At 45.1% G+C, this 65,806-nt stretch overlaps 1 protein-coding gene across 2 annotated transcripts; it reads left to right on the forward strand.

Moving 5' to 3' along the window:
* The first annotated feature begins 27,847 nt into the window (after positions 1-27,847).
* On the forward strand, positions 27,848-60,698 carry LOC122941147 (glutathione S-transferase P 1-like). Of its 2 annotated transcripts, none has more exons than XM_044298175.1 (7): positions 27,848-27,966; positions 43,925-43,960; positions 45,152-45,264; positions 47,883-47,970; positions 48,165-48,268; positions 57,704-57,811; positions 60,221-60,698. In XM_044298175.1, coding segments are annotated over exons 1-7 (633 nt in total). In that variant the 5' UTR covers positions 27,848-27,965; the 3' UTR covers positions 60,404-60,698. The 2 variants fall into 2 exon arrangements, with proteins under 2 accessions (XP_044154110.1, XP_044154111.1); XM_044298176.1 differs by lacking the exon at positions 27,848-27,966 and adding an exon at positions 29,090-29,172.
* Positions 60,699-65,806: the final 5,108 nt, after the last annotated feature.

Below are 65,806 nucleotides of genomic sequence, written 5' to 3' on the forward strand. Positions count from 1 at the left end.
ACTATCACATTGCTAGTAAAGATGAGCGAACCAGTTCATAATGAACTGGGTTTGTTACAAACTTTACAGTTTTTTTGGATGACAGACGAACCCAAACCTTTTCAGGTTCGTTTCGGACAAGTCCAGTAAAATGGCACGTAGTGGCATTTTACTGCACGTCAGTGGGGAAAAAAACACTAGGGAGGAAGGGCTTGCCCTGTTTGGCTCCCCGGCCGATAGACAGCCTAGATGAGCCAATCATTGCTGCAGCAGGCGGGGAGGTGCCCGAGCAGAATGCCATTCTATGCTGGGCTGTGAATGATTCCGGCACTAACTAAATATGGAGTGCTTTAAGTTGATGCAGTGCAGGTCTACTACCTGGCACCAAATACAAAATATAAACCATGCAGTCCATCTAACCTGATATGAATAGGACCGTGTTGTCACAGGATCACAGCCCCTGCTCATTTAGCTAGGTTAGTGCTCTATCTGAAACGCTCACACTTCTCTTACTGCAGATTTTTACAGCAGATTTTGTGGACAAAATTCCACAACTGAAAATCCATTCCATTCACCTCAATGAATGGAACTGATTTTCGGTTGCAGAATTTTCTATGGCGTATAAAGGCACCCTTAGGCAGCTCTCCTAGTTGGCTCCTAATTAGCCAGCACAAAATGAGAGGAGTAAGTGTTGTTGGAAGCTTACCCTTCTCTCCTTCAACTCTAGCAATCAGGCCTCAACTGGCCCACAGAGGAACAGGTTAATCCCCCAGTGGGTGCCTGAACAAGCGTGGGGGCTATTCCCTCAACCCTTGCACAACTAGACTGTACAACATACATGTTGCACATACAGCATCTTAACCAGCCTATGATGCATATAAGAACTGGAAAGATAATTCAGCAAAACTAGTCAGTTTATTATTATAGATGTATCAGGTGGCTGGGTTGACTTCCTGGCACAGTGGCACACCAGCCGGTATCCTCCTTTTTCCTGAGGGATCCAGTTGCTAAGGGGACTCACAAAATATAATGTCGAAATGCCTTGCTGCTGTGTGAGCATGTGTTTCTGTCACCTGTATACTGACAGGGTATGACAGAAGAGTCTGAGGCACAGGCTAGGCAGCAAGCTACTACTGAAAAAATATATATTTTGCCACAGTTTTAGGGAGTTGAAAATGGGGGTGTTGAAGGAAGTGTTATATTCAAATATGTATGCATATATGTCCTGACATACAGTACAGACCAAAAGTTTGGACACACCTTCTCATTCAAAGAGTTTTCTTTATTTTCATGACTATGAAAATTGTAGATTCTCACTGAAGGCATCAAAACTATGAATTAACACATGTGTAATTATATACATAACAAAAAAGTGTGAAACAACTGAAAATATGTCATATTCTAGGTTCTTCAAAGTAGCCACCTTTTGCTTTGATTACTGCTTTGCACACTCTTGGCATTCTCTTGATGAGCTTCAAGAGCTCATCACCTGAAATGGTCTTACAACAGTCTTTAAGGAGTTCCCAGAGATGCTTAGCACTTGTTGGCCCTTTTGCCTTTACTCTGCGGTCCAGCTCACCCCAAACCATCTCGATTGGGTTCAGGTCCGGTGACTGTGGAGGCCAGCACCCCATCACTCTCCTTCATAGTCAAATAGCCCTTACACAGCCTGGAGGTGTGTTTGGGGTCATTGTCCTGTTGAAAAATAAATGATGGTCCAACTAAACGCAAACCGGATGGAATAGCATGCAGCTGCAAGATGCTGTGGTAGCCATGGTGGTTCAGTATGCCTTCAATTTTGAATAAATCCCCAACAGTGTCACCAGAAAAGCACCCCCACACCATCACACCTCGACTCTACATGCCTGCTTCACGGTGGGAACCAGGCATGTAGAGTCCATCGGTTCACCTTTTCTGCGTCATAGAAAGACACAGGTGGTTGGAACCAAAGATCTCAAATTTGGACTCATTAGACCAAAGCACAGATTTCCACTGGTCTAATGTCCATTCCTTGTGTTCTTTAGCCCAAACAAGTCTCTTCTGCTTGTTGCCTGTCCTTAGCAGTGGTTTCCTAGCAGATATTCTACCATGAAGGCCTGATTCACACTGTCTCCTCTTAACAGTTGTTCTAGAGATGCGTCTGCTGCTAGAACTCTGTGTGGCATTGACCTGGTCTCTAATCTGAGCTGCTGTTAACCTGCGATTTCTGAGGCTGGTGACTCAGATGAACTCAGAAGACTCTTGGTCTTCCTTTCCTGGGGCGGTCCACATGTGAGCCAGTTTCTTTGTAGCGCTTGATGGTTTTTGTGACTGCATTTGGGGACACTTTAAAAGTTTTCCCAATTTTTCAGACTGACTAACCTTCATTTCTTAAAGTAATGATGGCCACTCGGTTTTCTTTACTTAGCTGCTTTTTTCTTGCCATAATACAAATTCTAACTGTCTATTCAGTAGGACTATCGGCTGTGTATCCACCTGACTTCTCCACAACGCAACTGATGGTCCCAATCCCATTTATAAGGCAAGAAATCCCACTTATTAAACCTGACAGGGCACACCTGTGAAGTGAAAACCATTTCAGGTGACTACCTCTTGAATCTCATCAAGAGAATGCCAAGTGTGCAAAGCAGTAATCAAAGCAAAGGGTGGCTACTTTGAAGAACCTAGAATATGACATATTTTCAGTTGTTTCACACTTTTTTGTTATGTATATAATTCCACATGTGTTAATTCATAGTTTTGATGCCTTCAGTGTGAATCTACAATTTTTATAGTCATGAAAATAAAGAAAACTCTTTGAATGAGAAGGTGTGTCCAAACTTTTGGTCTGTACTGTATATGCATATACACTCACCTAAAGAATTATTAGGAACACCTGTTCTATTTCTCAATAATGCATTTTCTTCAATGCACGTAGGATTATGGTCCTGGTCAAGACAATCTCCTGAACTCCAAACTGAATGTCAGAATGGAAAAGAAAGGTGGGCTACAACAGCAGAAGACCCCACCGGGTACCACTCATCTCCACTACAAATAGGAAAAAGAGGCTACAATTTGCATGAGCTCACCAAAATTGGACTGTCGAAGACTGGAAAAATGTTGCTTGGTCTGATGAGTCTCGATTTCTGTTGAGACATTCAAATGGTAGAGTCCGAATTTGGCATAAACAGAATGTATCCATCATGCCTTGTTACCACTGTGCAGGCTGGTGGTGGTGGTGTAATGGTGTGGGGGATGTTTTCTGGGCACACTTTAGGCCCCTTAGTGCCAATTAGCCATCGTTTAAATGCCACGGGCTACCTGAGCATTGTTTCTGACCATGTCCATCCCTTCATGACCACCATGTACCCATCCGCTGATGGCTACTTCCAGCAGGATAATGCACCATGTCACAAAGCTTGAATTATTTCAAATTGGTTTCTTGAACAGGACAATGAGTTCACTGTAATAAAATGGGCCCCACAGTCACCAGATCTCAACCCAATAGAGCATCTTTGGGATGTGGTGGAACTGGAGCTTCGTGCCCTGGATGTGCATCCCTCAAATCTCCATCAACTGCAAGATGCTATCCTATCAATATGGGCCAACATTTCTAAAGAATGCTATCAGCACCTTGTTGAATCAATGCCACGTAGAATTAAGGCAGTTCTGAAGGCAAAAGGGGGTCCAACACAATATTAGTATGGTGTTCCTAATAATTCTTTAGGTGAGTGTATATGTGTAGGTGGGCTTATTGCTTCCCATTCAGACCCCCAGTTTTATATGTATATCTATATATGTACAGTGCTGCCCATAATTATTCATACCCCTGGCAAATTTTGACTTAAAGTTACTTTTATGCAACCAGCATATGGCTGCCATAAATGAACGACTCCTCAAGGCGGGACATGTAGATGTTAGCATAAGTGGGCGCCACGTTGGACCCCATCGCAGTCCGACGCATCTGTACAAAGAAATCATCCTGAAACAAAAAATTATTCTTGGTCAACACAAATCTCAAAAGTATCAAAATAAAGGCTTGACAAGCCTCAGTGTACTCCGATTTTCTCAAACAGACTTGTACGGCCTGAAGGCCCAACCCATGGTCAATCGACGTGTACAAGCTGCACACACTGAATGATACCAGGGTGGCCCCCACAGGCACAACAAGATCATCAATTTTGGACAAGAAATCACCCGTATCTCTAATATAAGATTTAGAGGAGATGGCATACTGGCATAAAAGCTTATACAAAAAAATAGCCACATTGCAAAATAAGGAGCCCCTCCCAGACACAATGGGTCGCCCGGGGGGGAACTCCAACCTCTTGTGAATTTTCGGTAAAGTATATAGAATAGGTGTACAGGGTTTGTCACAGTATAAATAGGAAAAAAGCTTAGCATCAATGATATCAGCCTCTAAGGCCTGATTCAAAATATCACGTAATTCCCGCAAGAGGCCAAATTTGGGGTCTTGTGTGACTCGCCTGTACACTTGTGCGTCATTCAATTGACTATGGATCTCCTGTATGTACTCCCTGGTGTCCATGACCACAACCCCACCACCCTTATCAGCAGACTTGATGGTGATGCTGTAGTCGGAGGCCAGGGATTCCACCGCAGTGATCTCTTTAGATGTAATATTACCATATTTCAAACAATTTGTATCAGAATCCTGCTTTAATGTGTCAATATCTCTCCTCTCAGCTAGAAAAAAAGCATCAATCGCTGGGTGATCTATAATAGGATTAAAATTACTTTTTAAATATAACCCTGTATTGCATAGAGACAATTCAGATTGTCTCTCATCATTACTTTTTCCCACCTGATGTTGTGTGGAAAACCAAATCTTTAGCTTAATAGTCCACAAAGATCTATGCAGATCTAATTCTGTGTTGAACCAGTTTGTCTTGGAGACAGGGCAAAAAGAGAGCCCCTTATCCAACACAGACCGTTGTGCATCATTTAATAAAATAGAAGAAATATTTACCACTGTGTCCTCTTTTTGTTTAATACTTTCTGGCGTTGGGGTCTCTGGGTTTTGGTTTTGTCTTCTCCACTTGTGATGGCATTTGCCACCCCGCCTGGTTCTAATTGGTCAGGACCGAGTCCTAAAAAAGGCACAGTAGGTATTGCTTGTGAGACATCATCCCTTCCATGTTTCATATTCTCATGAGTCCGGTTCCGTAAGCCCTTTTTATCAGATGGGTTCAGGTATCTTTTATTGCCCCCTCTGGGGTTCTCTTTGGGATCCCTTTGCCACATGTAGATGTATCCCCGTGTATAATCCTCCATGTCACAATATTTTTACGGATATTATCCCGCACCACAATCATTTCTTTTTGTAAGAACTCCACGTTGAGAAGTATCATATCAAAATCAAATTTATTGCATATTTGAGTAAACCTGTTGCAAAATTCAACATTGTTAGGGAATGAGTCCGGTCTAAGTTGCGACCTCATGCCATGTGGTATTCTATGTGTTTGATGGTATTCGCAAAGAGTGGACATATGCAGCTTCAAATTGTCGGGGGGTAATAATTCAATTAAGAATTATTATTTATGGTCATAAAAATAATTAACCATAAAAAAATAAAATTTATAAAATTTGTCATAAATTTTTAAAATCATGACCTGGTGAATTGTAGACAACCTAATTGATTAAATTCACATCTGAGTCAGACTATTTCCTCAGATAAATAAGTTCTTTCGACGTGAGATGACGTTAATGATAAAATGTAGTTCTGCATTATACAATAATACACAGGTATTATTAAAATATGCAGATTTATTGGTTACAAGTAGAGTTGAGCGGACACCTGGATGTTCGGGTTCGAGAAGTTCGGCCGAACTTCCCGAAAATGTTCGGGTTCGGGATCCGAACCCGATCCGAACTTCGTCCCGAACCCGAACCCCATTGAAGTCAATGGGGACCCGAACTTTTCGGCACTAAAAAGGCTGTAAAACAGCCCAGGAAAGGGCTAGAGGGCTGCAAAAAGCAGCAACATGTAGGTAAATCCCCTGCAAACAAATTTGGATAGGGAAATGAATTAAAATAAAAATTAAATAAATAAAAATTAACCAAAATCAATTGGACAGAGGTCCCATAGCAGAGAATCTGGCTTCACGTCACCCACCACTGGAACAGTCCATTCTCAGATATTTAGGCCCCGGCACCCAGGCAGAGGAGAGAGGTCCCGTAACAGAGAATCTGTCTTCATGTCAGCAGAGAATCAGTCTGCATGTCATAGCAGAGAATCAGGCTTCACGTCAGCCACCACTGCAACAGTCCATTGTCATAAATTTAGGCCCAGCACCCAGGCAGAGGAGAGAGGTCCCGTAACAGACAATCTGGCTTCATGTCAGCAGAGAATTAGTCTGCATGTCATAGCAGAGAATCAGGCTTCACGTCAGCCACCACTGCAACAGTCCATTGTCATAAATTTAGGCCCAGCACCCAGGCAGAGGAGAGAGGTCCCGTAACAGACAATCTGGCTTCATGTCAGCAGAGAATCAGTCTGCATGTCATAGTAGAAAATCAGGCTTCACGTCAGCCACCACTGCAACAGTCCATTGTCATAAATTTAGGCCCAGCACCCAGGCAGAGGAGAGAGGTCCCGTAACAGAGAATCTGGCTTCATGTCAGCAGAGAATTAGTCTGCATGTCATAGCAGAGAATCAGGCTTCACGTCAGCCACCAATGCAACAGTCCATTGTCAGATATTTAGGCCCAGCACCCAGGCAGAGGAGAGAGGTCCCGTAACAGAGGATCTGGCTTCATGTCAGCAGAGAATCAGTCTGCATGTCATAGCAGAAAATCAGGCTTCACGTCAGCCACCACTGCAACAGTCCATTGTCATAAATTTAGGCCCAGCACCCAGGCAGAGGAGAGAGGTCCCGTAACAGACAATCTGGCTTCATGTCAGCAGAGAATTAGTCTGCATGTCATAGCAGAGAATGAGGCTTCACGTCACCCACCACTGTAAGAGTCCATTGGCATATATTTAGGCCCAGCACCCAGGCAGAGGAGAGAGGTCCCGTAACAGACAATCTGGCTTCATGTCAGCAGAGAATCAGTCTTCATATCATAGCAGAGAATCAGGCTTCACGTCACCCACCACTGTAAGAGTCCATTTTCATAAATTTAGGCCCAGCACCCAGGCAGAGGAGAGAGGTCCCGTAACAGAGGATCTGGCTTCATGTCAGCAGAGAATTAGTCTGCATGTCATAGCAGAGAATGAGGCTTCACGTCAGCCACCACTGCAATAGTCCATTGGCATATATTTAGGCCCAGCACCCAGGCAGAGGAGAGAGGTCCCGTAACAGAGGATCTGGCTTCATGTCAGCAGAGAATTAGTCTGCATGTCATAGCAGAGAATCAGGCTTCACGTCACCCAACATTGGAACAGTCCATTGGCATATATTTAGGCCCCGGCACCCAGACAGAGGAGAGGTTCATTCAACTTTGGGTAGCCTCGCAATATAATGGTAAAATGAAAATAAAAATAGGATTGAATGAGGAAGTGCCCTGGAGTCCAATAATATATGGTTAAGGGGAGGTAGTTAATGTCTAATCTGGACAAGGGACGGACAGGTCCTGTGGGATCCATGCCTGGTTCATTTTTATGAACGTCAGCTTGTCCACATTGGCTGTAGACAGGCGGCTGCGTTTGTCTGTAATGACGCCCCCTGCCGTGCTGAATACACGTTAAGACAAAACGCTGGCCGCCGGGCAGGCCAGCACCTCCAAGGCATAAATGGCTAGCTCTGGCCACGTGGACAATTTAGAGACCCAGAAGTTGATTGGGGCCGAACCATCAGTCAGTACGTGGAGGGGTGTGCACACGTACTGTTCCACCATGTTAGTGAAATGTTGCCTCCTGCTAACACGTTGCGTATCAGGTGGTGGTGCAGTTAGCTGTGGCGTGTTGACAAAAGTTTTCCACATCTCTGCCATGCTAACCCTGTCCTCAGAGGAGCTGGCCGTGACACAGCTGCCTTGGCGACCTCTTGCTCCTCCTCTGCCTTGGCCTTGGGCTTCCACTTGTTCCCCTGTGACATTTGGGAATGCTCTCAGTAGCGCATCTACCAACGTGCGCTTGTACTCGCGCATCTTCCTATCACGCTCCAGTGCAGGAAGTAAGGTGGGCACATTGTCTTTGTAGCGTGGATCCAGCAGGGTGACAACCCAGTAGTCCGCACAGGTTAAAATGTGGGCAACTCTGCTGTCGTTGCGCAGGCACTGCAGCATGTAGTCGCTCATGTGTGCCAGGCTGCCCAGGGGTAAGGACAAGCTGTCCTCTGTGGGAGGCGTATCGTCATCGTCCTGCCTTTCCCCCCAGCCACGCACCAGTGATGGACCCGAGCTGCGTTGGGTGCCACCCCGCTGTGACCATGCTTCATCCTCATCCTCCTCCACCTCCTCCTCATCCTCGTCCTCCAGTAGTGGGCCCTGGCTAGCCACATTTGTACCTGGCCTCTGCTGTTGCCAAAAACCTCCCTCTGAGTCACTTCGAAGAGACTGGCCTGAAAGTGCTAAAAATGACCCCTCTTCCTCCTCCTCCTCCTCCTCCTCCGCCTCCTGGGCCACCTCCTCTTCCATCATCGCCCTAAGTGTGTCATGGAACCATGAACCAGACGTACAACAGAGATAGGTGGAATAAGAAGGCTTTATTGAAAATCAAGCCGTAGCTAAAGTCCAAACGGATGGCTAAACTGAAGCAGGGTCTTGCGTAGACGGAGGTCAGGAACCAGGAGGGTAGTCAGACGTAGCCAGGATCAGGAACCAACGGGGTAGTCAGACGAAGCCAGGATCGGGAACCAACGGGGTAGTCAGACGAGGCCAGGATCAGGAACCAAAAGCAGCAGCAGTCTTTGAAGCATGTGTACACAGGAGGACCAAGCAAGGAACTGAAGCCACAGACCTTCTATATATATGAGCTAGGCATCCAGCTCCTCCCAGAGGGAAGGAGGAGCCGCAGGGTGGGAGGCTACAAGAAACCCAGAAACCAAGATGGCCGCCAGCACATGTCAAACGAAGGAGAACAGTGAGAAGGTAAGACCATGACAGTACCTCCCCCTCAAGGGCCCCTCCTCCGCGGAGTAAGGAACGGTTTCAGAGGGAAGCGTGCGTGGAAGGCTCGGAGCAACGCAGGAGCATGGACATCTGTGGAGGGAACCCAGGAACGCTCCTCTGGACCATAACCACGCCAATGGACCAAAAACTGCAACCGACCGCGGACCAGGCGTGAGTCCAGGATATTGCTCACCTCATATTCCTCACGATTGCCCACTTGGACCGGACGGGGCCGAGGAACCGAGGAAGTGAAACGATTACACACCAATGGCTTCAACAGGGAGACATGAAACACGTTGGAGATCCGCATGCCAGGAGGAAGCGCAAGGGCATAGGCTACCGGGTTTACCCTGTGAAGCACTCGGAAGGGACCAACAAAGCGAGGCGCCAGCTTGGGAGTGGGCACTCGAAGGTTGAGGTTGCGGGTGGACAACCATACACGGTCTCCGACCTGGTAGGAAGGAGCGGGCGCTCGTCTGCGATTAGACTGGAGTCTCTGGCGTTGCGCAGAGACCTCAAGGGACCTCTGGATCTGTACCCAAGAAGTACGTAGGACGGAAAGGTGATCCTCCACAGCCGGAGTATCCTGGGGAGAGAATACCTCCGGTAACACGGCAGGTTGGAACCCATAATTGGCCATGAAGGGAGACGTCCCAGAGGAAGAGTTCACCGCCGTGTTCCTGGCAAACTCAGCCCAAGGCAGGAGGTCAACCCAATTGTCTTGGTGATCGGAGACATAGCAACGAAGGAATTGCTCCAAGGCCTGATTGGATCGTTCTGCGGCCCCATTGGACTGAGGGTGGTAGGCCGAGGAGAAAGAGAGATGAATCCCCAACTGGGAGCAAAAGGCGCGCCAGAACCTGGACACAAACTGACTCCCCCGATCCGACACAATCTCCTTGGGCAAACCGTGCAACCGGAAGACCTCCCTGGCAAAAATCGAGGCCAACTCTTGTGCAGAGGGTAACTTCTTGAGAGGAACACAGTGGCACATTTTGGAAAACCGATCCACAATCATGAGAATGACCGTATGGCCTCGGGATGCAGGAAGGTCCACAATGAAATCCATCCCCAGGTGTGACCATGGACGCTCCCCGGTGGCTATGGGTTGCAAAAGGCCCAACGGAAGGTGCCGAGGGGACTTACTCTGGGCACAAACGGAGCATGCCGCTACATATGCGGCGATGTCGGAACGTAGAGAAGGCCACCAGAACAGACGTGAAACCGCCCAGGACAGCTGATTCTTTACAGGGTGCCCCGCGGCCTTGGAGTTATGGTAGGTTCGCAACAACCGAGTGCGCAACTCCTCAGGCACAAAACATCTGCCGTTGGGTCTCCCAGAGGGAGCACCAGATTGAGCCGCCAAAATCTGCTCACCCAGAGGAGAGGTCAGGCTGGTGCGAATAGCAGCCAGGATCTGATTCGGGGGTATGACCGTAGTCGGAATCGACTCCTCCCCGGACAGCTCGGAGTACTGCCGTGATAAGGCATCCGCTCTGATGTTCTTGGAGCCGGGTAGGTAGGAGACCACGTAATTAAAACGTGACAAGAACAGAGCCCATCTGGCCTGACGTGGTGTCAATCTCTTGGCCTCAGAGAGGTAGGTCAGATTCTTGTGGTCCGTCAGGATGAGAACCGGAACCACCGAGCCCTCGAGCAAGTGCCTCCATTCTTTAAGGGCCTGCATGATGGACAATAACTCCCTGTCACCAATCTGATAGTTGCACTCCGCGGAAGACAGTTTCCGGGAGTAAAACCCACAAGGAAGCAGAGGACCCTCTGGTGTTCTACGCTGAGACAGGAGGGCGCCTACTCCCGTCTCAGACGCGTCCACCTCGAGGACAAAAGGCAACCCAGGGTTGGGATGCGACAGAATCGGAGCCGACACAAAGGCGGACTTTAGAGCCTCAAAAGCTCGGATGGCCTCGAGCGGCCAGACCTGAGGATTACTGCCCTTCCTGGTCAGATCCGTGAGAGGCTTGGCTAGCATGGAAAAGTCCCTGATGAACTTCCGATAATAATTGGCGAAGCCCAAAAAGCGCTGCAGGGCACGAAGCCCACTGGGCTGGGGCCACTGTAAGACAGCCGAAACCTTCTCAGGATCCATGGAGAACCCCTCAGCGGAAATGATGTAACCTAAGAAGGTTACCTGGGATCGGTGAAATTCGCATTTCTCAAGCTTACCGAACAGCTTGTTCTCTCGTAAGCGTTGCAACACTCGTCTGACATCCAGAATGTGGGCCTCCATGGATGCAGAATATACCAAGATGTCATCCAAATAGACCACCACACACTGCTGCAACAGGTCACGGAAAACATCGTTGATGAATTCCTGGAAGACTGCGGGCGCATTGCACAACCCAAAGGGCATAACCAAGGATTCATAATGACCGGTCCTGGTGTTAAACGCGGTCTTCCACTCATCGCCCGCCTTGATCCTTACCAGGTTATATGCCGCCCTCAGGTCGAGTTTGGTAAAGACCGTGGCCCCTTTGAGGCGATCGAACAGCTCAAAAATCAAGGGTATCGGGTAAGCGTTCTTGATCGTGATGCGATTGAGACCCCTGTAGTCGATGCAAGGCCTCAACTCACCGCCCTTCTTTTACACAAAGAAAAATCCAGCCCCTGCCGGGGACGAGGATTTGCGAATGTGTCCGCGTGAAAGCGCCTCCCTCACGTACTCCTCCATGGCCTCATTCTCCGCTACCGACAGTGGATAGACTTTGCCACGAGGAGGAACGGCACCAGATTGTAACTCTATGGCACAATCGTATGGGCGGTGCGGAGGTAGGGCAACCGCACGCACCTTATCGAATACATCCCGGTACTCCTCGTATTCAGGAGGCAACAGAGAGTCCGAGGAAGTACACAGCAACTTGACAGGCCCATGGATGCAACTAGCCCCACACTGCGGTGACCACGAGAGGATCTCGGCCGATCTCCAATCGAAAGTCGGATTATGCTTCTGGAGCCAGGGGTACCCCAAGACCACCGAGTAGTGTGGAGACGAAATAACCTGGAGACAGACCGACTCTCTGTGAACGGCACCAATGGCCATCCCCACTGGAAGGGTCTCCTGAGTCACGTGTGGCGGCAGAAGGGGTCTGCCGTCTATCGCCTCAAGAGCCAGTGGGGAACCTCGAGGCTGCAGAGGAATGGAATTGGCGGCGGCGAACACACTATCAATGAACAAGCCACCAGCACCAGAGTCCACCAACGCCTGGGTCGTCACCGAGCCCCCGACCCAGGAGAGGACAACAGTAATCAGTGGTTTGTCAACACGGGAAACCGGGGACGAGGAGACTCCACCCAAGATCTGCCCCCGACAGGATCTCAGGTGCGAGCGTTTCCCGGACGGTTCGGGCATGCCAACCGAAAATGCCCACCGAGACCACAGTACATGCATCGGCCCTCGCGTCTCCGGAGTACCCTCTCCCCCTCGGACAGGCGAGCAACCCCCAGCTGCATGGGTTGACCCCCAGACCAGTCATCCCCAGGAGGCGTGGGAGGAGAGGGAGGCACGGGTGGGACAGCAAACGTAGGCGCCAATCTGTTAGAAGGCCTCCGCAGGCTCTCCTTAAAGGAAGGTCTCTCCCTGAGTCTGGTGTCAATCAAAATCAGGAAAGAAATAAGGGACTCAAGCTCCACTGGTAGGTCCTTGGCTGCAATCTCATCCTTCAAGGCATCCGAGAGACCATGAGAGAAAGCAGCGACCAGAGCCTCATTATTCCAGCCCACCTCTGCTGCCAGGGTACGAAACTCAATGGCGTATTCAGCTACGGATCGTGAACCCTGTCTGATGGACATAAGGAGCTTCGCAGCAGAGGCAGCACGAGCCGGCACATCGAATACCTTCCGAAGAGAAGCAACAAAACCGGAAAACTCGGCAACCACCGGATTGTTGTTCTCCCATAAAGGGCTGGCCCAGGCCAAGGCCTTGTCCGAGAGCAGCGAGATCAAGAAACCCACCTTTGATCTCTCAGTAGGAAAGGCATGTGGCAGCAACTCGAAATAAATGGCCACCTGGTTAAGGAAACCTCGGCACTGAGTTGGCTCTCCCCCAAAGCGCTGTGGAAGGGGGGCAGAACCGGTCATACCCCGAAACACCGCAGGTGCAGCAACAGGTGTCGGGGTAGACTCTGGCGCAACAACCGGAGCGGCAGTAGGAGCGGGCCCAGGAGCGACAACCGACCCATCGGCAACGAAAGCTAAATGAGCCGTGCGTTCAAGCAGGGTTTGTAACGCCACAGCGAACCGACCCAACAGGTGATCCTGCTGATCAAGTCTGGCAACCAGCGTAGGTAGCGAGGATGGCCCTGTACCGTCAGAATTCATGGCTTGGTCCTAATGTCATGGAACCATGAACCAGACGTACAACAGAGATAGGTGGAATAAGAAGGCTTTATTGAAAATCAAGCCGTAGCTAAAGTCCAAACGGATGGCTAAACTGAAGCAGGGTCTTGCGTAGACGGAGGTCAGGAACCAGGAGGGTAGTCAGACGTAGCCAGGATCAGGAACCAACGGGGTAGTCAGACGAAGCCAGGATCGGGAACCAACGGGGTAGTCAGACGAGGCCAGGATCAGGAACCAAAAGCAGCAGCAGTCTTTGAAGCATGTGCACACAGGAGGACCAAGCAAGGAACTGAAGCCACAGACCTTCTATATATATGAGCTAGGCATCCAGCTCCTCCCAGAGGGAAGGAGGAGCCGCAGGGTGGGAGGCTACAAGAAACCCAGAAACCAAGATGGCCGCCAGCACATGTCAAACGAAGGAGAACAGTGAGAAGGTAAGACCATGACAAAGTGTTTTCTCAAGGAGACATAGAAGTGGTATTGTAATGCTGATAACGGCGTCATCGCCACTGGCCATGTTGGTGGAGTACTCGAAACAGCGCAACAGGTCTTGCATGGAGGCCCAGTCATTGGTGGTGAAGTGGTGCTGTTCTGTAGTGCGACTGACCCGTGCGTGCTGCAGCTGAAACTCCACTATGGCCTGCTGCTGCTCGCACAGTCTGTCCAGCATGTGCAAGGTGGAGTTCCACCTGGTGGGCACGTCGCATATGAGGCGGTGAGCGGGAAGGCCGAAGTTACGCTGTAGCGCAGACAGGCGAGCAGCAGCAGGATGTGAACACCGGAAGCGCGAACAGACGGCCCGCACTTTATGCAGCAGCTCTGACATGTCGGGGTAGTTGTGAATGAACTTCTGCACCAAATTCAGCACATGCGCCAAGCAAGGGATGTGCGTCAAATTGGCTAGTCCCAGAGCTGCAACGAGATTTCGCCCATTATCACACACCACCAGGCCGGGCTTGAGGCTCACCGGCAGCAACCACTCGTCGGTCTGTTGTTCTATACCCCGCCACAACTCCTGTGCGGTGTGGGGCCTGTCCCCCAAACATATGAGTTTCAGAATGGCCTGCTGACGTTTACCCCGGGCTGTGCTGAAGTTGGTGGTGAAGGTGTGTGGCTGACTGGATGAGCAGGTGGAAGAAGAGGAGGAGGAAGCCGAGAAGGAGGAGGTGGCAACAGGAGGCAAAGAATGTTGCCCTGCGATCCTTGGCGGCGGAAGGACGTGCGCTAAACAGCTCTCCGCCTGGGGCCCAGCTGCCACTACATTTACCCAGTGTGCAGTTAGGGAGATATAGCGTCCCTGGCCGTGCTTACTGGTCCACGTATCTGTGGTTAGGTGGACCTTGCTACAGATGGCGTTGCGCAGTGCACACTTGATTTTATCGGATACTTGGTTGTGCAGGGAAGGCACGGCTCTCTTGGAGAAGTAGTGGCGGCTGGGAACAACATACTGTGGGACAGCAAGCGACATGAGCTGTTTGAAGCTGTCTGTGTCCACCAGCCTAAATGACAGCATTTCATAGGCCAGTAGTTTAGAAATGCTGGCATTCAGGGCCAGGGATCGAGGGTGGCTAGGTGGGAATTTACGCTTTCTCTCAAATGTTTGAGATGGAGAGCTGAACGCTGCCGTGTGACATGGTTGAGACGCTTGGTGACGGAGGTGGTGGTGGTGTTGGTGGTACATCCCCTGTTTGCTGGGCGGCAGGTGCCAACGTTCCTCCAGAGGCGGAGGAAGAGGCCGAGGCGGCAGCAGCAGAAGAGGTAGCAGGGGGAGCCTGAGTGACTTCCTTGGTTTTAAGGTGTTTACTCCACTGCAGTTCATGCTTTGCATGCAGGTGCCTGGTCATGCAGGTTGTGCTCAGGTTCAGAACGTTAATGCCTCGCTTCAGGCTCTGATGGCACAGAGTGCAAACCACTCTGCCATGCCAGGGAACTCCTTGAAGCTGCCTTTGGGGTGCTCGGTCCCAGATGGCGGCGGTCAGTAGCAGGCGGAGTCTCTTGGCGGCGGGTGTTCTGCTTTTGCCCACTGCTCCCTCTTTTGCTACGCTGTTGGCTCGGTCTCACCACTGCCTCTTCCTCCGAACTGTGAAAGTCAGTGGCACGACCTTCATTCCATGTGGGGTCTAGGACCTCATCGTCCCCTGCATCGTCTTCCACCCAGTCTTGATCCCTGACCTCCTGTTCAGTCTGCACACTGCAGAAAGACGCAGCAGTTGGCACCTGTGTTTCGTCATCATCAGAGACATGCTGAGGTGGTATTCCCATGTCCTCATCATCAGGAAACATAAGTGGTTGTGCGTCAGTGCAGTCTATGTCTTCCACCGCTGGGGAAGGGCTAGGTGGATGCCCTTGGGAAACCCTGCCAGCAGAGTCTTCAAACAGCATAAGAGACTGCTGCATAACTTGAGGCTGAGACAGTTTCCCTGATATGCATGGGGGTGATGTGACAGACTGATGGGGTTGGTTTTCAGGCGCCATCTGTGCGCTTTCTGCAGAAGACTGGGTGGGAGATAATGTGAACGTGCTGGATCCACTGTCGGCCACCCAATTGACTAATGCCTGTACCTGCTCAGGCCTTACCATCCTTAGAACGGCATTGGGCCCCACCATATATCGCTGTAAATTCTGGCGGCTACTGGGACCTGAGGTAGTTGGTACACTAGGACGTGTGGATGTGGCAGAACGGCCACGTCCTCTCCCAGCACCAGAGGGTCCACTAACACCACCACGACCATGTCCACGTCCCTTACTAGATGTTTTCCTCATTGTTATGGTTCACCACAACAACAAAAATATTATTTGGCCCAATGTATTGTATTCAAATTCAGCTGAATATAAATTTGAGGCCTAGTATTTAGGCGCTGGGTGACCGGTATGGATTTACTGACAGAATTAGACTTGGAAATGCACAGTAGCGTGTGTGTGAAGCTATTCTGAATGACCCTATGTGCACCTTGAATATTATATACCCTTTTAGGGATAGATTTCAAATAGCTCTGATATAGCAGAAACCACTAAATTATGAAATTGCTAAATTGGGAATTGTATTTCAACCCTGAACAAAAAATGTGCTTTGACGGACACTAAATAACTTGCCCAGCCACAACAGTACAGCGGTAACGACAGATTTAGCGGGATATAAATTTGAGGCCTAGTATTTAGGCGCTGGGTGACCGGTATGGATTTACTAACAGAATTAGACTTGTAATGCACAGTAGCGTGTGTGTGAAGTTATTCTGAATGACCCTATGTGCACCTTGAATATTATATACCCTTTTAGGGATAGATTTCAAATAGCTCTGATATAGCAGAAACCACTAAATTATGAAATTGCTAAATTGGGAATTGTATTTCAACCCTGAACAAAAAATGTGCTTTGACGGACACTAAATAACTTGCCCAGCCACAACAGTACAGCGGTAACGACAGATTTAGCGGGATATAAATTTGAGGCCTAGTATTTAGGCGCTGGGTGACCGGTATGGATTTACTGACAGAATTAGACTGGGATATGGCCAAAAAATAACCACACTATTGCTGGTTAAATGCACTTGGTGTGACAGCTTGACCAACCACACTACTGAGGGTTAAATGCACTTGGTGACGGGCGCAGCTTGCCCCTGATGTAGTATATGGCCAAAAAATGAACAGACTATTGCTGGTTAAATGCACTTGGTGTGACAGCTTGACCAACCACACTACTGAGGGTTAAATGCACTTGGTGACGGGCGCAGCTTGCCCCTGATGTAGTATATGGCCAAAAAATGAACAGACTATTGCTGGTTAAATGCACTTGGTGTGACAGCTTGACCAAAAACACTACTGAGGGTTAAATGCACTTGGTGACAGGCGCAGCTTGCCCCTGATGTAGTATATGGCCAAAAAATAAACAGACTATTGCTGGTTAAATGCACTTGGTGTGACAGCTTCACCCTGATGTAGGCTTTAGCCAAAAAACAACCACACCATTGAGGGTTAAATGCACTTGGTCGCAGCTTGTGCTGGCGCACCACAAGACACAAAATGGCCGCCGATCACCCCAGAAAAAAGTGACTGACAAACGGTCTGGGCAGCCTAAAAACAGTGAGCAATTGAATTTCAGCAGCTCAATGATGCACAGCTGCAGATCGATCGATTAATCAAGTCCTTTGGAGGAGTTAATCTGCCTAATCTCGCCCTACTGTCGCAGCCGCAACCTCTCCCTACGCTAATCAGAGCAGAGTGACGGGCGGCGCTATGTGACTCCAGCTTAAATAGAGGCTGGGTCACATGGTGCTCTGGCCAATCACAGCCATGCCAATAGTAGGCATGGCTGTGACGGCCTCTTGGGGCAAGTAGTATGACGCTTGTTGATTGGCTGCTTTGCAGCCTTTCAAAAAGCGCCAAGAAAGCGTCACAAAAGCGCCAAGAAAGCGACGAACACCGAACCCGGACTTTTACGAAAATGTCCGGGTTCGGGTCCGTGTCACGGACACCCCAAAATTCGGTACGAACCCGAACTATACAGTTCGAGTTCGCTCATCCCTAGTTACAAGGTTATAAACATATATAAGTAAATACATACAATGATACAAGCAAATGAATATATATATATAGCGTTAATATAAAGCATTACAAGCTTAACAATACATGTGAGTGGAAATAACTTGTCACATTATAACCAAGCTATTATAAGGTTAGGATATCAAAGTAGGAACATAAGTTATATATATTACTACTGTTCAGAGAAAACCTCATGATATCAAGATGGGCATGTCTAATCCTAGACATCAATATAGAATGCTGAATACATTCCACCCCACTCTAATCAACTACATATCACATGACTTCCAGAATGGGAAAATCCATTCAAGGATATAACTTAGAAGAGATAACTGTATCCTTCCGCCCCATCCTGGACTATTTTCACACATATAACTTTGGTAAGACCATTAAGACAAATAGCAGGGATCTAGGATCTTGCTAGATCATATTTTAAAGGGGAAGGACTTGAAATAAGTCTTTCCTGTGGGAATCCATCTCTTGGCGAAGAATGTTCTATCAATATATATATAAGCAATCATTTAATGCTTTGCTAGATTATGAGTCTAGATTCTTCTGCAGGTAGAATGAAGTCTCACAATATCCTAAGACTACATCTCAATATGGAGATGATCAATTAATTTATTTGCCAATCTAGATGGTATAATATATAATGGTATAATTTCACCCACACTATCAAATTAGTCTTAATAAAATGAAATATCATTCTCTGTGTCTCTTACCAAGTCCTAGTAATAATCTCACTTCTGCTCCTTGGAAAGCTGGGTGGTCCATCATAGCGCATCTCACCATTGTTTTCATCTTGATAGACCCCTCTAGAGAGCTCCACTTCTCTTCTCCTTCTCCTCTTTTTTGTGTGTCCTCTACCTTCTGTGTATGGTCTATGATCACACACTTATCAGTTAGACACACCTTCCTAGTTTGGAACTTTCCAATCATTGTCGGATGGGTGTGACCATTGATAAAAAATTTGACATCATAACCTTACCCAGAATGCACTTTTGCTACTGTTGTAATGTCACCTACTCATACCTAGGTGGCACTGCTGTGTAAGCCATTTACATCATAGTATAAAGGGTTAACTTATGTAAGTCTGAATAAAACGTATTTTATACATTTGACCTTAGAAGCTTCAATTCAAAGCTATAGGGATTAATTCTGACACTTGTAGCAATTAGAGACAGACCTCTAGGCGTCTCTCTGAATGTTTCTCACACTGTTGATTTATGAATCATAAATAACTTGAATGGCCTTGTTTTCTCAGTACCAAAGATGTGAATAATTGTTACAAAACACACATCTTTACAGACACTCTTTTAGAGACGAATATTCTCTTAATGAGAAATATATATAATATACTGGATACATGTGTCACCACCAGACATCTGAAAAGCTCTGACAGACATCCTTCAGAACCTCCTCCTTGAGGTTCCTTTTGTTTTGCTTTCATTTTCTCATCTCGTTAGCCTCTCTCAGCTGTCATGTAGTTACACTGATTGCATCCCTTTAAATTCCTCCCCATACTGCATCACTTTGCGGTTTATATTACTTCCTGGAGTGTGTGCATGCTGATCCTACTTCTGAGTCTTCTACAGATAAGTTTTGTTCATTCGTTCATTTGTGTTTTCCTGTTTGCTGGATCCCAGGTGACCTTGACTCCCTCCGTATCAAGTGTGGGGAGCCAGTGGTCGTGTCCCCTCACTATTATAGGGTGTTCAGGTGTTATACAGTCGAGGTACGAGGATATGCGATCATCTACCATTGGGATTTTCGCATAGGCTGAGCAGTTAGGGAGAGAGCCAGGTCTGATGCAGGGCTCTCCCTTTTGTTCCTTAGTTTTGGATCCAGTCAGTCGGATCTTCATTTTGTGTCTTCTAGTTTCCTGTACACCTTCCGTGACAACATGTTGTCTTCGTAACACATAACAATATAATATAAACAAATATATATATTTATATGTCCTACTGATTGTCTTATGCTAAGGACTAACTAAGGCTCATTAAATGAATACATTAATATTATATATTTTGCTTCATTAATTAAATGCCTAATTGTATAGGTAATTATCACCAGCTGCATAGAGCTTATCTTTATCTCCCGTCATAAATTTAAAAGTAGACAAGGAGAGGCCTCTTCTCAGACCGGTACATTAATGAGAAGAATAACACTGAAGAGTAGAAACCTTTGTGCGACCTTACTTCAGCCTACTCAAGACATACAGAATTGTAAATATAGTTGAGCATGGCTCTTAAAGGCAATGAACATCCATCTTGACTAGAATGAATTGGATACAATGCATTTACCTATGGAAAGGGACAACAAAATTGATCAGACGTTTGGACTCATACTCAAATTGCTTTTTAATCTCCAAAAGTGACGGGGCAAACAAAAAAGTAGTGTCACTCACAGTGTCCCGCATTATCCTCAGCTCATCCTCCCTGGTATAGGTAAAGACAGCTGGGTCTCGATTTTCAGAAGGTAAATCCATCATTAGGTGCAAGGCATTTTCAGGTGCAGGAAACAAAAATGGAAGATGAAGACGCAGCACACTTATCGGTTGGGTACAAAATCAGGCCAATATGAACCAGCACCAAGGTCCCATTCAATAAGAAGGAAGAATCCAGCAGCACACCATTAATATAAAAAAAAAAAAAAAAACACGTGTGGTTTATTCACCCAGTGTCATGTAGCAGCGACGTTTCAACCACTTGTTGCGGTCTTTCTCAAGCTATGTGCACATGTGTTACAACCACGATATATAAAGGTGTGTCAATTCATAGTACAAAAAATCCAATTAATTTTAAAATGAGCTAAATTCATAACAAATTACATTTTAAAAAAAGCTGCAAACTTATCAACATCAATGTGGGAAATACTTGAATGAAATAAAGTAATTAGCTAGTTAATTACTTTAATAGTATAAATAGGCGGAGTCCTCAATAGCCCTTAACACGATACAGTGTCAAATGCTTTGGAGAAGTCCAGATATACGACATCCATTGATTCACCGCTGTCAAGTCTAAAACTTACCTCCTCATAGAAACTGATTAAATTAGTTTGACATGAGCGATCCCTCATGAAGTCATGTTGATATGGCGTTATTTGCTTATTTTCATTGAGGTACTCCAAGAGAGCATCTCTTAGAAAACCTTCAAACAGTTTACCCACAAAAGATGTTAAACTTACCAGCCTATAGTTTCCAGGCTCTGTTTTTGGACCCTTTTGAAAATTGGCACCACATTTGCTATGCGCCAATCCTGTGGAACACTCCCTGTCAGTATAGAGTCCTTAAATATCAGATATAAGGGTCTGGCTATGACATTACTTAATTCTCTTAGGATACGGGGGTGTATGCCATCTAGTCCTGGCGATCTGTCTATTTGAATCTTTTAAAGACGCCGATGTACAGTACAGACCAAAGGTTTGGACACACCTTCTCATTCAAAGAGTTTTCTTTATTTTCATGACTATGAAAATTGTAGATTCACACTGAAGGCATCAAAACTATGAATTAACACATGTGGCATTATATACATAACAAAAAAGTGTGAAACAACTGAAAATATGTCATTCTAGGTTCTTCAAAGTAGCCACCTTTTGCTTTGATTACTGCTTTGCACACTCTTGGCATTCTCTTGATGAGCTTCAAGAGCTAGTCACCTGAAATGGTTTTCACTTCACAGGTGTGCCCTGTCAGGTTTAATAAGTGGGATTTCTTGCCTTATAAATCAGTTGCGTTGTGGAGAAGTTAGGTGGATACACAGCTGATAGTCCTACTGAATAGACTGTTAGAATTTGTATTATGGCAAGAAAAAAGCAGCTAAGTAAAGAAAAAACAAGTGGCCATCATTACTTTAAGAAATAAAGGTCAATCAGTCCGAAAAATTGGGAAAACTTTGAAAATGTCCCCAAGTGCAGTCACAAAAACCATCAAGCGCTACAAAGAAACTCACTCACATGCGGACCGCCCCAGGAAAGGAAGACCAAGAGTCACCTCTGCTGCGGAGGATAAGTTCATCCGAGTCACCAGCCTCAGAAATCGCAGGTTAACAGCAGCTCAGATTAGAGACCAGGTCAATGCCACACAGAGTTCTAGCAGCAGACACATCTCTAGAACAACTGTTAAGAGGAGACTGTGTGAATCAGGCCTTCATGGTAGAATATCTGCTAGGAAACCACTGCTAAGGACAGGCAACAAGCAGAAGAGACTTGTTTGGGCTAAAGAACACAAGGAATGGACATTAGACCAGTGGAAATCTGTGCTTTGGTCTGATGACTCCAAATTTGAGATCTTTGGCTCCAACCACCGTGTCTTTGTGCGACGCAGAAAAGGTGAACGGATCGACTCTACATGCCTGGTTCCCACCGTGAAGCATGGAGGAGGAGGTGTGATAGTGTGGGGGTGCTTTGCTGGTGACACTGTTGGGGATTTATTCAAAATTGAAGGCATACATTACTGAACCAGCATGGCTACCACAGCATCTTGCAGCGGCATGCTATTCCATCCGGTTTGCGTTTAGTTGGACCATCATTTATTTTTCAACAGGACAATGACCCCAAACACACCTCCAGGCTGTGTAAGGGCTATCTGACCATGAAGGAGAGTGATGGGGTGCTGCGCCAGATGACCTGGCCTCCACAGTCACCGGACCTGAACCCAATCAGTGGTTTGGGGTGAGCTGGACCGCAGAGTGAAGGCAAAAGGGCCAACAAGTGCTAAGCATCTCTGGGAACTCCTTCAAGACTGTTGGAAGACCATTTAAGGTGACTACCTCTTGAAGCTCATTGAAGAACCTAAAATATGACATTTTCAGTTGTTTCACACATTTTTGTTATGTATATAATTCCACATGTGTTAATTCATAGTTTTGATGCCTTCAGTGTGAATCTACAATTTTCATAGCCATGAAAATAAAGAAAACTCTTTGAATGAGAAGGTGTGTCCAAACTTTTGGTCTGTACTGTACTTCTTCCTGGGTCAGACACGGCACATTTAATGGTGAATTTACTTTTACATTCTGCATATCATCTGACAGTTTATTTTCCTTACTGAATACAGCGGAGAAGAAAATATTTAATAGCTTTGCTTTCTCTTAATCTCTCTCTGCAACTCCCCCCTCATTACTCTGTAATGGGCCGACACCTTCAGATTTATACTTTTTACCATTTGTATGATTTAAGAACATGTTAGGGTTAGTTTTGCTCTCTTTGGCAATTAATCTCTTGGTCTCTAGTTTGGCTTCTTTTATTTGTTTTATACATATTACATTTTTTTACTTATAGTGTTTCAGTGCTTCCTTGCTACCCTCGTTTTAATGCTTTTGTTTCATCATTTATCGCTTTCTATACATTTCAATTTATCCACATTGTTTTTTTCTTGTTCCTTAATCTTTTATTCCCATAAGGTATGTACCCCTCACAATTAGATTTTAGGATACTTTTAAAAATATCCCATTTTGTGGCTGTATTTTTATTTTTTAAGGACTTCACCCCAGTTAGTTAGGCCTATGGCCTCTCTTAGTTGGCTAAATTTAGCTTTTTTGAAGTTTGGTATTTTTGTTCCTCCCTGGAGAAACACTCTTTTGAATGACAATTGGAAGGTTATTTCTTTATGGACACTATTTCCCAGATGTCCCCCGACCTGCACATCTGTTGTTCTGTCAGGTCTATTGGTTAATAGTAAGTCCAGTATGGCCGTCTCTATAGCCGAGTCCTGAACCAGTTGTGAAAGGTAATTGTCTTTGGTATTGCTAAGAACCTGCTTCCTTTATGAGATGTACAGGTTTCAGTTTCCCAGTCTATATCTGGGTAGTAGACGTCCCCCATAATAATCTATTATGATGGGCGCTATTTCGTAAGAAAAAACGATTGAACTGTATAAATGCAGGAAAAATAGATCTCTCACAATGAACCATAAATGTCCCTCTCTGTCCAAAAAGTTGGAAGGTATGATAGTATCCGGTAGGGATGAGCAAATCGACTTCGGATGAAACATCTGAAGTTGATTTGTATAAAACTTTTTTGAATACTGTACGGAGTGAGCACTCATCCCTAATATCTGTCATAGACGGACACCACAAGATTCCCGTCCACTATAATGGGATCCGTAACCTACATAGAAAATGCCAGACCGCTAATACTGATTAATTATTTATTACAAAAAAATCACAATTAAATAAATCACAATAAATTACAAAGTTTAAAAAGAATTGGCACAGGAGATAAAAAACGGCATCACTGGAGGAGACATTCAGTGGACGCAGATCCCAATTAGTCCGTCATAATTGTTACTAAAGTGCATATATAGGATACAATGAAGGCAGGACAGTGGACACAAGTCCTAATTAATCCATCATGATTAGTCTAAAGTGCATTATAGAATTCCATTGAAACAAGACATAGGACATTACCCATACTGTGTCTCCTCCAGGATGGCGCCAACCCCAACGCGCGTTTCGGCGTACCTTCGTCTGGGGGTAGCGTCATCACTGGAGGACCTGGTTTATAAATGAGCATCAACCAATCACCGCGTACCAGTTACTTGCCGGTTTGTCTGTCATCGCGACTGTGCTGGAAATTATCTATATTGCAGGATGCCAGCATCCAAGGACCCACGTGACCAATTTGGATCACCTGACCCTCGTATAGTCACGTGGTCCGGATGACGTCACTTGAACGCGCACAGGATTGTCGCGGCCCCGTGACATCATCCTAGCTTACTTCTATACTAAATCACAGGACCAGGGAAAGCCACTACACAGAAGAGTAAGTGTACAAAGGAAATAGAAGCATGGACCCTACGGACAGGACTTTATTAGCCAGCCTATTGCCAGTGTCCGTACTCCAAAAGTCCATCTCCCACACTACTCCTATTGCATAATCGCGTCGCCACATCGTGTCTCCCAATGCGCATGTGCAAAACACGCAGATTGAGAGTCACAAGATGGAAACATCAACCAAAACCAGTGATGACCCTAGAGAAAGGAGGTTGAAAATAATTAAAACATTAAAATACAAAATGTATAAACGAAAACCAAAAAAACCCTTGTTTGAGTGTGGAGACCCATGTGACCCATTGACCTACAAAAATGAGGAGAAACCAGTAGACTCATTTAGACCACCCGGGTGCAGTGTATTTAATTTCCAAATCCACTTGCACTCGAGTTGTCCCAATCTTTTTGTTAAATTGCCACCCCGAATATTTTTCATGACACAATCAATCGCCCGCACCTTCAAATGCACGGGATTACAGCCATGATGTATTTTAAAATGTCTCGCAACTGGTTTTAAATTGCCCAGATCTTCCTCATCGGCTGCTGCCATTATATCTCTAACGTGCTCTCGCACTCTCACTTTTAACTCCCTCGTAGTTAGACCCACATAAATTTTTGGGCAAGAACATTTTGCGTAATACACGACTGCAGCGCTTACGCATGTGAGACATTGTGTTATTTTAAAGGTTCTTGTATTGGTTGTGTCATCAAAAGAGGTTGCCCTCTCCATATTCGGGCATGCTATGCACTTCCCACATGGGACAAAGCCCCATTTGGGCTTTCCTATTCCTGGAAATAGAGGTTGATTTTGTTTTACAAATAGGCTACGTACAAGGTGGATCGATTTTTGGATCGTCTGGCTGTTACCATGGGATATGGTGCTATATATTTAGTCAGGATAGGATCAGTCAACAAGATAGGCCACGATTTTCTCAGGGCATCTTTCATCTCCACCCATCTTCCGTGGTATCCTGTGATATATCGTGTCCTGCTGTCGTTGATCTTTTTGTCTCCAGAGAATAATAAATCCTGTCTGGAACAATTCTTTGCTCTCCTATAAGCCTTTTTAATTGCACGCTGACTGTATCCTCGACTGGTAAATCTTTCCTTTAGCACCGTAGCCTGTTCTTCAGATATTTCGTCCGTAGAGCATATTCTCAGGGCCCGTAGGTATTTTCCAATCGGAATCGAGTTAATCATCTGTGGAGGATGTGATGAAGAGGCATGTAAGTATGAGTTAACCGCAGTTGGTTTCCTGAAGACGTTCGTCACTATACACCCATCAGTACCTTTTTCTATTTGTACATCCAGGAACTCAATGGATTCCCTAATGTTCTTACAATTGTTGTTCAATGCCTCGAAAAATTCTCCTAACTCCTCAGTGTTCCCCTGCCAGATCATAAATACATTGTCGATGTACCGCGCCCAGAAAATGGCGCAGTCCATCGACATGTACCTCTCCCACAGCCCCAGGAACAGATTTGCGTATGACGGTGCACAAGGCGCCCCCATCGCGGTGCCCTGGAGCTGCAGGTAAAAGGACCCTCCAAAGGAGAAGAAGTTGTGTGTCAGGACAAAGGATAGAAGCTCCAAAAGGAACCCCCTAAGATTGTCCTCCAAATTTCCTTGCGCAAGAAAGAAAGCCACTGCCTGAATTCCATCCATATGTCTGATGCTGGTGTACAGCGACTCAACGTCGCAAGTCACCATAAGTGTGTCGTCCCCCAAATGGATACCATCGATTTTCCGTAGGAAGTCGGTCATATCCTTAATATGTGATGGAAGGCTAGCCACCATGTTTTTTAATTGAGAATCTAAATATCGTCCTATTTTTTTCTGTCAGGCTGCCCCTGCCTGAAATAATTGGCCTCCCAGGTGGTATTTTAGGGTTTTTATGAATTTTGGGCAGCAAGTACAGAGTAGGTACCACCGGTTCCTTCACAATTAAAGCATCATATAGGGCCTTAGATATTATTTGGTTATCAACCGCTTTCCCTAAAATTGTGCAAAGATTTTTCTCAAATGCCTGTAGTGGATTGAAGGTCAATTTCCTGTAGCATTCCTTCTCCCCTAATTGTCTATAGGCCTCACGTTCATATAAATTATTGGGCCATACCACGATGTTGCCACCCTTATCAGAGGGTTTAAACACAACATCTTGTAATCTGCCAAGGTTCTTCAGACTGAGCCATTGAGCTCTTGACAGGTTATCTCTGGGGGTAAACATTGCCATACTCTCAAAATCTTTCGAGACATGTTTCACAAAAAGGTCCACTGCCGGACATAGAAATAGTGGGGGGAATTTCTTTGACTTACATTTAATGGAGGCCGGGATCTCCTCAGCTGTGTGTGATTCGTTTCCTTCATTATAAATGATGCTCATTTATAAACCAGGTCCTCCAGTGATGACGCTACCCCCAGACGAAGGTACGCCGAAACGCGCGTTGGGGTTGGCGCCATCCTGGAGGAGACACAGTATGGGTAATGTCCTATGTCTTGTTTCAATGGAATTCTATAATGCACTTTAGACTAATCATGATGGATTAATTAGGACTTGTGTCCACTGTCCTGCCTACATTGTATCCTATATATGCACTTTAGTAACAATTATGACGGACTAATTGGGATCTGCGTCCACTGAATGTCTCCTCCAGTGATGCCGTTTTTTATCTCCTGTGCCAATTCTTTTTAATCTTTGTAATTAATTGTGATTTATTTAATTGTGATTTTTTTGTAATAAAGAATTAATCAGTATTAGCGGTCTGGCATTTTCTATGTAGGTTATGTATTAGTAATAGTATTGCCAAAGGCTTTTTTGCTTAAAGAAGTTTTCATCCCATGGTTGGGGTATTTATTGGATGTTATAATGGGATCCGGCAGAGATCTGTTGGGTTTCCAGTATAAATGTTGGCATCCTGGCAAAGAAATACCACTGCATGCAAAAGCCTAGATGATGTTCTCCAACATCTCATAGATTTTATTAACTTTATCTACATAGTCTTCTGAAAGTCTGGTTGACCTTTTACCACATCTCAGATTTCAGTATATACCTGTTCTTATTACCTCCCTCCATACTGACCCTGTCATCTTTCCTTTATGTCTATCTGCCTTATGTACTATGGAATTGTGATCCCTCCCCAGTATTGAAAAGCTCTCATGGTGACTCAGCAAAAGCAGCTTTCCATATATAAACGGGAAGAATCAGCTGAAACTGCCTAGTCCAAATCAGCTTCTGGAGTGGTCAGTTCCTGGACCAGTGAGAAAACAAGTAAGGCTTCATCTTGTGATCCACTCGCTCTGCTTCTTTGATGCTTAATGTTGTTTCTTTTCAATTACATTTACTTAATTATGATATGCAAATGACAGACTTGTGCAAACATCTGAGAATAATCTTACACTTTCCAGGAACTGTCATATGCCATATGTTTGTGGTGGGAATCTCTCTTTAATAGGATTTTCCCATACTTTATTTTAGTGTGGATTTCACCCTTTTTGTGAAGCAAAGAGTGAGATTGGGGCAAAACTGCATCAAAATCCAGAACAAAATCTGCTAGAAACACATTTGGATTTTAGTGCAGAAATGCTGCGAAATCCACAAGACATTATCAGTACAAAAAAATAAAATATATATTTTTTAAACACACACCAGTGTGCAGGGTATCCTGACACACGGCAGATTTTGTGGCAGAAAGTTTGACAACTGAAAATCGGTTCCATTCACTTTAATGGGGCTTGCAGAAACCCACGTGCTTGCTGCCCTATTCAAATGAATAGAACTGGTTTTCAGTCGCTGAATATTCTGCCAGAAAATGTGCCGTGTCTGAAGGCACCGTAAGGTCTCTAACCTGAACAATACAGATTTTCTAAGGGTCTGTTCTAGAAAAAAACTGATGGTTTTGCAAGAAAAGTACAGTTGCGGTCAGTGTTTCAGTTTTTTCCACACAGGTGCAATTAGTTTTTGATACGTTTTTCATGTGCGTGAAAAAAAAAAAAAACCTGAATGATAACAATCAGTGAAAAACGCAAACTGTTTTTAATTGGGAGCCCCATTCACTTCTATGGAATCAGAACTGCGGGAAAATGCTGACTATAGAACATTCTGCGATTTTTCCTGAACGCAGAAATGATGCAAGACCCATTGAAATGAATGGGTCAGAATTCAGTCCAGATGCTAGGCATTTGCGTGACGCATTCGCACCCTGAGGTTAAACTCACTCATGTGAAGGAGGCCTAAATGTGACTTCAGCCCTTCTGCACTATATACGAGCTGCAGACACGGATGGTGTGAGCAGAGATTCCCCTGAACCTGTTCTCATTGAGCAGAACCTATCACAGATTAGTACTTGTGACAGGGACAGGCACCTGTTGCATCCAATCAGATGCTTTCAGTTCAGGGGGAATAGTCCCGCCTGCAGCAGAAGTAGCACTTCACGTCAGTGGTTCTTCTAGGAGGACGGAGTCAGCAATAAGAAAAGTAAGTGCACACTGCCTGTCCTACTAACTGCTACCATAATGGAACATTTGTATGCTGAAGGATCCTCAAAATACTTCCAAACCCCCGAGTGCTGAGCAGCTCCATTATTAGTTATGGCAGGTGAGGGAAGACTGAGACTTCTGTCTGTTAGGAGCTGCACCACCATGCAAATGTACACTGTGCCTGCTCCCCCCACAGCAGTGTGCAGTGAGTGTATGCAGGTGTGAATAAACCAGTAAGAAATGCAGATGTGCAGTGTGTATACCAGTGTGCAGTGAGTGTATGCAGGTGTGACTAAATGAGTAAGGCATGCTGATGTGCAGTGTGTATACCAGTCTGCAGTGTCACTAAATGAGCAGAATATGTAGATGTGCAGTATGTATACCAGTGTAGAGTGTATGCAGGCGTGAGCTGTGAATAAACAAGTAGGACATGCAGATGTAGAAGTCCAGTTTCAGAATAAGTAACAAAATACAGTTACACAGTAAATGCTGTCATCAGGTTGATTTGTTCCAGCAGTTACAGTAGAGGCTGTGGCACTAGAGTTGAGCGAACACCTGGATGTTCGGGTTCGAGAAGTTCGGCCGAACATCCCGGAAATGTTCGGGTTCGGGATCCGAACCCGATCCGAACTTCGTCCCGAACCCGAACCCCATTGAAGTCAATGGGGACCCGAACTTTTCGGCACTAAAACGGCTGTAAAACAGCCCAGGAAAGGGCTAGAGGGCTGCAAAAGGCAGCAACATGTAGGTAAATCCCCTGCAAACAAATGTGGATAGGGAAATTAATTAAAATAAAAATTAAATAAATAAAAATTAACCAAAATCAATTGGAGAGAGGTTCCATAGCAGAGAATCTGGCTTCCCGTCACCCACCACTGGAACAGTCCATTCTCAGATATTTAGGCCCCGGCACCCAGGCAGAGGAGAGAGGTCCCGTAACAGAGAATCTGTCTTCATGTCAGCAGAGAATTAGTCTGCATGTCATAGCAGAGAATGAGGCTTCACGTCAGCCACCACTGCAACAGTCCATTGGCATATATTTAGGCCTAGCACACAGGCAGAGGAGAGAGGTCCCGTAACAGAGAATCTGGCTTCATGTCAGCAGAGAATCAGTCTGCATGTCATAGCAGAGAATGAGGCTTCACGTCAGCCACCACTGCAACAGTCCATTGGCATATATTTAGGCCCAGCACACACACAGGCAGAGGAGAGAGGTCCCGTAACAGAGAATCTGTCTTCATGTCAGCAGAGAATTAGTCTGCATGTCATAGCAGAGAATGAGGCTTCACGTCACCCACCACTGCAACAGTCCATTGGCATATATTTAGGCCTAGCACACAGGCAGAGCAGAGAGGTCCCGTAACAGACAATCTGGCTTCATGACAGCAGAGAATCAGTCTGCATGTCATAGCAGAGAATGAGGCTTCACGTCACCCACCACTGCAACAGTCCATTGGCATATATTTAGGCCTAGCACACAGGCAGAGCAGAGAGGTCCCGTAACAGACAATCTGGCTTCATGTCAGCAGAGAATCAGTCTGCATGTCATAGCAGAGAATGAGGCTTCACGTCACCCACCACTGCAACAGTCCATTGGCATATATTTAGGCCTAGCACACAGGCAGAGCAGAGAGGTCCCGTAACAGACAATCTGGCTTCATGACAGCAGAGAATCAGTCTGCATGTCATAGCAGAGAATGAGGCTTCACGTCACCCACCACTGCAACAGTCCATTGGCATATATTTAGGCCTAGCACACAGGCAGAGCAGAGAGGTCCCGTAACAGACAATCTGGCTTCATGTCAGCAGAGAATCAGTCTGCATGTCATAGCAGAGAATGAGGCTTCACGTCACCCACCACTGCAACAGTCCATTGGCATATATTTAGGCCTAGCACACAGGCAGAGCAGAGAGGTCCCGTAACAGACAATCTGGCTTCATGACAGCAGAGAATCAGTCTGCATGTCATAGCAGAGAATGAGGCTTCACGTCACCCACCACTGCAACAGTCCATTGGCATATATTTAGGCCTAGCACACAGGCAGAGCAGAGAGGTCCCGTAACAGACAATCTGGCTTCATGTCAGCAGAGAATCAGTCTGCATGTCATAGCAGAGAATGAGGCTTCACGTCACCCACCACTGCAACAGTCCATTGGCATATATTTAGGCCTAGCACACAGGCAGAGCAGAGAGGTCCCGTAACAGACGATCTGGCTTCATGTCAGCAGAGAATCAGTCTGCATGTCATAGCAGAGAATCAGGCTTCACGTCAGCCACCACTGCAACAGTCCATTGTCATAAATTTAGGCCCAGCACCCAGGCAGAGGAGAGAGGTCCCGTAACAGACAATCTGGCTTCATGTCAGCAGAGAATTAGTCTGCATGTCATAGCAGAGAATCAGGCTTCATGTCAGCCACCACTGCAACAGTCCATTGGCATATATTTAGGCCTAGCACACAGGCAGAGGAGAGGTTCATTCAACTTTGGGTAGCATCGCAATATAATGGTAAAATGAAAATAAAAATAGGATTGAATGAGGAAGTGCCCTGGAGTCCAATAATATATGGTTATGGGGAGGTAGTTAATGTCTAATCTGGACAAGGGACGGACAGGTCCTGTGGGATCCATGCCTGGTTCATTTTTATGAACGTCAGCTTGTCCACATTGGCTGTAGACAGGCGGCTGCGTTTGTCTGTAATGACGCCCCCTGCCGTGCTGAATACACGTTCAGACAAAACGCTGGCTGCCGGGCAGGCCAGCACCTCCAAGGCATAAAAGGCTAGCTCTGGCCACGTGGACAATTTAGAGACCCAGAAGTTGAATGGGGCCGAACCATCAGTCAGTACGTGGAGGGGTGTGCACACGTACTGTTCCACCATGTTAGTGAAATGTTGCCTCCTGCTAACACGTTGCGTATCAGGTGGTGGTGCAGTTAGCTGTGGCGTGTTGACAAAAGTTTTCCACATCTCTGCCATGCTAACCCTGCCCTCAGAGGAGCTGGCCGTGACACAGCTGCCTTGGCGACCTCTTGCTCCTCCTCTGCCTTGGCCTTGGGCTTCCACTTGTTCCCCTGTGACATTTGGGAATGCTCTCAGTAGCGCGTCTACCAACGTGCGCTTGTACTCGCGCATCTTCCTATCACGCTCCAGTGCAGGAAGTAAGGTGGGCACATTGTCTTTGTAGCGTGGATCCAGCAGGGTGGCAACCCAGTAGTCCGCACAGGTTAAAATGTGGGCAACTCTGCTGTCGTTGCGCAGGCACTGCAGCATGTAGTCGCTCATGTGTGCCAGGCTGCCCAGGGGTAAGGACAAGCTGTCCTCTGTGGGAGGCGTATCGTCATCGTCCTGCCTTTCCCCCCAGCCACGCACCAGTGATGGACCCGAGCTGCGTTGGGTGCCACCCCGCTGTGACCATGCTTCATCCTCATCCTCCTCCACCTCCTCCTCATCCTCGTCCTCCAGTAGTGGGCCCTGGCTGGCCACATTTGTACCTGGCCTCTGCTGTTGCAAAAAACCTCCCTCTGAGTCACTTCGAAGAGACTGGCCTGAAAGTGCTAAAAATGACCCCTCTTCCTCATCCTCCTCCTCCTCCTCCTGGGCCACCTCCTGTTCCATCATCGCCCTAAGTGTTTTCTCAAGGAGACATAGAAGTGGTATTGTAACGCTGATAACGGTGTCATCGCCACTGGCCATGTTGGTGGAGTACTCGAAACAGCGCAACAGGGCACACAGGTCTCGCATGGAGGCCCAGTCATTGGTGGTGAAGTGGTGCTGTTCTGTAGTGCGACTGACCCGTGCGTGCTGCAGCTGAAACTCCACTATGGCCTGCTGCTGCTCGCACAGTCTGTCCAGCATGTGCAAGGTGGAGTTCCACCTGGTGGGCACGTCGCATATGAGGCGGTGAGCGGGAAGGCCGAAGTTACGCTGTAGCGCAGACAGGCGAGCAGCGGCAGGATGTGAACGCCGGAAGCGCGAACAGACGGCCCGCACTTTATGCAGCAGCTCTGACATGTCGGGGTAGTTGTGAATGAACTTCTGCACCACCAAATTCAGCACATGCGCCAAGCAAGGGATGTGCGTCAAATTGGCTAGTCCCAGAGCTGCAACGAGATTTCGCCCATTATCACACACCACCAGGCCGGGCTTGAGGCTCACCGGCAGCAACCACTCGTCGGTCTGTTGTTCAATACCCCGCCACAACTCCTGTGCGGTGTGGGGCCTGTCCCCCAAACATATGAGTTTCAGAATGGCCTGCTGACGTTTACCCCGGGCTGTGCTGAAGTTGGTGGTGAAGGTGTGTGGCTGACTGGATGAGCAGGTGGAAGAAGAGGAGGAGGAAGCCGAGAAGGAGGAGGTGGCAACAGGAGGCAAAGAATGTTGCCCTGCGATCCTTGGCGGCGGCAGGACGTGCGCCAAACAGCTCTCCGCCTGGGGCCCAGCTGCCACTACATTTACCCAGTGTGCAGTTAGGGAGATATAGCGTCCCTGGCCGTGCTTACTGGTCCACGTATCTGTGGTTAGGTGGACCTTGCTACAGATGGCGTTGCGCAGTGCACACTTGATTTTATCGGATACTTGGTTGTGCAGGGAAGGCACGGCTCTCTTGGAGAAGTAGTGCCGGCTGGGAACAACATACTGTGGGACAGCAAGCGACATGAGCTGTTTGAAGCTGTCTGTGTCCACCAGCCTAAATGACAGCATTTCATAGGCCAGTAGTTTAGAAATGCTGGCATTCAGGGCCAGGGATCGAGGGTGGCTAGGTGGGAATTTACGCTTTCTATCAAATGTTTGTGAGATGGAGAGCTGAACGCTGGCGTGTGACATGGTTGAGACGCTTGGTGACGGAGGTGGTGGTGGTGGTGTTGGTGGTACATCCCCTGTTTGCTGGGCGGCAGGTGCCAACGTTCCTCCAGAGGCGGAGGAAGAGGCCGAGGCGGCAGCAGCAGAATAGGCCGAGGCGGCAGCAGCAGAAGAGGTAGCAGGGGGAGCCTGAGTGACTTCCTTGGTTTTAAGGTGTTTACTCCACTGCAGTTCATGCTTTGCATGCAGGTGCCTGGTCATGCAGGTTGTGCTCAGGTTCAGAACGTTAATGCCTCGCTTCAGGCTCTGATGGCACAGCGTGCAAACCACTCGGGTCTTGTCGTCAGCACATTGTTTGAAGAAGTGCCATGCCAGGGAACTCCTTGAAGCTGCCTTTGGGGTGCTCGGTCCCAGATGGCGGCGGTCAGTAGCAGGCGGAGTCTCTTGGCGGCGGGTGTTCTGCTTTTGCCCACTGCTCCCTCTTTTGCTACGCTGTTGGCTCGGTCTCACCACTGCCTCTTCCTCCGAACTGTGAAAGTCAGTGGCACGACCTTCATTCCATGTGGGGTCTAGGACCTCATCGTCCCCTGCATCGTCTTCCACCCAGTCTTGATCCCTGACCTCCTGTTCAGTCTGCACACTGCAGAAAGACGCAGCAGTTGGCACCTGTGTTTCGTCATCATCAGAGACATGCTGAGGTGGTATTCCCATGTCCTCATCATCAGGAAACATAAGTGGTTGTGCGTCAGTGCATTCTATGTCTTTCACCGCTGGGGAAGGGCTAGGTGGATGCCCTTGGGAAACCCTGCCAGCGGAGTCTTCAAACAGCATAAGAGACTGCTGCATAACTTGAGGCTGAGACAGTTTCCCTGGTATGCATGGGGGTGATGTGACAGACTGATGGGGTTGGTTTTCAGGCGCCATCTGTGCGCTTTCTGCAGAAGACTGGGTGGGAGATAATGTGAACGTGCTGGATCCACTGTCGGCCACCCAATTGACTAATGCCTGTACCTGCTCAGGCCTTACCATCCTTAGAACGGCATTGGGCCCCACCATATATCGCTGTAAATTCTGGCGGCTACTGGGACCTGAGGTAGTTGGTACACTAGGACGTGTGGATGTGGCAGAACGGCCACGTCCTCTCCCAGCACCAGAGGGTCCACTAACACCACCACGACCATGTCCACGTCCGCGTCCCTTACTAGATGTTTTTCTCATTGTTATGGTTCACCACAACAACAAATATATTATTTGGCCCAATGTATTGTATTCAAATTCAGCGGGATATAAATTTGAGGCCTAGTATTTAGGCGCTGGGTGACCGGTATGGATTTAGTGACAGAATTAGACTTGGAAATGCACAGAAGCGTGTGTGTGAAGTTATTCTGAATGACCCAATGTGCACCTTGAATATTATATACCCTTTTTGGGATAGATTTCAAATAGCTCTGATATAGCAGGAACCACTAAATTATGAAATTGCTAAATTGGGAATTGTACTTCAACCCAGAACAAAAAATGTGCTTTGACGGGCACTAAATAACTTTCCCAGCTACAACAGTACAGCGGTAACGAGAGATTTAGAGGGATTTAAATTTGAGGCCTAGTATTTAGGCGCTGGGTGACAGGTATGGGTTTAGTGACAGAATTAGACTTGGAAATACACAGTAGCGGGTGTGTGTGAAGTTATTCTGAATGACCCAATGTGCACCTTCAATATTATATACCCTTTTTGGGATAGATTTCAAATAGCTCTGATATAGCAGGAACCACTAAATTATGAAATTGCTAAATTGGGAATTGTACTTCAACCCAGAACAAAAAATGTGCTTTGACGGACACTAAATATCTTGCCCAGCAACAACAGTACAGCGGTGGGTAACGAGAGATTTAGAGGGATTTAAATTTGAGGCCTAGTATTTAGGCGCTGGGTCACCGGTATGGATTTAGTGACAGAATTAGACTTGGAAATGCACAGAAGCGTGTGTGTGAAGTTATTCTGAATGACCCTATGTGCACCTTCAATATTATATACCCTTTTAGGGATAGATTTCAAATAGCTCTGATATAGCAGAAACCACTAAATTATGAAATTGCTAAATTGGGAATTGTACTTCAACCCAGAACAAAAAATGTGCTTTGACGGACACTAAATATCTTGCCCAGCAACAACAGTACAGCGGTGGGTAACGAGAGATTTAGAGGGATTTAAATTTGAGGCCTAGTATTTAGGCGCTGGGTGACAGGTATGGGTTTAGTGACAGAATTAGACTTGGAAATACACAGTAGCGGGTGTGTGTGAAGTTATTCTGAATGACCCAATGTGCACCTTCAATATTATATACCCTTTTAGGGATAGATTTCAAATAGCTCTGATATAGCAGGAACCACTAAATTATGAAATTGCTAAATTGGGAATTGTACTTCAACCCAGAACAAAAAATGTGCTTTGACTGACACTAAATATCTTGCCCAGCAACAACAGTACAGTGGTGGGTAACGAGAGATTTAGAGGGATTTAAATTTGAGGCCTAGTATTTAGGCGCTGGGTCACCGGTATGGATTTAGTGACAGAATTAGACTTGGAAATGCACAGAAGCGTGTGTGTGAAGTTATTCTGAATGACCCTATGTGCACCTTCAATATTATATACCCTTTTAGGGATAGATTTCAAATAGCTCTGATATAGCAGAAACCACTAAATTATGAAATTGCTAAATTGGGAATTGTACTTCAACCCAGAACAAAAAATGTGCTTTGACGGACACTAAATATCTTGCCCAGCAACAACAGTACAGCGGTGGGTAACGAGAGATTTAGAGGGATTTAAATTTGAGGCCTAGTATTTAGGCGCTGGGTGACAGGTATGGGTTTAGTGACAGAATTAGACTTGGAAATACACAGTAGCGGGTGTGTGTGAAGTTATTCTGAATGACCCAATGTGCACCTTCAATATTATATACCCTTTTAGGGATAGATTTCAAATAGCTCTGATATAGCAGGAACCACTAAATTATGAAATTGCTAAATTGGGAATTGTACTTCAACCCAGAACAAAAAATGTGCTTTGACGGACACTAAATATCTTGCCCAGCAACAACAGTACAGTGGTGGGTAACGAGAGATTTAGAGGGATTTAAATTTGAGGCCTAGTATTTAGGCGCTGGGTCACCGGTATGGATTTAGTGACAGAATTAGACTTGGAAATGCACAGAAGCGTGTGTGTGAAGTTATTCTGAATGACCCTATGTGCACCTTCAATATTATATACCCTTTTAGGGATAGATTTCAAATAGCTCTGATATAGCAGAAACCACTAAATTATGAAATTGCTAAATTGGGAATTGTACTTCAACCCAGAACAAAAAATGTGCTTTGACGGACACTAAATATCTTGCCCAGCAACAACAGTACAGCGGTGGGTAACGAGAGATTTAGAGGGATTTAAATTTGAGGCCTAGTATTTAGGCGCTGGGTGACAGGTATGGGTTTAGTGACAGAATTAGACTTGGAAATACACAGTAGCGGGTGTGTGTGAAGTTATTCTGAATGACCCAATGTGCACCTTCAATATTATATACCCTTTTAGGGATAGATTTCAAATAGCTCTGATATAGCAGGAACCACTAAATTATGAAATTGCTAAATTGGGAATTGTACTTCAACCCAGAACAAAAAATGTGCTTTGACGGACACTAAATATCTTGCCCAGCAACAACAGTACAGTGGTGGGTAACGAGAGATTTAGAGGGATTTAAATTTGAGGCCTAGTATTTAGGCGCTGGGTCACCGGTATGGATTTAGTGACAGAATTAGACTTGGAAATGCACAGAAGCGTGTGTGTGAAGTTATTCTGAATGACCCTATGTGCACCTTCAATATTATATACCCTTTTAGGGATAGATTTCAAATAGCTCTGATATAGCAGAAACCACTAAATTATGAAATTGCTAAATTGGGAATTGTACTTCAACCCAGAACAAAAAATGTGCTTTGACGGACACTAAATATCTTGCCCAGCAACAACAGTACAGCGGTGGGTAACGAGAGATTTAGAGGGATTTAAATTTGAGGCCTAGTATTTAGGCGCTGGGTCACCGGTATGGATTTAGTGACAGAATTAGACTTGGAAATGCACAGAAGCGTGTGTGTGAAGTTATTCTGAATGACCCTATGTGCACCTTCAATATTATATACCCTTTTAGGGATAGATTTCAAATAGCTCTGATATAGCAGAAACCACTAAATTATGAAATTGCTAAATTGGGAATTGTACTTCAACCCAGAACAAAAAATGTGCTTTGACGGACACTAAATATCTTGCCCAGCAACAACAGTACAGCGGTGGGTAACGAGAGATTTAGAGGGATTTAAATTTGAGGCCTAGTATTTAGGCGCTGGGTGACAGGTATGGGTTTAGTGACAGAATTAGACTTGGAAATACACAGTAGCGGGTGTGTGTGAAGTTATTCTGAATGACCCAATGTGCACCTTCAATATTATATACCCTTTTTGGGATAGATTTCAAATAGCTCTGATATAGCAGGAACCACTAAATTATGAAATTGCTAAATTGGGAATTGTACTTCAACCCAGAACAAAAAATGTGCTTTGACGGACACTAAATATCTTGCCCAGCAACAACAGTACAGCGGTGGGTAACGAGAGATTTAGAGGGATTTAAATTTGAGGCCTAGTATTTAGGCGCTGGGTCACCGGTATGGATTTAGTGACAGAATTAGACTTGGAAATGCACAGAAGCGTGTGTGTGAAGTTATTCTGAATGACCCTATGTGCACCTTCAATATTATATACCCTTTTAGGGATAGATTTCAAATAGCTCTGATATAGCAGAAACCACTAAATTATGAAATTGCTAAATTGGGAATTGTACTTCAACCCAGAACAAAAAATGTGCTTTGACGGACACTAAATATCTTGCCCAGCAACAACAGTACAGCGGTGGGTAACGAGAGATTTAGAGGGATTTAAATTTGAGGCCTAGTATTTAGGCGCTGGGTCACCGGTATGGATTTAGTGACAGAATTAGACTTGGAAATGCACAGAAGCGTGTGTGTGAAGTTATTCTGAATGACCCTATGTGCACCTTCAATATTATATACCCTTTTAGGGATAGATTTCAAATAGCTCTGATATAGCAGAAACCACTAAATTATGAAATTGCTAAATTGGGAATTGTACTTCAACCCAGAACAAAAATGTGCTTTGACGGACACTAAATATCTTGCCCAGCAACAACAGTACAGTGGTGGGTAACGAGAGATTTAGAGGGATTAAAATTTGAGGCCTAGTATTTAGGCGCTGGGTCACCGGTATGGATTTAGTGACAGAATTAGACTTGGAAATGCACAGAAGCGTGTGTGTGAAGTTATTCTGAATGACCCTATGTGCACCTTCAATATTATATACCCTTTTAGGGATAGATTTCAAATAGCTCTGATATAGCAGAAACCACTAAATTATGAAATTGCTAAATTGGGAATTGTACTTCAACCCAGAACAAAAAATGTGCTTTGACGGACACTAAATATCTTGCCCAGCAACAACAGTACAGCGGTGGGTAACGAGAGATTTAGAGGGATTTAAATTTGAGGCCTAGTATTTAGGCGCTGGGTGACAGGTATGGGTTTAGTGACAGAATTAGACTTGGAAATACACAGTAGCGGGTGTGTGTGAAGTTATTCTGAATGACCCAATGTGCACCTTCAATATTATATACCCTTTTTGGGATAGATTTCAAATAGCTCTGATATAGCAGGAACCACTAAATTATGAAATTGCTAAATTGGGAATTGTATTTCAACCCAGAACAAGAAATGTGCTTGAACGGACACTAAATAACTCGCCCAGCTACAGCACTAGGGACAGATTTAGCTGGATATAAATTTGAGGCCTAGTATTTAGGCGCTGGGTGACCGGTATGGATTTAGTGACAGAATTAGACTGGGATATGGCCAAAAAATGAACAGACTATTGCTGGTTAAATGCACTTGGTGTGACAGCTTCACCCTGATGTAGGCTTTAGCCAAAAAACAACCACACCATTGAGGGTTAAATGCACTTGGTGACAGGCGCAGCTTGCCCCTGATTTTGTATATGGCCAAAAAATGAACAGACTATTGCTGGTTAAATGCACTTGGTGTGACAGCTTCACCCTGATGTAGGCTTTAGCCAAAAAACAACCACACCATTGAGGGTTAAATGCACTTGGTGACAGGCGCAGCTTGCCCCTGATTTTGTATATGGCCAAAAAATGAACAGACTATTGCTGGTTAAATGCACTTGGTGTGACAGCTTCACCCTGATGTAGGCTTTAGCCAAAAAACAACCACACCATTGAGGGTTAAATGCACTTGGTGACAGGCGCAGCTTGCCCCTGATTTTGTATATGGCCAAAAAATGAACAGACTATTGCTGGTTAAATGCACTTGGTGTGACAGCTTCACCCTGATGTAGGCTTTAGCCAAAAAACAACCACACCATTGAGGGTTAAATGCACTTGGTCGCAGCTTGTGCTGGCGCACCACAAGACACAAAATGGCCGCCGATCACCCCAGAAAAATGAGACTGACAAACGGTCTGTGCAGCCTAAAAACAGTGAGCAATTGAGGATCAGCAGCTCAATGATCCACAGCTGCAGATCGATCAGTTAATCAAGTCCTTTGGAGGAGTTAATCTGCCTAATCTCGCCCTACTGTCGCAGCCGCAACCTCTCCCTACGCTAATCAGAGCAGAGTGACGGGCGGCGCTATGTGACTCCAGCTTAAATAGAGGCTGGGTCACATGGTGCTCTGGCCAATCACAGCCATGCCAATAGTAGGCATGGCTGTGATGGCCTCTTGGGGCAAGTAGTATGACGCTTGTTGATTGGCTGCTTTGCAGCCTTTCAAAAAGCGCCAAGAAAGCGTCACAAAAGCGCGAAGAAAGCGACGAACACCGAACCCGAACCCGGACTTTTACGAAAATGTCCGGGTTCGGGTCCGTGTCACGGACACCCCAAAATTCGGTACGAACCCGAACTATACAGTTCGAGTTCGCTCATCCCTATGTGGCACTTATTATTCCTTCCCCCAATGACAGCAGCATTCCCCCCTTTCCCACTTGCAGCAGCATTCTTCCCCTTTATATCTCACACCCAGCGCTACTCCTCCCCCATTCTCAGGACTCTGCATTCCCATGCCTCCTCAATGGCAGCATTCTCCCCCTGTCACCAGGGGCGTAGCTATAGGGAGTGCAGAGGTAGCAGTCGCTACCTAGCCCAGGAGCCTCAGGGGGCCCAAAGACCCTTGTGCCACATAAGACACTGGCATTATAGAAAATGCATATTGGTCAATTTACACCTCTGGCTTGAGGGAAGGGATTAGGTTAAGAATTTGGCACGAGGAGGTGCCCTTTCAATGTTTCCCTCAGGCAGCAGGAAGGCTATGTGCTCCCCTGCCCCTTGCCAACAAGCACTGAGGGACGGGGGCCCAAGCTGAGCTCTTCCACCAGGGCCCATGAGCTTTTAGCTACACCCCTGCCTGTCACGTACCGGGGACCAGACCAGCCCACCGCATCACGTGACAAGGGTTTCCCAAGCCCTTCAGGCAGATTCACCTCACGCCCTCACATGCTCTTACGCCCTACGCGGGGCCGTAACTTAAGCATAAATCGCCACCTGAAGCCTGCAAGCACACCCATGCACTAACACAAAACTTTCACTGCCACCACCTGTCAGTTATAAGGTCGACAGGACACCCCTGAGTGTTCCACTCACAAGCAGACCCCCACACGATAGCAAGCCTCACGGAAAAACAACAGACAGCCTCAGACTGCGCACACACTCTTCATGGAGCTAACAGGTTCTTAAGGTTACAAGACAAACCATCAAACTTTTAGGTTTAATGTATAAAAAATAGACAGTACTTGGTTACAAAACCAATTAACAAGAGACATACATAAATGGCAAACAATTGTAAAATAAAAAGGAGAAAACAAAGAAAGTTCTAATACTTAACATTTGTGTGGTAAAAGTCCTTTCCTCCCAGGAGATTTGGGCAGAATAATGGTGCACAAACCAATTCGATTGGCTCTCCCACTTTGTGACACCCAAATATCCAGGGATTGCATGTTTATGTCTTTCCTCCAGGGGCAGGCCTGAGGGGGATTTTCCCTCCCACCCAGGACTCAGCCCCTCTGGCCAAGCTACATTACCCATGCAGCCGGCCCACTGGCCATCTAGGGAACAGGTATAAAAATATCAAAAATATATCTTCACCAGGGCAACTGAGAAACTATAGACCCCAGCCCTTCTTCATAATTCATATCTCATCGTTCCGAGTCCTAGCATATCAAACGAGACACGTCCAGGACGCTTGGAAGATGAGATCCTTATTTTAAGAAGATGAAGGCGAATTGATACCCCATGGTGTCCATGCAATGCCCCTATCATACCGGATATGATGAGCTGGGTTTTGGAGACGTCAGCCCCATCCTGATCAAGTTATGAAGGATTACAACTTATTGTTCATTCTCTTGTATGAAGCCCCCATGCTGACACACAGCGCCAGAGAGTCTGCTGTCCCCTGTCCTGAAGGTGACCAGCAAACGAGCCCATCCTGGTTAGCATCTCTGTGCTAACTAACCCCCCGGGAAGCGGTTTGCTGTTTTCACAGGTATGAGGCAGACATCTCGGCACTATATGCAGCCTTTAACTAATTCATCAATGGCTACTGGCCTAGCAATACAAATACATACTGTATATGAATGTGAATCACACTGGACTATGTTACACTACGACATAAACCCATAAAACATATAATATCACAGCAAACAATATAACTTTAAATAATGTGGTCCTTATTCCTGACACACCCCTTCTCCCACTGGCAGCTAGACTTTCCACTGTATATCCCAATGATAGCAGCAGTTTTCCCCATACCCGCATCTCACTCTTGCTGGTATCATCCCCCCTATTCCCATGCTGGAGATGGGAAGAAGACACCTCCAGGGCTCCTGTCTTAGACTTCTGAGGTGCCCTTCTTGTCTCCTGCTGTGTTGAACTTTTGCACCCATGATGTCACAACATTCTGCAGACGTGCCTACCTGCGATTATGTAGTTTTTCCACAGCGCTGTACAGTACCAGCAAAGTGAATGAAATTTCACAAATGTTGTGTACACTTTGCTTTTTTCTTCCATGTTGAAATTGACCTGCTGTGCGGATTTTGTAATTTGTGGCATGTCAGTTTCTGCATTTCACACACAATCTCGGAAAACCCTTTGAACGCAAATAGAGACTTTACTGCAGTGAGGAAAATTGCTACACCCTTCACACTCAGACACAGTCTGGCCCACGTATCTTAATCCTATATCCCTTAGCTGGGAATTACAGCCACCATTGCAAGATTAATATTGCCAGCTCAAGATTTTGTAGAGAGAGACAGACAGAAAGAGTACTACAGCCCCCATCGTTGCTCAAATCTATACATTGCTATCTGGGAAGATTTGCACTGTGAATTATTTGGAGCTGTGTTTTGATACCGTTCAATGTACTACAACTCCCATTCTGCACTTCAGTACCAAATCCACAACATCAAGGGCACCCCAACTACCATCTGGTAGGATCCCCAACATCAGGATGTGCCCTGAGGGAAGAAAAGGTTTGCCCTCCTTTCACTGCTCTGGCTCTAAAGAGCATCGGTTTGAGCACTGCCACTGTGAATAAGTATTGCAGTCAGAGTCACTACTACTCCGCTCCTTCCTCCTGGGCTGGTTGGTACACCCACACTTTTGTGTTGTGTGACTTATGGAAAGGGGATCTCAGCACAAGATTCAGACAATCAGGATTGGACTCCCTCTCTCTGGGGCCTTCAAAAGTATCTGCTTAGCCTTTCTGGTATACGCCTATTGAAAAGAAGTCCTTAATATTTTCTTTTTTTTTCTTTTGTAGTGAGTGGATACGTTATAACCTATTTCCCACTAAGGGGTAAGTATGTGATCCATATTATACCATATATAATGCGCAGACTCTGTCTATTCATTTCATTCTTACTCTCTGCATGTTACAATTTTTATTACTTGCATTCTTTTTAAAATCTTTTTTATATTATTAGGCTGGGTTCACATCTCGTTTTTCCCATCCGCATATACAAAAAATGTATACGTTAAACAGTTGCATCAGACTGATGCCATACAGTGGCATCCAGTTCGCCATAGAGTTCCATTGAAAAAAATATATAAAAAATATATAGGCTTGAGAAAGGCTTCATGTTGGAGCGCTGCTCTATTTTTCATATATATATATACACACACACACTTTTTTTTACCATTGTAAAAAAATCTACGTTTTTTTATTTTTACCGGACTGTGCAAGATACAAGAATGTAGTGTGCTGTGTTTTTGTACCTTTTTTTATTTATTTTTTGTCACGTATATGTCAAACTGAGGCATAAAACGTGATGTGAACCCACCCTTAGCCTGTTTGCCTACTTTCTTGTACTCTAGTCCATACATGACCCCATCAGAGTGATTCTCCCGGGCCACCATGCATAATTTTAAACAGGCTTCCCACCAACCAGTTGCCATTTATAATACTCGTGTCCGTCTTATGTGGTAGAGGGGCCCCCTCAGGCACAAGGCCCCTTGCGCAACTTCTAACACTGCACCCTTTATAGCTAATCCCATTATTTATAAACTGTCTTCTACCCTTGTAGTTACACAGGGATATTGGTGGCCATGGTTTTTGCTGACATGATGGAAGCATATATGCAGTTTTTACATGATAGAAATCAGCAGAGAAGAAATGTCACATCTAGAAAGTAGTCTATAAACTGTCTTGGCCATCATATGTATGAATAGGGCACCCATTCAGTAACATTGCATTTCAGTTCATAGACATTCGATATCAAGCATGTTCCATGTGAATGCAGCCTTATGATTGCTAAAGAAATTGCCGAGGCTTAAGGAAAAGGATCTGCTCTTTCCCCCTCCTTATCCACTGGCTGTTCCTGATATTGCAGCAAACAAGTAAATGGAGCTGACCTGCAGTACCAGACACAGACAAGAGTGGCGCAGTTTCTTGAAAATGAGCAGACCCTTTCTTTAACCCTAGATAACCTGTTCAGTAGTCATATTTACTTCTCTGCTTTACTGACACATAGAAAATGTTGACTTGTAGGTAGAGCCGAATCCATACGTCTGCTCCTTGGTGATCAAGGAGATTCATGGACAGAGGATGAGGTGCCATTGGCAGACTGGTTTTCAGGAAAAATTGACCTTAAGAAACAGGCGGTGAGTTGCTTTGTTGATACTGTACAGTATGTTAGGAACAGTCCGCAGCCAAGTTGGTCATGGTTGGGTTTCCTTTAGAAGTGGCAAATATGAGTAAAAAGGTATATACATGGTCCTTACCTGTTACAGATGCATGGTGCCAGCTGAAAAGATGGCACCTAAATTCTTGCCATGAGATCAGCTTGATGAATGGGGAGTGCTGACACCCATACATCCTCATGCCTTAGCCGACCAGTACTCGTGTTGCTCACTACCATTCATGACGCTGGGGCTAGGAATTCACCAGCATCATGTTGGTTGGTCCCTATACACCTAAGAAGCACCATGGCTTACATTAAGCAGAACAAGGCCAACTCTTAACTATTCTCCCTCAAACCCCTGTGAGGTGAAAGATATATATACCTGGCACATAATAATGAAGCACACTGTTCCACAGTTCTTGGGACTCCTACAAGTAGCAACGATCTCACGTCCAGAAGGGATTCTCTCCAACTCTTACAAAGTGCGTCCCAGTTCTTCCTATATAGTCCAGTCTGACTATGTCGAACCCAACAGGCGAGATGAGACTAGAGCCCACCAAACATCCTGAAAAGCAATTGTATGTCCCTGGGGTCAGGCTTGGACCATTATTGCATCTAGGCCTACAATGACTATGAAAATTGTAGATTCACACTGAAGGCATCAAAACTATGAATTAACACATGTGGAATTATATACATAACAAAAAAGTGTGAAACAACTGAAAATATGTCATATTCTAGGTTCTTCAAAGTAGCTACCTTTTGCTTTGATTACTGCTTTGCACACTCTTGGCATTCTCTTGATGAGCTTCAAGAGGTAGTCACCTAAAATGGTTTTCCTGTCAGGTTTAATAAGTGGGATTTCTTGCCTTATAAATGGGGTTGGGACCATCAGTTGCGTTGTGGAGAAGTCAGGTGGATACACAGCTGATATCCCTACTGAATAGACTGAATTTGTATTATGGCAAGAAAAAAGCAGCTAAGTAAAGAAAAACGAGTGGCCATCATTACTTTAAGAAATGAAGGTCAGTCAGTCCCAAAAATTGGAAAAACTTTGAAAGTGTCCCCAAGTGCAGTCACAAAAACCATCAAGCGCTACAAAGAAACTGGCTCACATGCGGACCACCCCAGGAAAGGAAGACCAAGAGTCACCAGCCTCAGAAATCGCAGGTTAACAGCAGCTCAGATTAGAGACCAGGTCAATGCCACACAGAGTTCTAGCAGCAGACATCTCTAGAACAACTGTTAAGAGGAGACTGTGTGAATCAGGTCTTCATGGTAGAATATCTGCTAGGAAACCACTGCTAAGGACAGGCAACAAGCAGAAGAGACTTGTTTGGGCTAAAGAACACAAGGAATGGACATTAGACCAGTGGAAATCTGTGCTTTGGTCTGATGAGTCCAAATTTGAGATCTTTGGTTCCAACCACCGCGTCTTTGTGCGACGCAGAAAAGGTGAACGGATGGACTCTACATGCCTGGTTCCCACCGTGAAGCATGGAGGAGGTGTGATGGTGTGGGGGTGCTTTGCTGGTGACACTGTTCAAAATTGAAGGCATACTGAACCAGCATGGCTACCACAGCATCTTGGAGCGGCATGCTATTCCATCCGGTTTGCGTTTAGTTGGACCATCATTTATTTTTCAACAGGACAATGACCCCAAACACACCTCCAGGCTGTGTAAGGGCTATTTGACCATGAAGGAGAGTGATGGGGTGCTGCGCCAGATGACCTGGCCTCCACAGTCATCAGACCTGAACCCAATCGAGATGGATTGGGGTGAGCTGGACCGCAGAGTGAAGGCAAAAGGGCCAACAAGTGCTAAGCATCTCTGGGAACTCCTTCAAGACTGTTGGAAGACCATTTCAGGTGACTACCTCTTGAAGCTCATCAAGAGAATGCCAAGAGTGTGCAAAGCAGTAATCAAAGCAAAAGGTGGCTACTTTGAAGAACCTAGAATATGACATATTTTCAGTTGTTTCACACTTTTTTGTTATGTATATAATTCCACATGTGTTAATTCATAGTTTTGATGCCTTCAGTGTGCATCTACAATATTCATAGTCATGAAAATAAAGAAAACTCTTTGAATGAGAAGGTGTATCCAAACTTTGGGTCTGTATTGTATATATCTTAATAGCCTTCAGAACTCCAATACAGATCTCTAAAATACTGATACAGGCCAATTCTCTCTCTCCCTTCACGAGAACTGCCTATTATTGTCTCCAAAGCAGACAAAAATAGGACATGTTCTATGATTTGTGGAACAGCTACACAGATGCAGACTGAACACGAGGATATAAGTGTACTGTCTGCATTTTTCTGGAACTGTAGAAAAGAATGGATGTGCATGTGATCTGCAAAATATGTGGATTGGAAGTTGAGCAAAACTATGGTCGTGTGCTTGGGGCCTTAGACATAGGATTAAATCCAGTGTCACATTGTGGCTGCTGGAGGTCACCACTGGAAGGAGCTATGGATTTTACTGCATGCTGGTTATTCATTGAACCCCCATAATACAGTATGCTTAGAATATGGGACATATGTGACAATCAGTCATTGTTATCCTTTTTACCAATCTTTGTGATCTTTTACAGGTTTTTGGTCAGCTGCCACAGTTTAAAGATGGAGATTTTGTTCTGTATCAGAGCAATAGTATTCTGAGATATCTTGGACGTAAATATGGTATGTTTTTTTGCATTTCTATAAAATAAATTACTTATAGCTTGTATAGAATGTAGATCTAGCATTCTTTTAAAGAAAAACTCCAATAATTTTTTTGGGGGGGTTTGAGTTGTTCATGCAAAAAAAATAATGAATTAATGTATGATATTGATTTGCCCTTACATTTACATTATCTACATATCTTTTCCTACTAGGTATTTCTGGGAGCAGTAACGAAGAGAGTGCACTCATTGACATGGTGAATGATGGTGTGGAGGACCTAAGACTGAAGTTCAGCCGTATGTTCTTCTTTGAGTTTGTAAGAATAGAATTTGAGTTTTTCTTTAAAAAATTTTCAAACTGAAGGCGTTGCCCATGTCTAGAAATAGAAATACTTTTCATTAGTTATAATGGCTCATTTTGCCTAGGGAGCAATCATTAGGAGAAATAAAGTGGCCCCCATACAACTAGTACACACAAAACATGTCCTAGTCACACAGAAGGACAAGTTACTTCACAACACTGAGGTAAAGAGCTGCCTCATTCTCTTCTCTACTTGTCAGGGATTATGATCCTGAATACAGATGATAAAATCTTCAGCTAAATCTCTGTAGGAACGGAGACATGAAGTACAGAGAGGAGGGTGGGGATTTGGTAATGAGCAGCAGCTCTTGTATGCATTTGGCTAGATTACCACAGCCCAACGTTACCTCAGTCTGTCTCGTCCATCCTCTCTGTCCTTCATGTCTCCTCATGAACTCGATTCCTTCAGAGATTCAACTGCAGGATTATAATCCCTGACAAGTTAAGCAGAGAGGGTTCAGTATTTTCAGTAATTTTATTTTCTTATTCCTGGAGAACCTGTCCACTGCATTTTGTGCAGGAAGAATCTTGTGAGGCTTTGGCAGTGAAAAGCCACTGAGTGGGATCCATTTCAATGGAAGGTCACTCTGCTATTCTTGCAGTCACGTTTATTGTCGTAATCTTCCATGGCATGTTTGTGGCCTTAACTGCAGAATCACAGCTAAGACAGTATCCCGTCAGAGGGAGTAATAATCACAGGTGGTGCGTATGTATAATTATTTTAGTCACAGGGTACCTCCTGTTATAAAACGTAGCCTTTAATGTTAGTTACATATAAAATAACAAACTCCCACAAACGAACAAAACACAGAAATTAAAAGAAAAGTAATACAAAAACGACACATCAGGGATATATATTGCATGTGCTCTGTGGCAATTCTTCTGTTCCTCAGTTGTAATTTGAGGACATAGAGATATAGGCAGGGTAATCTCTTGTTTATTTGGGCTTGTCCCTAGATGTGGCCCTCTACTACGCAGGCCCTGCCTAAAAACGGAATGGCCGCCCCGATAGGGGCGATCCTGTATTCTGGAACCTCCTGATATGCCCTAGGCTGACCCTATTGCACTATTATAGGTAGAGCCTTGTTGGATGCCCATTAATTAGTGGCCTATTCTAGGTACAAAAAATAACAAAATTGCCGTACATAGAGCAATGGAGCACCACGGCCGTGGATACCCTATATGATAATGAAAAATTGCTCTTAATGTGTCGTCTTTATGATACACCAAATTTTCAATCTGTATGGTTATCTATGTATATACCAACACATACAGATATCTATGTATATATTACGATGCCAAACACATTTATTTGTAGAAATATGATTTTTTATAAAAAGCACCTGGATTTGCTGCCCTAGAGCAGCAGCATACAACTTGATTCCAACGCATTTCACCCATATCAATAACCTGGGCTCTTCAGGGGACACTTAGTTCAGTGTTGTTTCAGGCATCAACACTTAAGTAAGGATAGCAAAGTTGTCAAAAGCCATCAATCTTAATGACAATGCATCAGACATTCATGGTAGATAACTTCATAGATATAATATACTTGAATAGCTCGTCCTGTCAGACATGAGAACCACAGGACACGCCTACACATTCATTACCAGTGGGGATAAAGTGCATAGAGCGGAGACCCTATAGGGTCAAGATACTCAAAAAAAATCCAAACCATGTCCAGGTAAGTAATCCTGGTAATATCCCAATAAATAGCCAAATAGGAATGGTCACATATAATTGATAGTATGTGCCATCTCATACAAGTTAGATAATGTTACTTGCATGCCCAGACTAAAAATGGATGGTCCCATATAATCACTGGGATTTGCAGAGTGGCCCATGAGCAATATGTGCCGGCGCCTCACTGGTCCCTTGTGTGAGTTTGTTATTTTATATGTAACTAACATTAAAGGCTACGTTTTATAACAGGAGGTACCCTGTGACTAAACAAAGGGAAGTGGGGGCGTGGCCTACCGGAGCATGGTGTGAGATGCACATTGAAGCGCTTGTGCAAGTATCCTGGCACATCAGTCTGTCCGCGGCCACCTGGTGGACGAGAATCACTTGGTGAGGTGAGCACCAGAATACATAGGAGGGGGAAAAGTAACAAGCGTCTGGATGAAGCTGACAGAGTCCAACATAGTGCCGGCATAGAGGAGGAGGGGCAGCATGAGGTAGTGAGTAGGAGCGAGGCAGGACGCCTCAGTAAATTCGCAAGGGGAGCGGAGGGGACAAGAGATTGGTCCCAAAATAAAGGGGCTGAAACAATGTCCTTCTCATAACAGGGAGGAGAGACTAACAGATGAGGAGGGGGAAAGAGAAAATTGCCGTCGGGTCACTACACTAATTTACCAGGCTCAAGGGGGGGTTGGTTAGAGGGAGTATACAGCATTTTAAAATAGCAATGTGGGTGATGTTAATAGGAGGGGATCATTTCTATATTAGGATTCGGAAATATGACACGTATGATTAAGATTTTCAGCTGGAATGTGAGGGGCATGGTCGACACGACTAAGCAACATAGTATTTTTAACTACTTGTCTCGGTTTCAGCCGGCTATTTTCTGCTTACAAGAGACGCCTTTAACTTTAAGAACACAATACATTGGCTACAGCGGTCGTGGGTGGGGTATGCGTCTCATGCAGTTTTCCTCCACATATCATACCCTATCCCGAATAGATTTGGCATTAGTGAATGATGCAGTGTTTCTCATCCACTCCTCTGAATATCGGCCTAGGGTGTTGTCAGACCACTCTATTCTGAAAGTGGAACTGAACCTGGGGGGTAGAGCGGTCAGGTCGGGGCCAAAGTTATGGAAATGTAATGCAGTATGGCTACAGATCTTGGGTGACCTGATGGGCATGGCTGCATCCATTACAGAATACTTCATTTTTAATGCTGAATGGCATCCCCACATACTGTATAGGATACTATGAAGGCATATACATCCTGGGTATATTTAAGGATTTCTACTCCTCCCTTTATACCTCTAGGACATCTACTTTGGGCGGGGGGAGCTACTACCGTTCCTTAGGGAGGCGGAGCTGCCTACACTATCGACAGATGATCGGGATCAATTAGAATAACCTATTACTATGGAGGAATTAGAGGAAGCCCTAAAAGATATGGCCAATGATAAGGCCCCGGGTTCAGATGGTATCCAGTTTAAGTATATAAGGGCTTCCTGGGAATTTTGCTGCCCGAACTACTCAAGGTCTTCAACTACTCGCTAGAGGTGGGTTCGCTCCCGGCTTCTATGCAGGAGGCCCTTATAGTAGTGATCCCAAAACCGGGGAAAGATCCGCGAACTCCAGACTCATAGACAGATATCCCTTTTTGCAAAGGTCTTGTCGAAGCGTCTATCCAGAGTGATTCTTGACATAATCCATCCAGATCAGACTGATTTTATGCCCCAGAAATCTACGGCTATCAATATAAGAAGAGTATATACCAGTTTACAAGTTCAGGCCAGGCGGATAATTGAGGAGTAGAGCTATTCTATCTCTCGACGCTGCTAAGGCATTTGTGTTGAATGGGGGTTTCTTTGGGCTACACTGGGTTATATGGGATTTGGACAGAGATTCATCAAAGGGGTTCAGGTCCTGTATTTAAACCCGAAGGCGCGGATTAGGGCTAATGGGGGAGTGTCTGACTATATTCAGTTGGCTAGGGGAACTAGACAGGGATGCCCACTCTTGCCCCTGCTATTTGCTATAGCCATTGAACCTCTAGCGGCAGCAGTATGTAAATCTCTGGATATTATGGGCTTTCAATATGGACAGGTACATAATAAAATAGCGTTATATGCAGACCACTTTCTTATTCTTGAGAGATACAGCATCCTCTTTATCGGCCACTATGTCTCTTATAGACCAGTTTGGCAGACCTTACTATTAATTGGCAAAAAAATCAGCATTGATGCCTATTGATGGACAGTGTCTGATAACAGTCATAGCTAATAATATTACCTGTGTGAATAACATTAAGTACTTAGGAATTCATATATCTCCTAGGCCAGTGATGGCGAACCTTTTAGAGACCGAGTGCCCAAACTGCAACCTAAACCAACTTATTTATCTCAAAGTGCCAACACGGCAATTTAACCTGAATACCAATATAGTGTATCTTCCATGTACTTTATCATTTAGCTATAATAACTACCTACATTCAGTGCTCTGACTGTGCCATTCATAGCACGCTCTTCGCTGATGAATGGCAGGAAAAGTCTAAGGCTTATTGGTACACCATAGACTTTTTCCAGAGTGTGGGTGCCCACAGAGAGGGCTCAGAGTGCCGCCTCTGGCACCCGTGCCATAGGTTCGCCATCACTGTCCTAGGCTAATGGACTTTGAGGATTTGAACCTATGTCCATTGCTGGGGAAATTTAGAGTGAAGGCTAGAGCATGGTGTAAGCTATTCCTTTCAGTGGTGGGTAGAGTTAATCTCCTCAACATGGTAATAATGCCGCCACTGTGATGCGATGGTTTGGCTGCCCTTAGATAGATTTCATAGAATTAACGATATATTCAGAGAATTAATATGGAGAGGAGATCAGCCTAGGATTAAATTGGAAACACTGCAATACGCAAAAATGGCAAGGGGGGGGGGGGGGGTGGCGGTACCAAACCCTTTGATATATTATTTAGCAGCACAATGTCAGCATTTTAAAGGGTGGGAAGGACTATACAGTGGTGGATATGACTAGTCAGATCTTACAGTATAAAATAGGAGAGAGAGATCTTATGTGGATACTGGAGGGAGCGGGGATCCATAGTCTGGAAGGAAATTTTCCTTTAATAGGACTTATGAAAAAAGTGTGGACCAAGGTTAAGCAGCTGAGAGGTGTCCTGGGTATCAGTGAATTAGCTCCATTATGGAGAAATCCCCTGATACCGGAGTTTCAATCTCTCCCAGAAATACAGGAATGGAAGAATAAGGGGATCCTTAGGATAGGTGATCTTTTAGATAATGGAGTATTTAGATCCTTCACAGATGTACAAGAGAAATTCCAGATCCCTCGTACTAGATTCTTTAAGTATCTTCAGCTGCGACATGCATATGATACTACAATTAAAAAAGGCACAAATACTAAGTTAGAGACGGCCCAAAAATTAATGCTCACTTGGGGTGAAAAGAGAGGCTTGATATCTGCGCTATACCCATTACTACTGTACACGTTTTTAGAGTCTCATCCGTTGAAACGAATGAAGAGATGGGAGAGATATTACAGGATCAATAGGAAGATATTTTAGAAGCAGTCACACTGATGTCCTTGAGTGAACAAGGAAAACTGTCCTATCATTCACAGAGTATACAAAACGCCAATATTTTTACATACAGTAAAATTGTAGTTAGAACTTATGCAAAGTGTCCGAGATGCTTACTGGAGCCAGCTGATTTGCTACACATGATGTGGCAATGCCAGAACCTGGACGACTACTGGAAAGGTGTATTGGAGAACATACATCGAGTATTCTCGGTGAGTGGATAGAGATCCCAAAATTTGTATATTAGGTTATGTTTCTAAAATCCGGATGATTATAGAAAGGTAGCGGTGGGAAGGCTGTTATATGTTGCCAGCAAACTTGATTGCCTAGCACTGGATACAGGAGGAGCCTCAATCACTGGAGTTCATAATATGCTGTTGTCTGAAAAAACAATATTCCTCAACAGAGGTTGCCAACAAAAGTTTGATAAAAATATGACTCATAGTCATATTGTGATTTAAAGGATAAAGTAGGAGTGAGCTATTGCCGGAGTGAGTAAGGGCTGTTTCACACGAGCTGTGAAACTTTAAAGTGACAACTTTATCTCACTGTGATTTCGTAGTAAAGAGATCACAGAGAGGCGCAGAGCATTATCAATCATGTTAATGCTCCGTGCCTCTGCAGTCTGCATCGGGTCTTGGTTGTCATTCACGCAGCGGATGTCACGCACGGCATCCGCTCGTGTGAAAGAGCCCTAAGTGTGTGTGTGTGTGTGGGGGGGGGGGGGTGATCTTTGTTTGCATAAAATATATGCATGTATAAAATAACCTGACAGAACACAATGGACTGTACCAAATATATTTTATTGTCTGATAAGATGTGACATTCCAAAATATATTTGTAACATTTCCATTGTTATTAAAAATATATTTTATTTGAAAAAAAAACAAAAAAAAACAATGGGAGGTGAATTCTGCACGGCTGCCCAGTGACTTTTTGGCACAGAATCCTCAATAAATTCTGTCTGCTCAAAATGCTGTATACACGGCCCATTAATATGAAAACTGTCACCCTCCTAGGCCCTAGTTCATTGACACAAATCATACCTAATATGACTTCTTAGGTTAACCTCTTTAGGACACAGGGCATACCTGTACGCCCTGTGTATTTCTGATCACCGTCAAGGTGCCTGCTCAATTCAGACCTGCAGTTTGCGGGTTTTCATGTTGCGGGCGGCGGCGGCGGTGCCATTGGGTCCCCGTGGGGCTGTAGGGGGGACCCGATGGCATGGAAGGCAGCGCAATGCCTTCCTTAGGCATCTGCGCTGCCTTCCTGTGACGAGACTGTGAGATCAGCCCCCTGGATCTCACAGGCAGGAAGCTGTATGAGTAATATACACTGTATTACTCATACAGCCAGTGCATTCCAATACAGAAGTATTGGAATGCATTGTAAAGGATTAGACCCCCAAAAGTTGAAGTCCCAAAGTGGGGCAAAAAATAAAGTAAAAAAAAAGTTGGAAAAATAAAGTTTTCCCCCCCAAAAATTAAAAGTTTCAAGTAAAAATAAACAAAAACTTCATTTTCCCCAAATAAAGTTAAAAAAAATTGGTAAAAATTTGCATCCAGCGCCCAGGAATACCTCTACCCATTATACAGATAACATGACCACTGATGAAGGTCCACCGTGACCGAAACGTCCCAGTCAGAAATAGTCTGTCATTTCTAAATATACCACGGGCAAATGGATGATGCAGAAAAATGAAATAAAAATATATTTGAATTGCAAAACGTCCTAACTGAGTGCCTCAATATTTTATTACTTGCATACGGCCTAACAGCCCTTGATACTCCTTGAACAGAGTGTGGTTCCTCACTTTTCTACAGACTTGGTTATAGTAGGCGGAGACTGCCCTTGTTCTTCTGGGCATCTCCTTCTCCTAGGCTGTAGCGCTGGCCAATCGCAGCACAGAGCTCACAGCCTGGGAGAAAGGAGAAGGAGATGCCCAGGAGAACAAGGGCAGACTCCACCTACTATACCAAGTCCCCTAAGTCTCCACCTACTATAACCAAGTGACCAAAGATACCGGAGGGCATAGCAGGAGAACGGAGCGGTGCCCAGGGATAATAGAAAGTGCAGTGAGATCCCTGGGCGCTGCTGTACCGATCATGACACTTAGTTCACAATGTTTGGACCAATGAGAATCTTAACACAAATCTTAGGTAGAAATGTATTACACAGTAAAAAAAAAAAAGTATAAAGGTGCATTTGCACTGCTCCATAATCGGGCAGATTATTGGGAATGAACATTTCTGTGAACACTCATTCCCAGCAATCTGCCCGTCTAAATGTGCCGCCAATCACCCGATGAATGAGCAACTTAATTTTTGAAAACTTCATTAAGGCTGCAAGCTGGGACCCAACCAGAACCCATACCTATACATATATCAGAGTTTCATTTTACCTTGCAATCCATTTGTCTAGCTCCAGTGTTAGCCTGCAACACACTGAGTATCATGTCACCTGATCTTCCCTCACAGCACTACAAAGACTACAATCCCCACAATCCCTAGCTTTTCTGATGGGAGTGTTGATGTTTACAGTCCAGTCACGCCCCCTCTACTTAGTAAATGCAGTCGTCGGGCGCACGGAGAGGGGTCCCTTAAAGTACATGTTTTTCCATTACACCAGTTGCAGTGAAGCAACAGGGGCACAAGGCCTCTTTTAGTGATACTGTGGGTGGTACCCAGCTGTAGGAATGCCAGAGTGGTGTAGGGTGGCCTATAATATCCCTTTAGGTGTTGTGCATGTGTCACGGTGCTCCTACCTCAATACGCTGTGATGAAGTTGATAACAACTTTACTTTCAATAAGTGTTCCTCCAAACAATTTACAGTCTTTGCCTTCATTCCCAGCAAGCTTTGGCATTAACTGTGGCAGGCAAACTCCTCTCTGCTACATCTGTTGCTCTCTGGCACTGCTGTGCTAACAGGCTGGCTATAGAACTCAGCTTCTTTATGCTGTACTTAACTTTGTAGTCTGGTCTGTCTCTAGATTTGTCCAGGGAAAGCTTTCTCCTCCTGGCTTCCAGCTGTGGCCTCCAGATCCAGCAGAGCTGAAGGTGCTCTAGCTGGTCTAGGCAAGGCTCGTCCCTGTTGACGTGCTCCTGCTCCCTTCCCCTAGCAGGGGGTAACTCCAACTCCCTCTCTAACTAGAACTCCACCCTCCCGCAGGAAGTAGGACACGCCCACCACACCACAGGGGGAGGGGGGGTTAGAATGGAATAGAAAGCTCCATTCTATGCATCTGTAGCTTTGCCATTTATGCTGCCACCTACTGGTGAACCTGGCATATTACACTTGGAATAAATACACAGGATGACATTACTTTAGCACATTAGAGATCGTAGCGAGGCGCAAAGTTGGTAATACCACTCTGAGGCGTTACATAATCAGCAGCACACTAACACTCCCTTTGTTTCACAAAACATATAGCTAGAGAACCGATAGCAACACACTGAGCATGCTCGACCTAACAAAGGCTCAGAACTACAGGTCGATGTCATGGTAATTTATGAGCAAGCATAGTGGGTAGCAGAGGAAGAAACTACTTTTACAACTACTGAACGGTAAATATGTGAAATTTACATTATATTAGGTAATTATTGATGATGAATTAGTCTAAAACGGTGAAGGCTACTTTCACACTAGCGTTCTTGCTGGATCCGTCAGGGTTCAGCAAAAACGCTTCCGTTACTGATAATACAACCATCTGCATCCGTTGTCAACGGATCCGGTTATATTATCTTTAACATACCCAAGACGGATCCGTCATGAACTCTATTGAAAGTCAATGCAGGACGGATCCGTTTTCTATTGTGTCAGAGAAAACTTTCATTGTGAGTCATGATGGATCAGTCTTGCTCTGCATCCCAGGATGGAAAGCAGACCGCATGCATTTTGGAGCATTCTGTTATGTTCAGTTATATTTTGTCCTCAGACAATGAATGGGGACAAAATTGAAGCTTTTTTTTTTTCCGTTATTGAGACCCTATGACGGATCTCAATACCGGAAAATATTGTGTGAAAGTAGCTTCATAGCTGTGTATAGCTTCACATAAACAGATATACACTAAGATGGACAAATATCTGTCATTTGCTTAAGAAAATTTTTATTTCACAGGAGACGGGTAAAGAGAAGTATGAAAATGAGCTTCCTAACCAATTAGCAGCATTCGAGAGGATTCTTTCCCGGAATTCTAATGGAACCAAATATCTGGTTGGAGATGAGGTAATTGGCACTTCCTTGAAGGGTTTGTCAAAAAGTCTCTAAAACAGGTTCTTTGGCCTAGTATCCATAATAAAAAAATATATACAGTATACCCAACAATATAAGGATCTAAAGAGTAGAGGCTCACAACTAAGTACCGTGTTCCTTCATTCGTCATCAGATTTATTTTGGTTGTTCTGGCCAGTAACTTCTATAAAAAATATTAAGCACAATAATAAATGTCAAACTAGGCCCAGGTTTCTCTCCCCACACCCTGTATATACCCTTGGACCAATTTTTAACACTGCTAAAACTGCAGTTCCTCTAAGGACGTGAGTACTTCACAGGTTTTTTGTTAGACGGTAACAAAGGGAATGGGACTGGCATTGGTATAGCCACATGGGTAAAGTGTGCACCAGTTTCATTAAGGACATGCTTTCTTGGGGACTGAGTTCCATCTAAATTCACCCAGGAAATACAACTTGTAAGAAGACTCCAAGAACACTCCAGATGAAGTGTAAGATGCTTTATGTGGAGCACAGTAGCCAAAAACTAAGCCCAGGCCACCCCATAGTAGCTGCATGATCTACAGGTCCTTCTAAAAAAAATTAGCATATTGTGATAAAGTTCATTATTTTCTGTAATGTACTGATAAACATTAGACTTTCATATATTTTAGATTCATTACACACCAACTGAAGTAGTTCAAGCCTTTTATTGTTTTAATATTGATGATTTTGGCATACAGCTCATGAAAACCCAAAATTCCTATCTAAAAAAATTAGCATATCATGAAAAGGTTCTCTAAACGAGCTATTAACCTAATCATCTGAATCAACTAATTAACTCTAAACACCTGCAAAAGATTCCTGAGGCTTTTAAAAACTCCCAGCCTGGTTCATTACTCAAAACCGCAATCATGGGTAAGACTGCCGACCTGACTGCTGTCCAGAAGGCCATCATTGACACCCTCAAGCAAGAGGGTAAGACACAGAATGAAATTTCTGAACGAATAGGCTGTTCCCAGAGTGCTGTATCAAGGCACCTCAGTGGGAAGTCTGTGGGAAGGAAAAAGTGTGGCAGAAAACGCTGCACAATGAGAAGAGGTGACCGGACCCTGAGGAAGATTGTGGAGAAGGACCGATTCCAGACCTTGGGGGACCTGTGGAAGCAGTGGACTGAGTCTGGAGTAGAAACATCAAGAGCCATCGTGTACAGGCGTGTGCAGGAAATGGGCTACAGGTGCCACATTCCCCAGGTCAAGCCACTTTTGAACCAGAAACAGCGGCAGAAGCGCCTGACCTTGGCTACAGAGAAGCAGCACTGGACTGTTGCTCAGTGGTCCAAAGTACTTTTTTCGGATGAAAGCAAATTTTGCATGTCATTCAGAAATCAAGGTGCCAGAGTCTGGAGGAAGACTGGGGAGAGGGAAATGCCAAAATGCCTGAAGTCCAGTGTCAAGTACCCACAGTCAGTGATGGTCTGGGGTGCCATGTCAGCTGCTGGTGTTGGTCCACTGTGTTTTATCAAGGGCAGGGTCAATGCAGCTAGCTATCAGGAGATTTTGGAGCACTTCATGCTTCCATCTGCTGAAAAGCTTTATGGAGATAAAGATTTCATTTTTCAGCATGACCTGGCACCTGCTCACAGTGCCAAAACCACTGGTAAATGGTTTACTGACCATGGTATTGCTGTGCTCAATTGGCCTGCCAACTCTCCTGACCTGAACCCCATAGAGAATCTGTGGGATATTGGGAAGAGAAAGTTGAGAGACGCAAGACCCAACACTCTGGATGAGCTTAAGGCCGCTATCGAAGCATCCTGGGCCTCCATAACACCTCAGCAGTGCCACAGGCTGATTGCCTCCATGCCACGCCGCATTGAAGCAGTCATTTCTGCAAAAGGATTCCCGACCAAGTATTGAGTGCATAACTGAACATAATTATTTGAAGGTTGACTTTTTTTGTATTAAAAACACTTTTCTTTTATTGGTCGGATGAAATATGCTAATATTTTTAGATAGGAATTTTGGGGTTTCATGAGCTGTATGCCAAAATCATCAATATTAAAACAATAAAAGGCTTGAACTACTTCAGTTCTGTGTAATGAATCTAAAATATATGAAAGTCTAATGTTTATCAGTACATTACAGAAAATAATGAACTTTATCACAATATGCAAATTTTTTTTTAGAAGGACCTGTATATGGCATACTATGGCCCTGCTCCTAGGGGAGATGAGTAGAGTAGGAGCTCATAGAAATGCCCCTTACACCGATAAACCCAGCTCTACCAGAGCAACTTAAAGGCAGCCGAAGAAACCTACCACTTAGCTTTCCCCTTCTTTCAAATGATCGACAGGTTTTGAAATGATAGTGGGCATTGGCTGCCTGACTGTTGGTTTATTGACTTGTTCTTCTTACCCCTACAGATCTCCTATGCGGATTACAACTTCCTGGACCTCCTGCAGTTGCACCTTGAAGCATTTCCATCATGCTTTTCATCATATCCCCTCATTAATGCATATATTGATCGCATCACTTCCCGTTCTAAACTAAGCGAATACCTGAAATCTGACGCTCGAAACAACCGACCTACTATCCCTAAAAAATAGGCAAGAATAAGGGGATAGCAAATACTTGCAAACAGTAGTCCCTCAATCACAGTCCTTAAATATTGTATAGAAATACCAAGTCTAGTCGCTACTCTTAACAGGCAGCTATACGGAAGTATGACTGCAGTATCAGACTAATACCAGGGTTGTTTGTTACTATGGAGATGCATAGGGCTGAGTGGAAGCTGTGTACACGGAATACTGTAGTAGAATTGTTTTATATCAAGGCCTATTGCAGAGTTGCTTCATTTTAACTTTGGATACATTGGAACAATAAAAAAACATATACATCCACTTTAACTGAGCAGTTTCATTACTATTACACCTCAAAAATAATTTCCAGTGCTGTATAATGGGAGAAATGTCTGGACCTTATTCTTCTTTACATGAGAACTGGTAAGGACTGGTTTATTGCTACATCTCTATGGAGCTTGGATGGCAGGTGGGATAAAATAAATTGACCATCAACTGCCACCGTGTGTCTGCTGAAGCTGTCCTCTTCCATCATCTATACACACACGTACATGTTTCCATTCGTTCCCTTTATTACAGCTTTCATTCTTTTCAGGAGCGTCTAATCATTTTTGATATACTGTAGATCTCCATGTTGAAGAGAGTCTGTCACCTCCCTCAAACGCTATTAGATGTAGTACTACATGAATGTTATGTGGATACTCCCTCCCATTTCCCTGATGTGCTGTAATGCATTGCTAGGACTTCTGCTACGCACACCGATAGTGGAGAGGACTCCTGAGCATGAGCTTGACAGTCCTCTCAGTGTATTACAGCACTGGTTTATTGACAGATAACAGGAGGAGTATTCACCTAAATATTAGTGCTCTGGACTCAGCAGGCATAGTACTGTTCATGTATTACTGCTCCTTAGCTTGAGGGAGGTAACAGACCCCCTTTAAATACAAAACTTCTGGCTCAATGAAGCCACCACTAGAGGGAGCTTAGGTGGTTACTACATACTGTTTAAACAGTGAGCTCAATAAAATCATTTGCAAAAGCAGGGGGTGAAATCAAAAGTCATCATAACAAAATGTTCAATATTCCTCAACTAATGTCTGTTAATGGGGCATAATTGGACCTTGCTTTGTTTTGTCACTTTTCTAAGGCTTCCTTAGACAAAAAAAGGACCAGAGCGCATCACTGAAACCATCAGGGGAGAAAAAGGGTAAACGTGGCTTCTTTTTTATTTTAGCACATTTACAGGTGCTGCCCATGTTTTCACTTATATCAGACAAATCCTTTAATCATCTGCAGTGAGGTCCATAATACACTGATCAAGCTCTATCTGCCCACAGCCACCACTTGGGGGAGCTAAGAACAGTATACATCTCTATGCAGTAATCTCTATGCTCCCCCTAGTGGTGGCTGCAGGAAATGCATGATTGTGTCTGACAGCAGTGAAATCAGCTCAGTGGTGGGCCCATCTTCCCTCTCTGGCCCCCCATCAGTCTCATGGTCTAACTACCATGCAGGGATTAATTAGGACGGGCATCTAAGTTCCTATAATGTGTTAATGACCCAAAGAGAGGAAAAGGGCACTGGAAAGCTGATGCCAGGAGGGAAAAAGTGCTGAGAAAGGCCAACAGCAGGGGAACCCACTTAAAACAGTAGCATTCTGGACTGAAACATTGCCTGTGTAGGAGCTCTACAGAAAACAGTGTAGGGATGGCATACTCTGTCTTCTCTGCCACAAGTAGAGGAACAATAGTCAACAAATTATGGCCAAAATGAAAAATAATACAATGATTTATCCACCCCTACACCCAATCCTGTTTGAGGGAGGAATGTGAGTGAAAAGATTTTGGTTGTTCCCCAATTGTAATACAACAGCACCTTCTGTAGAAAACTGCAAAAGGCCCATCTCATGAACCAGGGAGTTCAACTCTTAATTAATGATTGGAGGAGTCGAGGACAAACGCAGTATACATGCAGCAGTTACAGCTGCTATAGGGCCTTTGCAGAGAGAGGGGACCCTGCTCAGGTTGGTTCCATTCCCCATTGCTATTGAGTAGTGAGTCCTTATGAAGTACTCCTGTCTCCAGAGGAACTGCACGTAACTGTTAAGAGGAAATGTCGCAATTCCATAATTTATTGGATACATTTTGCCCACAACATTCCATTTGAAAATCACCAGTCCTCCAACTTCCATAACTATACCTGACTAACCCATGGGGACCTGCCTAACCAGCACATGTCCACCCACAGAGGAGTTCATACAGGTGTTCTAACTTACCTGTCTGTATACATACCTTTTATTCCCCACACCAGTCCATCTAAGGCAACTTTCACACTAGCATTTTGGCTTTCTGTTTGCGAGATCTGTTCAGGGCTCTCAAAAGCAGTCCAAAATGAGTTTTGCTCTAATGCATTCTGAATGGAAAAGGATCCGCTCAGAATGCATTAGTTTGCCTCAGTTCAGTCACCATTCCACTCTGCAGGCAGTGTTTTTGATGTCCGCCTCCAGCATTTTCCTGTCCAGCTGACGAAGCAAAGCCTAACGGATCCGGACTGGCAAACAATGTAAGTCAATGGGGACGGATCAGTTTGTAATGGCTCAGTTTGAGGCAGATCCATTTCAAACCGTTTTGCTCACTGAGCAAGCTCAACAATTGTCCCCTCCCCCAGTGGCCATCTTGGATCAACTTGGCAAACAAGCTAGACTTGGCAAACAACCTGGTAAGTATAGAAAGTTTTAATATCTATCACTGGGGGGAGATTATGGCACTGGGGTGGGGGCTGATGGCACAGAGAGGGGGACTGATGGAACAGAGAGGGGGAGATTATGGCACAGAGAGGGGGAGATTATGGCACAGAGAGGGGGAGATTATGGCACAGAGAGGGGGAGATTATGGCACTGGGGGGGCTGATGGCACTGAGAGGAGGCTGATGGCACTGAGGGGGGCTGATGGCATGAAGGGAGATTATGGCACTGAGAGGAGGCTGATGGCACTGAGAGGAGGCTGATGGCATGAAGGGAGATTATGTCACTGAGGGAGGCTGATGGCATGGGGAGAGATTATGGCACTGGGGGGGCTGATGGCACTGAGGGGGGCTGATGACACTGAGGGGGGCTGATGACATTGGGGGAAGGCTGATGGCATGGGGGAGCTTATGGTGTCACGATCAGTGGGGGGGGGGAGGAAATCCTAAACAAAGACCCAAGAGATACGTCTAATCAGCACATTCAATGAGGCCTCTACAGGCATAAGAGAGATCATTGCAAAACACTGGCATGTACTCAGGATGGACCATGACCTCTGTGCTACCATAAAAGAACACCCAAGTATAACATACAGGAGGGGAAAAAAAAGTGTACGTGACTAGACGGTGAACAGTCATTTCTCCCCAAAACCAGCACCTAAAACTTGGCTGGAAAAAGGAATATGTCGGCAAAACAAAGAGGGAACTGAGAAGGAGGATTGGCGAGCATATAAGTGACATTAATAATTGTTGGGACACCTCTGTCTCGCGCCATGTACGTATTGAGCATGGTGGGGACTCGAGGTGCCTCTCTTTTATGGGCATTGAAAAAGTGAAGCCACCACTAAGATGCGGCGATTGGGATAAGAGAATCCTCCAGTGTGAGGCAAGATGGATTTTTTATCTGAAGATGGTACATCCCAATGGCCTCAATGAACAACAGAGTTTTACTTGCTTTATTTGAGCGACCACTGATGATGATGACGCAACTGCTGTAGGACAATAATGATCTGGTCTACACACGGTTGCCTGCTTCATTCGAGTTGCCACCAGTGATGATGTCATCCGGAATGACCTAACTGGTGTAGGACTATAACCATCTGTCCTATATATCCCTCCCATCTGTATCCCACAATTAACCTTATGTGGGTATATGTATGGAAGCGAAACCTGTCAAATAAATTCATATCAGAATGATCATAGTTGAATAAATTTACTGTCCAGCACTTGAGACGGCATGCGAGCGTGTAGTGCCTGTCAGCCGGTTGCTAGGCAGCGGGGGACACACAAACACATACGCATGGAGCTTCCGGTGGCCCCGTTGATCATGTGACGCCGACTTCCAGTGGAAATGGAGCGCACAGTAACAGCGTGCGTTCCACTGTGTGAGGAGGCGTAGTAAGGGGGCGGTAACAGCCGGAGGCGCCGGATTTCTGGCATCTTGCGGTGAGGTGTGGGTATCTTTGGGGACACTTTCCCATACCCTGGTAAGGCCGAGTACCACTGACCGTCCATACTCCCTCCTACCTACAAGGAAAGAAACTTTATCCTGAAGAAGTAGTAAATAGAGGATACATACTAAATAATGTAAAAAAGGGTGGAGAGTGAGTGAGCACTCACAACATTTGGACCATAGTGGATATATTTAAAAAGAGGGTAACATATGCAATAAAATCTTCTACATAAAATACATGTATCACACAAAATTCATATATCACAGACAAGGTTAAAACTGTACAATAAAATGCGATTGGTACCAAAAGCTAAAAAGAAATACTGATATCGGAGTGGTGTACTCTATTCCCAGAATAGGTAGCAGGGGTTATTTAATAACGTTCAGAATGTCACTATGAACAGCTTGCTTATTGGAGTAAATAATCCTTGTTAACACATAAAATACCGCAGACCGCCAGTAGAGAACTGCGCTCTATATATTTCTATAGTAGGTCACTTGTAGGGGTGACTTATCCTCAGTAGATGCAGTCAGGTGATAGTCAATGCAAAAAGTCTATCCAGGATATGCCGTTCTATTTGCTTTTTCAACCGTTAATGTTGCTGCCAAAGCAAATTATATGAGTCACCTTGATTTTTTTTATCACTCAATGTTAGAATGATAGTTAAGGTACTTTCAGGTTCCTGCCTGTTTCCTGTTAGGGCGATCTCGTCGCACGAGGGGCGAGCGGTGCAGGCAGCACTCGGCGTCTTGCGTCGCACACCTCGGACTAGTGACGTCAGAGTATCGTGAGATTACGCAGTCAGGAGTTATACCTCATCAGCGGCGACCGTTGCTTCAAGCTGCATCGATGAATTGACTTAAATTATTTTAGCATGGCCATGCAATGTTTAGTGGAGGTCCAGTTGGTTTAGTGGGAGCTTTTCCTTTTCACCAGACGCGTTTCAGGGCGTCTACACCCCTTCCTCAGTGGTCAAGCGCCAATCATACCCCTCCACCTTTTATATTCCGTTCGGTCATCCAAAAGATCTGGATTCTGGATTACGCAAATGTGATTTCTTTAATGTGTTTTTAGTGCGGTATGGTTGCGGTTTTTTCGCCTTATTGCGTTTATTCTGAAAATGTGTCTAAGGCTACTTTCACACTAGCGTTCGGGCGGATCCGTTCTGAACGGATACGCTCATAATAATGCAGACGGAGGCTCCGTTCAGAACGGATCCGTCTGCATTAAAATG

The sequence above is a fragment of the Bufo gargarizans genome, chromosome 6, assembly GCF_014858855.1.
Source record: "Bufo gargarizans isolate SCDJY-AF-19 chromosome 6, ASM1485885v1, whole genome shotgun sequence".
Classification (NCBI taxonomy): Eukaryota; Metazoa; Chordata; class Amphibia; order Anura; family Bufonidae; genus Bufo; species Bufo gargarizans.

What these genes read in the sequence shown, in the direction of transcription:
- LOC122941147 (XM_044298175.1), top strand. An exon ending in TTGACCTTAAGAAACAGGCG is followed by an intron (nt 45,265 to 47,882) that starts GTGAGTTGCTTT and finishes GATCTTTTACAG; the next exon opens with GTTTTTGGTCAGCTGCCACA. An exon ending in AATATCTGGTTGGAGATGAG is followed by an intron (nt 57,812 to 60,220) that starts GTAATTGGCACT and finishes TTACCCCTACAG; the next exon opens with ATCTCCTATGCGGATTACAA.